Source organism: Amblyomma americanum, chromosome 2 (genome assembly GCF_052857255.1).
Source record: "Amblyomma americanum isolate KBUSLIRL-KWMA chromosome 2, ASM5285725v1, whole genome shotgun sequence".
NCBI classification, from domain to species: domain Eukaryota; kingdom Metazoa; phylum Arthropoda; class Arachnida; order Ixodida; family Ixodidae; genus Amblyomma; species Amblyomma americanum.
This window is the reverse complement of record NC_135498.1, coordinates 167,263,186-167,335,274: the sequence shown is the minus strand read 5'-3', so window position 1 is coordinate 167,335,274 and position 72,089 is coordinate 167,263,186. Positions and strand designations below refer to the sequence as shown.

Sequence of the window (72,089 nt, the reverse complement as noted above, 5' to 3'; positions counted from 1 at the left end):
TATTAAGACAGAGCGCAGTTCCTAATTTTGCTTTGCTGGCAGTTAGTTCATGTTTGCAGTTATTGTAAACAAGTGACTTAATTTTCGCATTGTCATGTGGTGGGATGGGTGGTCGTGAGACGCCGCCAAACTTCAAAATGCCTTTCCAAGAGGATATCTTGGACGTCGCGTGCTTGCAACGTGCTCTGCTCCAGCAGCCAGGGTTGGGTTCCGTCTATAACCGTTCCTTTCGCGAATGACATGACGCGTTTTCCTGGGTAGCACCATGAATTCCTGCTAATGCCGCTGGTGTGCAAACTTAAAGCAGCTGCGCTTGAAATTTCAGTAGCTATGTTTGCTCTGCAGAACCCTTTACTCTTTGAAACTCCCCATCCAAGTATTGCATGCCGCATATCATTCTACGCACTCAAAGAACCTGCTGGAATACGAACTATAGAAGCTGAAAGCCTTGCTTTTTAGCCAAATATAAGGGTAGAACGTGTTGATGTCTGTGCTCGAAGCATACGTTCGACCATACACAGTCGGGCTCAAGGAGTGAGCGCGCAAACGTTAATCCGTTGTTTCAAATTTCGCCCATGGGAAAGGGGCTGACTATGCGGTCTTTGCGTAAACCGTAAGGGGCAAAATGTAAAAGCTTCACGGTTGCCACTGACGCGGGCAAAATTGGGAGCGAGCGCGCGTTCTCCTTTGGAGTGAACGGCGGTCGCAGCGGCGGAGCGGTGGGGCAGTGGCGACCCCACGGAGGTGCGGCGGGAGGCGGAAACAGACCCCATTGCGAAGGCCGTAAGAAGAAAAACGCGCGCTCCCCTCGAGACCGGCCGTGGTCAGGACATACCTGAAATCGCACTTTGTCAACAGGCAGGTTGACAGCTCACGAGCAGATTTGAGCGTCACCCTTAATCCTTCCGCAGTTGACCTGCTTAGGAAGAAATCTTGAGGAATTTCTCCTTTTGCAACTTCTTCCTCCCATTCGTCAAGCCAATCAGAGGCACTCAAGAACTTTAAGGTCATTGCAGTCTATAGTCAGGCCTTCTTCTGGAAAACGCCGGTTCAGGGCATCAAATAAGTTGTTCATAAAGATTGTGAACTCAACGGTCGGCTTGACATTAAACAGCCGAGGTGGTCCTCTGCATGCGTAAAACAGAATTCTTTTTGCTACGGAATTGCTGAAAATTTGGGTTGCCAATTTCACTCTCATTTTAAGCATGTTAGAAGGATTAACATGGTTGTAAGTCAATTTTGGGCATACTCTTAGCTCTTTTGTGTTCTTGGTGTCTGCTACAAACAGGGCGTCGTAGAAGACCATTTAATGAACTTTCCGCCTTTCTTCAACTCTGTTTGGTCATACAGACGATTGTGTGTGCACTTGAAGAGATGCGGTGCATCTGTGAAGACATGCACCTTTCGCGATGAATCCAATGGATGCTCAAAGGCATTTACAGCATACCCCAGAGCACCGCTGATTCCAAGCTGTCTCCACATTGCTCTAAGGTGCCATCGCAAACAACTCCATCAACAAAAAGGCCCGCTTCTTCTAAGTGTACAATACATTCAAGTAGTAGGTGTGCTAAAAGCGTTCCTTTCGTAGGTCCCTTGGAGGCAAACACAGCCACTGGCTGCAAGTATTTTTCCCCGAACGGTGCGAAGGCGAAAACGAGCCCGTGATTAGCCCGGCATATGTCATTGTTCGTGAGTTCACCGTGATCTCATTTCTAACTTGAATCTAGTCAAGAATGAGGATCCCTCTTCATTGAGATGCTGGTTTCGGGGCAACTTTCATTTTAAGGGCCTTAAAAAACGCTTCGTCAAAACCACATTTCAGCCCGACTAAGCTGATGTACCTCCTGATAGTGGAGACGCATGGCAGAGATAATATGGCATTGCTGCGCAGGAAAGAGTATGCCGCAGGGCTTCGGATGTTTAGCAAAAGGCACAGGAGCAGCCAGTCGCCAGTGCATCTTCTGTTCTGCTTCGTCGTGCATTTAGCTGCAGCATTGCACTCCTTTACAAGAAGCAACTGTGCTGCAGTTAAATCAACACTTTCTAGCTTCTGCGAGCCCTTCCTCTTTCACTTTTGCGAATTCTTGCTGACAGTTTTTCAGTTACTTCATAAGCAATTTGTTTCCTGCTAAAAGTCGTGCTCGAGACCTCAGTACAGTGGCTTTTGTATGGCGCAATGCGTTCATTCTTTCAAGTTGGGCAGACGGTACACCTTTCCTCAAAGCAGAAAGCCTGATCCGTTGAAGCGGTACCTTCTGCTTTGCCCTTGCCATTTGGTGATCAGCATGCAATTGCAGTGTTTTGTGGAGGCCACTGCATGGCCGACGTATGCCACCTGCAGGTGATAATAACGGGCATTTGTTATGTCTTCACTTTTTTTCGTTGTCCACATAAGCATATTCTGGCAGCACAGACGGAAAGAAAGCTTTTTAAACTTGGTCCGCCGCAGCAAACGTTTGCATTGTCAAAAGTTCTTACCATGCCCTCAAGTTCAGATGTTGTTGAGACATACGGGCTGATTCCTATTGCTGTGCAGTCGACTGGCCTGTCGAAAATGTAGGCTTGGACCGCCATGCCTGAGTTTACGTGCAAAGACTTCTTATTAAATATACAGCAGCTTCCGTCACTGTACACAGTGCGAGCATCAATGGCCAGAACGTCTCTGATCCCCTCTTCGTCGATCCAATGTGCTGCCCACGATGACCTTGGTAAGCACGTAATTGCTGTGAAGTCGAATAAGTCCTCGAATGAAGAGTGGTTTAGAGCTTCAGTGCTATTGCTGTTTTCCTCTTCACGGTTTGTGGCTGCGGTCTTCAAGAGAGAGAGAGAAAAACTTTATTGAAAATGCCTGCAGAATCGGTTAGGCTCCCTCCACGCAGGGAGGACAAGCTTTTACCTCGACGCGGCCACTACGTCAGTCTCGTTCGTTGTGCTCCTCGAAGTCTTGGTCCCTCGCTACTTCCGTGGGTCCGAGAGGGCCGCCGCCCCCTTCCTGGGGGTGCTGCCCCCTTCTCCTCGGTTTCGCTCGGTCTCTGCCTTTCTAGAGCTGCCGAGACCTGTTGGACGGCCTTGAGTTGTGTCTCTTGACCATAGCTCCTCGTTGCAGCCTCTAGCTGCGGCGGCATCGTCGTCTTCTCGCTGGCTTCTCGCGGATTTACACTGCAGTCCCAAAGGAAGTGAGCCGCGGTGGCTCTCTTTTTCGCGCACAGTCTACACACGTCACTCGCGTGCACACTCGGACACACGTGCTTAGCTAGCACTGGGGTGAGCAGGGATCCCATCTGTAACTCTCTGTATGACAATACCTCCTTCCGGGTAAGCCCCGGGTGAGGTGGCGGCATAGTCTGTCTGTTCAGTCTGTACCATTTCACTATTTCGTTGAAGGTGGTCATCTTGTCCTTGGCACTGCACCGCAACCAACACTCCGAGTCGGCCGTGCTTGCAACCGCGCGGTTGGTTAGTCCTCGCGCGGCCGAGTTGGCCGTTTCGTTGTGGTTCACGTTCAACACTTCTGCACCATGTGATGAGCCCTCAGATATGCTGGTGTAATTTGGAGGATGCACAGAAGTTGCCACAGGTTTCTCTATCCACTTCACTCTTTTTCGGGGACTCTTGATCTTCTTGGTAAGATAACTCGGTGCTCCTTCGAAAATTGAAGGCACAGCGTCCTTTGTTAGGCCAGCTTTTCTATTCCCTGACATCAGAACGTTATCATCTATTTTGGAGGACCACGCTTTTAGAATAAAATAAGGAGCAAAATGTTTCTCACACAAATGGTTCGTCTGCTGCAGCACGCGGTCTTTGCGCGGGATTGCTCTTCTCCATGCCTCCAACCTGGTCTCGTCCTTCGGTGGCTTGAAAAGTGAGAACTTTTCCGCACAAGACTTGTAGCCTGTCTTACAAAAAACGGCACGAAGCACTTCTCCATGTCACCAGTGCATCAGTGCATCAGCAATAAACACGACCCACACAAAAGTGACATAAGGACGGGAAAAGGCATGTAACAGCCGCTACGCGGGCAATATGAAGTGCGCGCGTGCGCATGGAAGCTCCCTAGCGGGCTGCAGTTTGGTGCGCCCTCTCTTGAACTGCTGGCTAACTATGCACTATCCTCCCGGCGCGGAGCAGCGCCTCTTCCTTGCCGTTCGCTCACCTAGACTACTCTTACACCGTGCACTGAAGAGACCATCCTGATGTTCCAGAGCTTGCTGAAAACGACAAATTTGATCAGCTGACTTTCAGGGAGCAGCTTATGCAATAAATCTTCGAGTATGATAAGGTAAAATAAGTACGGCCCCCAATCCTCCCATAGAATCCATTTGTCATCAACCAAAGAGAATGAAAAAAAGAAGGAACTGCAAGCTCTAGAGCCTGCCCAGAATGCCAGATTTGATCAGCTGACTTTCAGGGAGCAGCTCATTCAATAAATCTTCGAGTCTGATGAGGTAAAAGAGATCAAGCCCCCAATCCTCCCATAGAATCCATTTGTCACCAACCAAAGAAAATGGAAAAAAAGGAACTGCAAGCTCTGCTATCAGAGAACAAAACAAGAGCAAAGATCAAACGTTATGTGCAGCACCCGTCAAGTCTACCTCTGCTTCACATCTTCACATGATTGCTTTTCACAGTGGCACAGCAATGACCCCTGACTTGACCTGGCGTGGAAAGTGCAATAATTTTCCCTTGGAGCTGGAACTGGGAAGAACGACAGCTATAAACATCTGCAACAGTTTGTTTATTCCAGTTTTCCTCTAAGTTCTGGCTTAGTGCAGCTGGTAGTTTTTGTTTTTCCTGTATACTTCTTTCATATTCGTGGCATATTTGACAAATAAATGTTGAAGTACTTTTGCACACAACTCTACTGTTTGTTTCATTCAGAAGTGTAACTAATAAGCTACAATTTCATGCATTACAATATGCACTCGGTTTGTTACTTCTTGGGAAAAGTTTTTTTGTTACACTCAAAATCATCCATTTTTTCACGGTAGCGAAAGAGTTGACTTTACACATCAAGAACTCATGCAGCCCACAGAAAAATAAATGCACTTCATCTCAGGTTGAAAGAGGCGGCATTGTCTGCTAAGCCCCATCAACACATCAAAGTATTTTATTCAGACAACATTAGGTGCTGTTTTAAGAGGCAGGCAGGAAGACAAAAATTCTGACTTTGTTCAAGTGCCCTTCTTGCCTCGTGCAGAACACTCAAAGGCGCTGAAATGACGTAACTTACCGCACACTTCTTTATGAACCATAGTCGCAGACAAACATTGCCAAATAGTTGTTAGACTGATTAAAAAATGACATCACAAGAAACTGACATCTCTAAAAAAGTAACCTTGCTAGTTATACAGCAATGGTACAGATGTAGGGTTGGTAATAAGAAAATGAGAAAATGATTCCTCATAATCGAGAATGTTTTGCATAGCACATTCAACCGAAGTGGTCTAGCATGCCTGAAGAAAAAGGATATGCGATCAGTTACTTTTTTTTTGCAAAACACTGTGCAGAGGCACTCTCTTCAGCAACATAAAAACACAGCACAAATGGTACTCTGTGCAGAGATAACATAAACACTTATCCAATATTGATGCTGATGAGTACAGATAGCTTTCTCAATTCTCTAATATGTTATGGCACATTTATGGAATTAAGAAGTGGGAACAATCTTCAAGCCTTAATCATTGTACATATCTTTCTTCATCCTCTTCTAATGAGAAGGAGTGATCTTGAAGCTGTAGCAGCAGCTGTCGATCATGGTTATTTTTGCATGCAGCAAACCAGACTATGCGTCCGTTGGCAACCCGTTTCTCTGCTTTGTTTCCAACAGGTTGGCTTGTGAAAAAAAACGTTCGACAGCTGCGCTGGAGTATGGTAGGCTCAAAAAGTACTTCATAAAACTTGACAGCAAAGGGTACCCTTGTGATCTGTCTCCAATCTTCATTTGAGATACGTTGTGCCAGTACTGGCTCGCAGTCAAGTCAGCGTGGTCGCTTATCTCTATGCTGTGGAGAAGTTTGCACTTCTTGTCGGAAAGGAGACTGCAAGCGACGAGATTGATGAACTTTCTTGCCCGCGACAACTTTCGGATCCAGGACTCGAAGGTTTTTATCTGTTCACTGTAGTCCCGCTTGATGCAGCATTCGAGTATGCATTTTAGCGTGACTGAAACCTTTTCATGCACCAAGTGGATTCTGATTTCTTCTAGAAGAGACTGCATTTGCTTATGTAGGTTAGTGAAAAAGGCAGCACAGACACTCGAGGTAGTGTTTTGTTGACGGGTCACTCAGTTTTTCTAGAATGGCTTCTGCAGCAAGCAGGCGGTTCTCAGTGGCTGCTTTTTTTGAAAAACAAAATCGGGGATGGCATCTGCTCAAGCAGGCTCGTCAGAACAACTTGGAGAGACAGACACCTTGTTTGGCTTATGTGCAGCAGCTTGTGTGGTTGCACCTCTGCAAGCTTCTGAAATTCTTGGTATGTAAAATGTCTGCTTCGGCAACAAAAAGTAGTTGTAAACATCGCTTGCCAGGTCCTGAACTCCTCTTGGAAGTGTTTTACATGTGTACGAGTAGCAAACACACTATTATGATGAGACCTGGAATTTCTGCTTGTAGCAGTGACGCGACGGAATGATGTGCACCCATCATCACATTCGTTTCGTCGGCCACTAAACCAATCAAATTTTTGTCTAATGGAATTTCTGCAGCACTGAACATTGCCTTCAGGCTAGTGTTGAGAGGGCTGGCTGTCTCATCGTTGACTGGTACTAAGTCCAGAAATGCATCCATAATGCCACTGTCGACGTTCATTACTCGGACGACAAGTGACATTTGCTTCACTGTTGCCTTGTCAGTGGATTCGTCCACCAGAAGAGAAAACTTCTGTTTGCGCAAAAGCTCATAGAACACCTCACAACTCTTCTTTTCAAATACATTCTTTATAATTGCAGTGTGCTTCGGTCACAGCTTGGGTTCTTTGCAATCTGAATCGTCGCATGTCGTCTCCACAACGTCAGCCAAATGCCTCATGGCATCAAAGGGCAGAATGTGTTCGATGATGAACGCAGCAAATCTGATTTCAGCTTCTTTGACAGATTTGTCTGCTTGACTTTGCCCACTCATTGAAGGCATGAATGCCAGTGTACGGATCTATTGCTAACTTGCTGCACTTTTCTTGTTTATGGAGCTTGCAAGGTGGCGGTCAATTTCTGATTTTCCACCTTTGCAATTAGATCTGCATGCTTTGCAGGAAAAGTACAAGCGACCTTTTTTACTGGCTGACAGCCACCCTCTGTACTTGGAATCAGCTTCCCATCTGGTCAAATATTTTCAGTTGTATGCTTTTGCTTTCTTTCTGCTTGGCTCACCTTCCTAAAAGTCTCCTGGTCCAGAAGTTGCCATTTGACTTTTATTGATGAGGTCTCCAGTCAGTTTCCCTTTTCCACTAAGGCTCTCAAAGCCAGAGTGCTTGTGCTTGGCCATGGCATTGCATAGAGCTGTACCCATGCGTTTTTGCACTTGGTTAACACAGTCTTTTTTATTCAGTGGGTGTATGCCTATAAACCATGCATTTCAGCCTGCTGCCACTGCTGTACAGAGCTCAGCACTGAAGCAGTCAAAGTGGTGGTGTGTTTACGAAACACTTATGTACAGTATATACAAGGCCTTTACATTGTCGGCACAGGGGCAGAGAGCAAAACAGGCTTGCACAAAGGAGCGTGGCGATGACCCCGGGGGGGACGTCTCTTCGCTTGCTGTCTCCCGTCTGTCTTCTGGCTCAGCGCAGCTCAGTTTTTATAGCCTCGGGAACCGTTGTAGCAGCCAGCAGTTCGAACTCTTCAATCAGGACATGCACCAGGTCGCCATTTGAATTGGATGAATGGACAAGAGTGCTCGTCCATTCAAAGTTTGCAGCTAGGAAAAGGCTGCTGGTGAATTGTTGGTTGAGTCTCGGGCCAGCCCTAGTGAGGGATGGAATCCCGCCGAGCGAGCCTGGATGAGTCTTTCTGCAAGCTGCAACTTTTTTGAGAGTCATTACCTGACAGGGCTTGCTTTGTGTGATGCCAGGTGCACAGCACTGGTTACCACGTGATGCCAGCAGAATATGTGCTTTGGCGCAACAGCCTGCCATTCCTTCAAAGCAAAATACGTCCTGTTGTCCCCATTCTGAAACTTAAGTAATCTTGTTTACTGCAGGTTGTGGCACTCAAGCAACGACTTGAGAAGGATCAAGGTGGCCTCCACCTCGATTTCTCCTGCCCCCTTTTTGTAGTAACGTCAGCGCGAACCGCGCAGCATCTCGAACAATGGTCGGCAGTGAACAACAACGTTTATTGCCCAGAACCGCGATTATATACCCTCTCGTACTGAGAGGGTTACAGAAGAGGGAGAGAAGCATGAACGATAGGAACTCAGGCCAATAGGGGGGCGTGCGGCTGCCTTCGCTGGTCAGCACAAACCAAACAATTACAACATTTCTCCTCCCTTAAAAGTGAAACCGCTGTACCGGTTTTCTTATTCTGGTCGATCGTCTGAGCGTGGGCTGCAGGGGGTCAGTCAATCCCGCCGGAACCACTGGACGCTCCGTGATTGCTGGAGATGGTACTTCACTCTGGTCGGCTGCTAGCGGCTGAGGGCTTTGTTCTTGTTCCGACCCAGTGGTACTGGGCGTATGCACAGGTAACAGATCCGCACTGGTCACCTGGTCAGGATCGCCTTCTAACTGCGCTCTTGCAGTGGCCTCTACAGACGCAGTCCCTGGCGTAAACTCTTGACGACGGCGGACTTGGTCGACGTGGCGCTGCACTGCTCCGGTTGGCGTGTTCACTGTTACCATTCTCGCCCCCGAAGTGGTCTGTACCCTCCCAGGCACCCATCTTTTGCCGGTGCCGTAATTTCGCACGTATACGCTGCTGCCTGGCGAGATGGTCCAGTCGTGAGCGTCCGACGACGAGTCCACAGCTCTGGGTGGGAGACATGTGTCTAGTCGGGAACGCAGCTGATAGCCGAGAAGCATCTCGGAAGGTGACCTTCCTTCTCTTTGGGCGGTCCGCCTGTAATTGAATAACAACCGCATGAGGTTATCTTCCAGCTGTCCGTCTCCCATTTTCCGCAACCCGTCCTTCACGGTCCGAACCGCTCTTTCTGCTGCTCCGTTAGATTGGGGATGGAAAGGCGCAGTGCGCAGGTGCACGATATTGTTTTTCGATATGAAAGTGGCGAATTCTTGACTTGTGAATTGTGTGCCATTATCGGACACGATTGTGCGTGGCACGCCAAACCGGCAAAACATGCTCCTTAAGCATCGGATTGTACTAGCTGTATTTGCGTGCTGCAAGGGTACTGCTTCAATCCACTTCGTGTGGGCATCAACCACTATTAGTATCATCTTGCCTGCTAACGGGCCTGCAAAATCGATGTGTATACGAGACCACCGGACCGCTGTCTTTGGCCAACTCACTGGTGGGGCTGCCGTAGGCATTGGCAGGCTTTGCACGCAGTTGCGGCACTGCGCAGACAAGTTTTGAATGTCCCTGTCCAGGCCTGGCCACCAAAATAATGACCGCGCGACTGATTTCATTGACGAGGAGCCCTGATGCGTTTCATGTAGCAGCTGCAGCATCCGTTCCCGCGCTTTCCGCGGTATCACCACTCTGTTGCCCCAGTAGATCAGACGGTGAGCCAACGATAGCTCCAGCTTACGATCAAAAAACGGCAACAAGTCTGGCGCCATTCCTTTAGTGGTTTGAGGCCATCCATGCAAAATGAAGTGCGTGACACTGGCTAACATCGGGTCCTTGGCCGTCAGCTCCTGCAATTCGTGCGTCGTCACTATACCTTCTTCCAGGGATTCCAATGAAAGGACATATTCCGGCGGTTCACCATCGGTCCCCGGTTCCATAGTCGGCGCTGGTAGCCTGCTGAGGGCATCTGCTGTCAGCAGCTGTTTCCCTGGCACGTACTGTAGCTTGTACTGGTAGCCACCCAAGAATAGCGCCCACCGTTGAATTCGCGCGGCAGCCATCGGTGGCGTCTGGCGGTCAGGTCTGAGCAGTCCCAGCAGTGGTTGATGGTCGGTCACCAGGGTAAACTGCCGACCTAGAAGATAGTCACGAAAGCGAGAAACGCCAAAGATGAGGGCTAGTGCTTCTCGCTCCAGCTGCGAGTAGTTTTGTTCTGCTTTTGTAAGTGTTCTGGAACGGAACCCAATTGGCCTGTGCTCATTTCCTATCGAATGAAACAGCACTGCGCCCACACCATACGGAGATGCGTCACACTCTAGTTTCAGCTCCTTGTTAGGATCAAAATGCACGAGAATTTGTGCATTTTTGAGGCTTTGTTTAGCTCGCTCGAACGCCAACTGCTGCGGCTGTAGCCACTCCCAACGGCTTCCTTTTTCCATGAGCCGATATAACGGGCTGAGCACAGTCGACATATTCGGCAGAAACCGTGCGTAGTACGTGAGCATACCAAGGAACGAACGTAGCTCGCTCACGTTACTCGGGCGCGGGGCTTGCATGATGGCGTCTACGTTCTTTTCCATAGGGTGTAGGCCTTGCCGATCGATACGATGCCCGAGGTAAGTCACTGAAGGCTGCCGGAACTTGCATTTGTCGGCCCTAAGCTTGACACCATGCTCTCGGAATCGTTCCAACACTTTCTTGAGCCGCGCTTCCTTGTCCCCTTTGCCTTCTGACACTAACACGTCGTCAAGGTAAGCTTGGACGCCTGGTAGCCCGCCGAGTACAGCGTCCATCTTCCTTTGAAATATAGCTGGGGCAGAAGCTATACCAAACGGGAGTCTGTTGTAACGAAAAAGTCCGCGATGTGTGTTAATGATACAAAGTCCGCGTGACGCTTCGTCAAGGGGCACTTGGTTGTACGCGTCCTTCAAATCCAAGGTGCTAAAGTATTCACCTCCATTTAAGTTTGCGAACATGTCCTCGATCACTGGAAGAGGGTAATGCTCGATATCACAGGCAGGGTTAAGCGTGACTTTGAAGTCTCCGCATATTCTTACGGTGCCATCTTTCTTCAAGACAACTACGATGGGCGTAGCCCATTCTGAATGTTGCACAGGAGATAAGACACCAAGGGACAATAACCGATCAATTTCACGAGAGACCTTATCACGGAAAGCGTAAGGAAGTGATCTGGCCTTACAGAATTTCGGTGTCGCCGTTTCCTTTAGTTTTAGGCTGGCTGGCGGTCCCTTGATGAGCCCCTGGTCTATGGAAAAAACATCCTTATACTCAGCGAGCAGTCTGTTCACCATGTGGTCACTCGGCGTGTTTCCTGTTGTCGAATCCGGCGCAGTGAGTTCTTCCATCGTAACACCCGTCTTGCCAAGTGCCGCAATCAGATCGCGGCCGCATAGACTCGGTCCTGAACAGTCAAGCACCACGAGTGGACAGGTTACAGACACGTTTTTGAATTGCACCGGAAGTTCAAGTTCGCCAAGCACCGGCAGTTGTCCCGCGTAACATGACAACTTCACATGCGGCGATTTCAAGCGTGGCCACTGCGCTCTGTGTCGGTCGTAAACGTTCCGTGATATGACGCACACCGGGGATCCTGTGTCCACTTCCATGTCCAGATCTATTTCCCCCCACCGAAATGTGCGGCGTAACGGTGGTTCCAGGCCGTTTTTCCTACCAGAAATTAGCGTCCAGATGTGTGCCTCATCCTTGTTCTCGTTTCTAGACGCGGTTTCAACTGTCAGTGTCTTGACACTCGCGGTTCGCCTAGCAGCATTTTCATCTGTTCTCGCCCTGTAGCATTTCTTCGCCAAATGACCACGTTGCCTGCAGCGGAAACACCGTGCGTTAGCCCAGCGGCAGGCGTTATCATCGTGCTTCGTGCTTCCACATCGTCCGCACTCTTGCGCTGCCCCGCTGGTATCTCGCGACGAAGAGCGATGACTGGCTTGCATCCTTAGCACCGTTGGTGGTGCTCCACTGATATCGTTTGCATCGTTCTCGGCTGTTTCTGCTGCTATTGCCAGCGCTTCGGCCTCCTCCAGCGTCAAGTCTTTCTTCGCCAGTAACTGCTTGCGTAGGTTAGTTGAGCGTACACCGCAAACAATTCTATCCCGCAGCATTCGGTCTAGCGCACTCCCAAAGTTGCAGCCGTCTGCTATGCGCCGTATTTCGACCAGAAATGCGCGCACTGCCTCACCCTCTTGCTGGCAACGGGTGAAAAATTTATAGCTCTCCGCTATCTCGTGACGCTTCGGGTCGTAGTAGCTGTTTAAAGCTGCGACTGCTTCATCATAGGTGAGGGAATTCGGTGACCGGGGTGCAATCCGTCCCGCTAACACTTGCACCGTCTGCGTGCTGAGTGCTGCCACAAGCAAGGCTCGCTGCTGCTTTGAGTCAGTAATAGCATTGGCTTCAAAATATGCTTCTGCCCTTATAAGGTACGCTTTCCACTTATCTGACGTGTCGTCGAAGGTCGGGAGCTGCAGGCTGGTCATAGTTCTCGTCGGTGCTTCAAGTTGCGACAGGCTGTCGGCTTCAACTTTTACCGCATGGGTAGTTTCCGCACTCGTCGCCACTGTAGTAACGTCAGCGCGAACCGCGCAGCATCTCGAACAATGGTCGGCAGTGAACAACAACGTTTATTGCCCAGAACCGCGATTATATACCCTCTCGTACTGAGAGGGTTACAGAAGAGGGAGAGAAGCATGAACGATAGGAACTCAGGCCAATAGGGGGGCGTGCGGCTGCCTTCGCTGGTCAGCACAAACCAAACAATTACAACACTTTTTTTTCTGGTCTTTTTTTTTTGGCAGACGGGGGTTGCCTTTCATGCTTGGCACGAAGGGTCACCCTTTTTAGGACTTGACTCATGTCATAATGACTAGTGTGCAGCGCAGTAATTACTCAGAACCTTATAATCACGCACCAAGCCATTAAACAGCGCAGTCGCCGTGCCGATGCTGATATAAAACAAGTGTCCACGCATCATCCACGATCCATCATAGAAAATGACAATGTTTCTTGTATTGCTCATGTTCAGTTCGGTGTACAGCTTATGAAGCAACTGCACGCACTTGTTCATGAGTTTTTTGGCCGCGCAACTAGCAGCAGGTGTCAGTTTTTTTTTCACATAAGCCTGCCATGTATTTGCATGCGGACCACGATGGCTAAATTTCATTACTGAAAATACATCATTCAAAGCCGATTGGCGATTGCCAGTAGCCTGCATTGCACGCGTCGTGAAAACGGTCGCAATGAAAGGGTTCTATTTTTAGTGCTTTCGACGGGTGGCAATCCTTCACGCTGACGATGTCTCACCACAGTTTTGCACACCTCATGACCAGTTTACATTGTTTAGAAAGCTTTCAATAAGCCAGGTCTCCAGTACCATATAATGCGGATATAGGTTGAGGCGGAATATAGGTCGACCCACTTACCTTGAAGCAAAGAAATCAATATAAAAATTATAACGCACAAAACTTCATTTTATTTACTGCTGCCACCAGACTCGTCACCTGCTCATTCTTCTGAAATGTCTGAACTCTCATCTGAAGACGACTTCTTCACACTGGCTGCGTCCCACAACATGTCGTCCTCAGTACCGTCCAACGAGTTGCTAATGCAACATTTCTTGAATGCCCGCACCACCATATCGTTGGGCAGCCAGCGCCAGGCCTGAGACACCCATGTGGCCACAGTGGCGAGAGGTGGCTACCGCAGCCAGCCGGTTGGAGTCTTCGGGTTGTCGCCGGCCATCCACTGATTATAAAGTTCACACAGATGGTCTTTAAAGGGTTTATTCAGCACAATGTCCCGTGGCTCAAGTGTTGACGTCATGCCCCCTGGAATGACAACGAGCTCCGTCCTCTCGTCGCGGAGCGCCTGTTTCACACCAGCAGTCAAGTGCCCGCGAAAAGCATCCAAGACGAGCATGCTCGGACTACACAGGAGTGCGCCGGGTCGCCGATTCCAGACGGTATTGATCCAATTCACCATGAGGGCCTCGTCCATATAGCATTTTTCGTTCACGCGAATGACAACGTCCTGCGGGAAAGCCTCTTTCGGCAGCGTCTTCTTGAGGATTATATATGAGGGCAGCTTTCTGCCGTGTGCAGTGCACGCGAGCATTACCGTGAAGCGCGAATGCTCGTTCCCTGTTGAAAGAAGCTTAACTTCCTTCGCGTCGCGTTCGCACACTGTGGTGGATGACAGCATGTCAAACCACACCATTGTTTCATCGGCGTTGAAGATCTGTCCCAGCATGTAGCCATGCTGCTGCCGGAGACTGATAACATAGCGCTGTAATTCAACCAGCCTGTCTTCGTATGCCTCTGGCAGCTTCTGCCAGATTGATGCGTGCCGGCGAAGTGCAAATCCTTTGCGTCGCATGAAGCAACGAACCGAGTAAATGGAGCCCTCGAATTACTTCTGGGACAGTCCGGATTCACGGGTGAGCTCGATAGCTTTGATGTGTTCTGCTGTCACTGGCAAGATCTGGCATGATGCTCGCGGACGAAATCTGCCATCTTGTCTTCGAGCTCAGGGTGCCCCGCATGGCGCCCATGAAAGGACGTCCTCCGCGTGTTGCAGGCAGGCAGCTCGATTTTCTGCGTTCACCAGTACTGGACGCTTTTCTCCGGGACGCCAAAGTGTCGCTGGGCGGACATGTTCCCGTACACTTCAGCGAATTTGATAACTTTTTTTTTTGTGTCGGGGAACAAAAGGGCCTCATTTCCGGTGGCTCTTTGGTGTTGAGAGCACCGCGGTGGACTCGCGGTCATTGTCCCGAGCCTTCGCAAGCATCTTAAAGTGCAAACGATCCTTTTCGGTTTCTCTTCCCGACCTAGCGTTCGGCCTTGCCTGCCTGTTTCACATGCAAGTGAAACGCTCGCGAACACCGCCGCCGCGGCGCTTACACCCTCTCTCAAGCAGCGGAGGAAGCTCCAGCGCATGGAGTGGCCAGGTTCGGGCAAGCTGGAAATTTTCGCGGCGGCGACGCGGCAGCACCGCGTCTCAACAATTGACGGCCCGACGTTGCCACGTGACCTGGAGCAGAGGCCTCCTGCAAGAAAGCATGCACATAGACCAGTGTTTGTGTTTGTATGCTGCACGTAGGAGATCTTGTTTAAAAAAAAGAAATTATATAAAGTGGTGTTGAAGGCTTAAAATGCAAGATTTATATTTATTTAAATAAACTGTGAAACCTTTGGCTGGCCAGTTGACGTCACAGTCACATAGACCCTCTAATAATGGCAAAATTGAATTTCTGGTAATTTAGTTATAATAATTGCTTATATAATTAATAATTATACTGTAAGAATTTAAAATACAATTCGTCCAAAATAAAGTGGGCAAAAAACAAAGAGGGGGTTGAGGCATCCATGAATTTAACTGCTTGTGGAATCAAACGTGAGCTCCAAGAAACCAAAGAATTCACCAGAAACAAGTATGAGAATCTCTGCATTAACTGCTTGCTTTCACACAGGTATAAATGGAATATGCTGATAGGATAACTTTACGGTAATAAACTGCACTGAAAAGCAATGGAAGAATAAAATTTTACCTTGCAATAGTTAGAATAGAGTTTACAACAGACACAAAACCTTGCTACTGGCCCTTGAACTGCGTTATAACTTTGTGTGTTTCTGTCGAACCCTTTCATGATGTAGCCTATGTGTGATTGACCTGGCAACATGATGCATTCTCACATCCAGATACTTGTGAACTATTGCCCTCATTAAATGAGCTTAGCGGCTCTCCAGGGCATAACTATCAAGCATATGCTCATCTAGACCCTTAACCAGGTCTCTGCCAATGATTGTAGTCATTGTAGTAAGGGCAACCTTAGCTGAAAGTGTTTGGGATGGCAGTGAGGAATATGCAAGAGCCCTGCGCAAGTGCTTCTCTGTTTCTTGGCAAATCGTTTCCAGATCTCTTGAAGGATAGTTAAGTCCACCGGAGGACTTTCTTTGTATGAGAGAGTGTGCAGTGTATACAGGGCCTGAAACAGTCAGTGCAGAAGTGCACTCGGAACACTTGATGCGGGCCTGCAAATGACGAACAACAAAACCGGCAATTTGTGCAACGATGTAATCACCAAGATCCGAAATTTTGCTTGGATCTGCGCAGTACGCGTGATCTTCCGAAAGGGTCTCTGTTGAAAGGGCTTCCCTGTCGGCAAAGCTTCTTCTCGAGGTGCTCAAGTTAATCACGTCGGTGTAAGAAGGCTTTGCTGTTGAACTCGCATACAAAATTTGAATTTGTTCTAGTGGAAGACAGTTCCCAGCAGCAACATCCTTCACCTCATTTTTAATTATTAGGCCTTTGTATGCTGCAGCAAACTGTCTTGCTGTAGGATTGTCATTGCATCCCCCAAATGAACGAATTGCACCAAAGAACACTTCCAAGTGATCTTGACTTAGTTTTATTGTAGGAAGGTATGCCAGTAGCTGATTGTCCCGGATTAAATGATTGTATAGAGATATAACACTTTCGATGCAGATAATAAATCCAATAAATCCAGTTTTCCTGTTAGTTTCAATTATTAGCTTTCCATCTGCTGACTCTCAGCGAAGAAAAGTAGGGCTTCAGTTTTTGCAGGTATGCAATGACAAAAGTCGAGTTTTCAATGGTCAGCAGCTTCTTCCACCCATACTGTTTTAGGTGTTGTGAGTTGAGGATATCAAATGTGTCATTTACATACCTCAAAAATTTTTCGGTTGCGGAAGTTTGGCGGAATCTTGGAATATTCTGTGTTCTGCATTATGCTAAAGCGTCAGCTACAGACTTGCTGCAGAGCTGTGCAGCGAGAGAGACTTTCATCGGCTGACTTTTTCAATCTATATGCGACTGCCTCAGCTGATTAGCTAAATGGAGGCCTTCTGCATACTGAACCTCATGGAGGTCCTCAATATGCTTCCAATTAACCACTCCACCGTCATCTACAATAATGCTTTTGTCACAAAGTGTGTTGCGCAAGAGCTTCAGCATATGGCATGCATCCAGCATTGCAAAAATCAGTTGTTTTGTAACTGGATGTGGGAAAGATGCATTCAGTTCTGCAAGGTCAAGCTTGCAGCCAAGGCTACGCAACATTGATAAGTTTGCTGCAGCACAATCACATGTGAGGTTTACAACATGTGCTCCTTTTTCATGAGCATGAGAGCATTAGAACCAGGCTGCTCCTTTGCTCTCCTGTAAGTCCATCAACTAAAAAATAACCAAAAGAAGTTTCCAGTGTCCATTAATCGCTACCAGCATTAAATCAAATGCGTCTTTGGCGATTTGGAGGCAGTCATCGTTTACCTCAGTTCCCATATCGACATACCCATGAAATCTTTTCCCATCCCACTCTACATGCCTTCGAATTGCCATTTCATAGACAACCAAGTTATAAATTGTCGGGTAGCCTGTGTTTGAATTTTGATTAACTTTAATTTCTAGTGCAGCCAGGGCTTCATTTGTGAAACCAGCAGCACCATCAATGCTCTGGTACCATTTCGACAAGGTCTTTGGATGTGATAAGCAGGTGTCAAATAGAGCTCGCAGGTGTCAAATATATATATAGGTGTCAAATATATATAGCAGGTGTCAAATATAGTTGTAGGCCTTTGGTGAATAAAAGTGTAACGTCAAGGCAAAAGCCCTGAGTTCTGGTGAATAAACAGTTGGCATTGCTGCCCCTGACTTCTGTGCCATTTGACGCATCAATAGGTCTTTTTTAGGTCCTGCAATGCTTTCCAGCATTGCGATGCCTTCATCGATAAGAATGCGGTAATGCTGAATTTTTTTTATTTGGGATGCATAAACTTTATGAAGAATCAATTATGTACAAAGCTCTCTGAGTCTGTGGACCGTCATTAATCATGAAAAAAAGATGTTTCCAGCAACAGGCCTTTCTTATGCCTTCTTACTATTTCACATTGTGACGTTGATGGTCTTTCTAAGATGTTGCTAGCTTGCAAGGACGGAGGTGAAGAGGCATCCATACTTTCGTCATGCTGCCTTGAACTGCCTGGCTAGAGAAAAAATGACCATAATGCATGTAAGCAAAGAAGTTTGTTCTGTTAAAGTAGTCAACTTAAGGTTCTCACTATAACTGGTGCAAAAACAGAAAAAAACAACACTCAAATCATGAAGTGCACAGAATAAATTTAGATCTTACCTCATTTTTCGAATAATGTGATCTTGCCATGCGCGTAAAACTTGAGCCTACCTTCACTGTTTTGTGTTTATGGTCAAATAGAATGTCACTTTTGGCATGTCGTGGCACACTGACGGCATCACAAATATGGCATTGGCATAATACATAGCAAAATCCTTTCTAAATTAAACAAATTGATTTCCTGGCAGTGGTTTGGAATGCAAGTAAGCCAAAACAAACTTTTAAAGAGAGCCGTAAAGGTATTTCTCACCATATATATGTGCGAAATCACTTAATGATACCTAATAAATTGTCCCTTCACTGGTTAAGGTATTTCACTGTTTTCGAAAGGACCGTCTTGCAATATTTGAACACCACTAAAGTTTGCAGATAAGTATGCCCTCTAAGAACATTGTAAAGGCCATTTGTGTGTACACCCAGTGTTAGTACAAACTGTGGCCTGCAGCTATTTTCAGCATCTGCAGTTTTGCAACCCTTCCAGAATGCAGCTGCACATATAACTATCAACAACATAAACTCTGTTGCTATATTCACTAAATATTATATAAACAAGTAGAGCATGCAAGTACACAAAACCCATAGTAGAAAACATGGTAGATGTACCCTAAGGGTAAGCCCACCACGTTGACATAATGTAATAGCAACCCTTAAGCCCCAGACCTATGACTTCAGCACTATGCATAAGTTTTACCCTTAATGAACCGCTAACAGGTCACACAAACACCTTGACATTTGCAGGATATGAACATGCACATACTGCTGTTACATTGGATGTAAAGTTATTGGGGGTGCTTGACTTACCAAGACATCTTGCGATGCTGACAAGTCACTTAACATGCCGACAGTAACAGACTCATCCGAAATGTCCATATCTTCTGAGGCCACAGCAGAAGCTGCCTGTAAGGTACACATGAGAAATGAATCCTGTCCGCTGCAGGTGTGAGTTTCTTTTTTTTAAACAGCACTGCCTAGTGAGAGATTGAAAAAAATTCAGCATATATACTGTATCATCTTGAGGCGTTTGCATCTCTTGATGAAACGTGCTCATGGCTTCTGTTGTCAATGGCGCAGTGCTCTGTCCCAGAGAACGCTTGCAAAAAATAAAACACAATATCAAATATCTTTTCTTCTAGCCTAAAGGGGAAGACATTCTGTTGCTCAGTTCCAAAGGAGGAGTAAGAAAGCTGTTCTAGTTTTCAGCGCTTGCCTAAGAATAAATGTACAATGCGTGCATTTGTCATCAAGAAAAGCCAATAGAAACGGTCACTTAATATTATATATTAAGGTCGCATTTTTCTTTTGTATTAAAAAAATGCAGCCACAAATCAGCGGCTGTCTCTCAGCCTTACCATTGCAAAAAAAAAAAAAACTTTTGCATCTGGTTATTCTTGAATGCAATTAAGAAAAATTAAACCAAGTACACAGCAAAGTAACTTTGCAGACATACAACAGAGAGGATGGCCTTTTGTTTTATCTCGCGTAAGAATAAAACCAGTGTGTATATTCCAGGACATTAGGAGTACAGATGCTCAAGCGGCAGTAAAGAACCGCATTTTTCGAAAAAGATATATGTTACAAACACCATTCTTGTCGCGTTGCAAGAGCAATGGTTCCTGCTTTGAACTCCGCTATATTACTCAGCCAGCTTGGTAATTTCGTTTCTGAGGGCTGTTTGACGTGTTATTTTCATACTTCACAGACTTGTTCATCTCTCTGAATCGAGGAACTCTAGCACGCAAAGGCAAACAGCTAGTCCAGCAAAAAGCAGAGGACCGGAGTGTATATATGTTCGCGCTGAGCCGAAACGTGGAAACCTGAGACTGCGCGCACTTTTGCTCCCTCGAAAATCCACCATTCTTAAGAGTCAAACGTGATCTCGCAGCGGAAGATACATACATGTAAAGCAACACAAATGCGCTGTACGTGCGCCTAGCTAGCTTTGACGTCGCCTGGCGAAGCACTAGTTTCCGCAAATTTATATGTGTGTATTTTGCTTATTGAAAAATTAACTATTTCACTATGTGCTTGAAATAATCGTGGGCACAAGTGAAGGCGAAAACGATAACGTAGATTGCACAAACCTGCGAAATTGACGGCACGGCTCTTTGTTTCAGCCGACCTGAAATTATAAAATCCTCAGATTTGAAGTGAATAGAGCAGACACAGCTCCATTTTGATGGCGTCCAAGTTTCGTCGCGTTCCAGTGCTTCTCTCCAAAGAGTTTTCAGTTTAGGATCGTTTGGAAACCTGTTGTGAAAGGTGCAGCACGTATCAAGATATGCGAAATTGAATCGGCATTCAGATTAAGTAACGTCAATTTTGTCCAAAGTCAAACTAAAACGATTTTCGTATTCAGCATTACATAGGCATGCTTTAGTCGGCAATAGTTTCGTTTCTCAAAGAATGAGCGCAGCATATTTACCCACCGATGGAACAAAACCCCAGGACGGCATTCTTCCGTGCGGCTCCTGCATCCCGGCACGCAGCATTTCATTGCGCAGCGTAGACGACCCAGCTGCACTTTGCGAAACAAAGGGGCGCACTGAGGCACTGGCCTCTTGGCACATACAAATCTCTAAGCTCCTTGGCCTGTGTGTGCTTCTGAAATTTCAAGCGCAGCTGTGTTGATCGTCTGACGCAACACAGCGAGAGAGCGAAACAAAAACCGAAATCCGGTGAAGAGCTACCGCTGCCTTGTCACGTGACGGCCTATTTCCCATAATGCTTTTCATTGTATTTTTTATGACTAGACTTCAAGATTATAACGTCACGCTCCCTCCTAGTTTTTCTTCCTCTTGTAGAGAAAGAGGAAGAGACGCTCTTTCAAACGAGACCAAGATGGCGGCTTTCCGGCGCGTCATTTGAATATGGTGCACGGCGCAAAATGAGCATTTTTGAGGTACTTTCGCGAGACTTTCGGTCAGAATACTCCTGTTATTTGCCTTTTTCTGAAAAACTATGGGTTTCTCCGCTTTGAAACTTTACCCACATATAGAGAATGACCTCACGGTCATGAATAATCCAAAATTGAAAAACTGATTTTTTCGCGATTTTTCGGCCGCAAAGACCCGTGTCCCCCCTTAAAACACTTTCAACATCTAGAAACCAAACTATCAGTCAGAGTCCACTGAAGTGATACACAGTCACAATAGAAAGAAAACAGTACACACAAGTGCATTCAGAACAAAAACAAAGCATCAGGTAATAGACCAAAATACATCTACATAAACATATTTTCAAGCGACACCCTTTTCAGTATTTTAATAGAAGGAGAATTTATATTCCGCTTAAATTGTGTTTTCATTTAGAGCGCTAGGAATAAGATGTATTATACTCTGTAGTATAAAACTTGCGTGATTTCTGATCCAGCGCATACTACCGTTTAAACTGGTCAAATTTGTCCACGAAGTTCATATTCTTGTTGTAATCTTGGAGTGCGCCAGGGCAGTTGATATTAGTGATTGTCCCATCTTACTCTTCCCTGTTTACTTGAGCTTCTTCAGAGGGGTGGTGGAAATTTGATAAGTAAACACTCCGCTTGTCTTTCCACTTCAGGCAGCTTAGCTTATTGTCTTGAACTGAGTAAGCTTTTCATTGATTTGTCAGGGGTTAGCTTTGGCAGGTGCTTCCCATTAACATTCTTGATGCCACAAGCATTTATCTCAGCTTCTGCGAGATCTTTCAAGAGGTTGCAACTAATAAAATAGTTTTCGAAAAATATGTGGTGCTGCTTTCCAGCCCAGTCATCGTACAGCGTCTTCACAACACATGCACCTAGCGCCTTCTGGACACAGTCATTACACTTTCCAGTGTAAATCTCAAATTTGAAATTGTAGCCATTACTGTTGCACAACATCCGAACTTTTTAGCTGCGTTTTATCAGTTTTTTTGGCATGTACTGCTTCAAAGAACTTCTTTGAATTTTATCATGGATTCATCAATGGCCAACCACTCTGTAGGCTAGTAGTGTTTAGCAAAAGTTCTTGAAACTTCCAACATAACTGCGCACACTTTGTACAACTAGTCGAAGTTGGCATTGCCTCTCTCTGGTTGTAGAGCATTATCATTTAGGAGGAGGTGGGATAGGAGCCAGCCGCATGAATTTTTATTTTTGCTCAAAAAAATTTTACTGGCCTGGATTTCTGACACACTCATGTCATGCTTCATTAAAAAAAAAACCACGCAGTTGCAATTTACAAAAGTATTTTCTTTGCATATCACATATTATACACCATACAGCTACGGGTATATTTTGTGGATATACACAAACACATAGGATATGAAGAAAAAGAAAAGAAAGAATGAAAAATATGCAGAGTAAGTGAAATTAAAATTTTTATTGCAGAAAAGTGAAAATCTGTTAAACTTTAACAGTGAAACTCCTGTAGTGGTGGTGACGTCACTGACTTTGTACATCTCATGCTTATGATTATCCTAATGGAACGAAGCAAAGCAGTTTCGCTCCCTGTTGAAACAGAGAGCAGCATTGCACTTCTTGCATGAAACATTTGTGAGGCGGTTGCAAGAGGGCAGCCGGCAGCGCACTCGCTTGTGAAGCCAATTAGGCATATGGTCCGTTTTGTCCAGGCGGACGTCAGCAGTAGGCAGCGGCACGACTGGAGCCCTCTTCTTTCGGTGAATGGGCGTCTCATGTTCCGACCTTGGTCGCCCTGCGCGCTTTCTCTCGTGTGGCTTCCCTGCCTTGCAGAGTCCTTCTGCGATGACAGACTTGAATTCAAGAAGGGGAGTTTTGGTGCTTACTTGTCTTCGCCACAGCAGCCAGGCATTCACCATGGTCAGGTCCATCAAATGAAAGAAGATCCGATGGTACCACTTCTTGGGTCGTATTTTGATCTGATAGTAGCCCAAAATTGAGTTCAGCAGATCCACACCGCCCATATGCGTGTTATATATCAATACAACATTCGGGCAAGGCACCGTTTTGTGAGTCTTCAGCAAAGTAGCGCTTCACTTCGCCTGCTGGTTCACTTCCAGCGAATGTTGACAGCAAAGTCACTGTCTTATCGTCATGCCAAGCAACCGCTGAGAGCTTGGTCCCCGACACCTCGCACACCCTTTCTTCATATATTTCTCGCTCACTCTTTTCTTTTTCTTTTGGGAGTGTGCAGCCAGGCAGACGGTTTCGACGCACAGTGCCAAGACAGTGGACTCCCTCCTTCTCTAAAAAAATCTTGTAGAGGGACGGACGTAAACCAGTTGTCAAAGAACAACTGGCGGCTGTTCTGCCTAGGGATGGTACGAGCCAACCAGACAACATTGCTGCTGGCCCCTAAGTCAGGCTCGCCTGGAAGCTGCTTGTTGTCCGCGGCGCCAGTGAATACTTCCAAGTCGTAGCAGAAGCCAGAAACACCACTGAGAACAAAGACTTTGTTGCCCCAGCGATGTGGTTTCTTTGGGTTGTACTGCTTCAGTGAGCTTCTCCCCTTGAAAGGGACGATTTGCTCATCGATGCATAGCTTTTCTTCCCTTGGAATTACGCTTAGCTGCTCAAGCAATTTATTCAGGAGTGGTCTCACCTTCTGAAGTTTATTGTGCCCAATCTGACCAGGGGCAATGAACTTCTCATTGTCGTTGAAATGAAGTAATCGCTTCAATTCCTCCCAGCGATTGAGGCTCATCACTTCTGAAACCTTGTGGTGTCCAATGCTGGACTTCCAATAGTCCCGAGTGCTTGTATGCACAGAGCCATGCCAACGAACCGTTCCAGTTTCTCTACATTCGTCGTGAGAGGCTATTCAGGTCGGCACTGAACTGAGTAGCGCAATTACTCCTCGCGAATCATCTCAAAAATCTCTACAGGGCAAAGAAATTTGAAGAACTGTAAGGGTGTAACAAGGTCTGTGATAGCTGATGGCATCTCAGTGCTACCAGTGAACTCTTATTTCATTTGGGTCCCTCGTAAGGCAGGCTTTTGTCTACTTCGGCGGGCATTTGAGAGGCCCTTTTTTGCTTCGAGTACTGAATGCTGCCAGAGGAGCTTCATCTTCACTATAGTCCTCGCTTTCGGACGACTCGTCTGCTAGGAGGGGCGGCTCCTGGGTCAGAAAGATCTCTTCCTCGTCGTCGTCTGACAGCTCGCTGTCGCTTCTATCGCCATCACCTGGAATGGGCCGGACTCCACGTTTCGTTCCACCGTAAAAAGTGCCGACATCCATGGCCTGGAATATAAAAAAGGATTCCTCACCGTCGGGCAAACGCAAATCAAGCAAATAACAGTACAAATTTATTACTTCTCACAAGAAAACCTGAACACGTTTTCGCACACTAAAATTACCCCTAACTGCATGGTGTATCACATGTGATACAGGCCTAAATGTGGCTCTCGCGGCATAATGAAAAGGTTTTGCACGCTCAAAATGTGCCCAGATAAGTGAAGGAGCAATTCTCTACGTTAATAATTTTTTTGAAATGGGAGTATGTGTCAGAATTACAAGAAGATAGCATTCACTTACCAACTTGGTGCGCACAACTTGCGACGCTGTGTCCCCGTGTTTGCAAACAGAAATGAAGTTCAAAACAGCCTCGAGAGGTGGAGCCACTGCCGGTGTAGTTGCTAGACATGAGGTAGATTCCCGCTTAATACAGAATAGATTTTTTAGTTTCGTTTCTGCGGTACAAAAAGAAGTTTGGTGTGTATCGTATATGATACACCATGCGGTAAGGGGTTATCATGGATTCATCAATGGCCAACCACTCTGTAGGCTAGTAGTGTTTAGCAAAAGTTCTTGAAACTTCCAACTTAAGTGGGCACACTTTGTACAACTTGTCGAAGTTGGCATTGCCTATCTGGTTGTAGAGCATTATCATTTAGGAGGAGGTGGAATAGGAGCCAGCCGAAACAATTCACGGTCATGACTTTTGAAATGAAGTGGTCGTTCATGTCAGGAGCACCCCACCAATAATCACGATAGCTCGAACTCCTTTTCAGCCCCAGCAGAAAATTGAGGCCCAGGAATGCTCGCATTTCCTTGTCTGTTGTTGGAGTGTAGGGCTTGTTTTCTTGTTGTGCATACAGATTTGTCTGAAATACAATATTTTTAGTCCACTCAGGCATCCACAAAAGGTCTAAAACACCAAATGGGGTGACATTGTCAAACGGCAGGAATGTCGTTTGGCAGGCAGAGACATTCGGTATTTAGTACTCCAAACGGGAACCTTCTGAGTTGTGACAGGAGCCTCATCTTTTTTCGTATCAGATGCATCGCTACTACCACTGTGTCATTTAGCGTTACAGCTTCGTCATCTGTTAAGTTGTCACGGATACCTTCTGCATCATGTTCGCTTTCGCTCGAGGTGTCTCCTCCAGCAATGCTGTCATCGTCAAGTGGAATATCTTCATATTGAACATCTGAAAGGCATGTTTCAAAACGAAATTTACATTCATGTTGTGTTTAGGTAATAACATCTACAGTCCTACCTACGACCTTTGTCCGTAAAGTTTCTAGGCTGATTTATTTTCTTCTCTAGAAATGATTCCCTAAAACAAATGTTGGTGCATATGTGTAGCGCCATATTTTTGGGCTAACCTAAGCTATTTATGTTAATTGCTGTGGCAGTCGCTAGATGGCACTACATGTAGAAAAATACGTTGTCACTAGTCGTCTATGCACTCTACTGTGAGTGAACGTGGAGAGATGGGCGTCTACCTCTAACAGCATGTAAACATAAAATGCTGTGTGAAGCTTGGCAAGACAGGCACGCAAATGTATGAGCTCCTTCGGGAGGCTTACGGCAACAAGACATTATCGCGGGCTCGAGTTTTCGAGTGGCACAAGAGGTTCATTTCGGGGAGAACATCGGTGGAAGATGACACAAGGCAGGGGCACCCTTCAACCTCAAGGAATGAAAACAACGTGGCTCGGATCAGGGAAATCGTATAGCAAGACCGCACCATTACAGTCCGCATGCTATCAGTGCTCTCGACGTTAGTAAGACAACACACCACCAAATTTTGCGTGAGAACTTGGGGAAACGAAAGCTGAATGCCAGACTTGTGCCGCACTCCCTCACGCAGGACCAGAAGGGCACGCGGGCATCAGTGAGCGCTGATTTGATCTCTGAGGCAGAGAAGGATGCTGCATTCGTCGACGGTATCATTGCTGAAGATAAAACGTGGTGTTTTCAATACGATCCTCAAGCAAAGAGGCAGAGCGCCGAATGGCAGTCCACAAGCTCTCCGGCATTGAGAAAGATGCAGCGACAGGAGACCAAAACAAGGACGATGCTGATAGTTTTTTTCGATGCCAGAGGTGTCATACACCACGAGTTCTTCCCACAAGGGCTGACCGTGAATCAGGAGTTTTATATCCACGTGCTCCAACACATGCGTGCTGCACTGCGACGCCGTCGCCCTGACTTATCAGCATCTGGACAGTGGAGCCTTCTCTACGATAGCGCAAGGCCGCACACTGCTCTCAGCGTGAGAAAATTTCTTGCCAAGCACAGCATTACTGTACTTTCCCATCCGCCATACTTGCCTGACCTTTCCTCATGCGATTTTTTCCTGTTTCCTTGTGCGAAGAGAGCCCTAAAAGGTTGCTGGATGGGGAGCGTGGAGGCCATTCAAGATGTCATGGCAATCGAGCTGACAGCCCTGCCAAAATAAGCGTTTTTCAATTGTTTTCAAGATCTCAAGAAGCGTTGGAAGCTGTGCATAGAATGCAAGGAAGACTATTTCGAAGGGGTACTACACAAATGATTTCAATGTTAAATGCATTTTTTTTAATGGACTCGGTCTCTGAACTTTACGGACAAAGATTGTATAATGCCATTCATGCATGGTGGTCAGTGTAGCTGACCACCGCAAGAAAACATCTGCTGCAAAGTATATTTTTGCCTCGTGAGTACTAACTCATGCTCATGCACTACATGTTGCGCTAAAGAAAGGTTCTATATAAAGTATGTTACCTTAACACTTGTAAAACGTTTTGGGGTCCATCGCGGGAATTGACATGGTAGGTACAAAAGTGTGTTTTTCATAACACTAACATCCTCACAGACATCTCCCGCCATTTGGCGGGAGGTCAGAGAACACTAAAGAAAAACAGTCAACACTTAATTGCAAAAAGAATTGTAAATAATGGTCAGCACCACCATTGGTCACCAGGGGTCAGCAATGCTGACCACCATGCCTGAAAGTTTTAATGCTCGTTATTAATCTAGGGTGAGGCTTTGAAGAGTGCCTGAGAGACTAAAGGTACCAGACCCTTGAACTGGTCTGATGTCTTATTGGAATCATTGTACCACATGATAAGCACGTTAACAGAATCCTGTCGCAAGGCTGTTGCATGTTTGCAATGGCTGCTGAGGTGTTGGAAACAAAGTTATTGTTGCAGTTAAATACTTTGTCGAAATATACAGCCATTCATTTCATACAGCTGTGCAGGGCTGTGCAGCATGCTGTTGCTTTTTGTTTCAGCTGAGTGGTGTACCTTGCCTCATGAGCGGTTTACATTGTTCAAAGGGCCTTGAATATGCCAAGTCTCCAGTGGCAGTCTCTTTCTGTAATGGGCCCATTGCAAAACCCTTGAAGTCAGCATATCGGGTGCAACGCTGGACACATCTGGCTGTTGTCAGAATAATGCTGCACGCCTTTCCTACTCGTTGCCGGGTTGTGTTCCAGTTGAAATTAAGGAGTTAAGTGCATCTCTGCCAAGCTATTGCTTCGGAGAATATACCCGTCCTGCATTGAAATTAGGAAGTGCGGGTGAAATGGAGTTGAACCAAACCTCACAGCCAATGTGTCACTCTTTACTATAAGTTATTCTGAACTAGGCTGGAAATCCTGTAGAAGGGTTCAATTCTCAGAGCAGTGCAAAAAGTGTGCAAGTGCGGCCTGATTGTTGTCATTGTGGTCATCTGTTGGACAGTGCAAATGCCGATTGTAGCTGTGACTAACTAATGATGCATTCTCTATTTCATTACTTGCCTAGGTGCCGTTAATATCTACAATCTTCACTAAGTTTCGAAAGTAGTTCAGTCTTAGTGATTTGTGCAAGTGCATTACGTCTATGGGGAAATGCAGTCTTGTTTTAGATCAGAGACTAGATTCCAATTAGTCTGGACTTGGAGGCTCGCATTCGCGCAAGCGGGCCCTGCCCTTCCTGCAAGGCAAGATAGGCCCTACTGTCACCATCAAAAAGTGCCATGGTATACGAAAATTTGTGGCAGTGGTCTCTTGAAAAGAATCAAGGTAGCCTCCACTTCCATTTCACCTGGCTTCTTTACCGTGTTTCCTTTAATTTTATTTATTGTTACTGTAGGCCCTTCACAGACTCAATCAGGAGATGGCATACAAGAATACATGGGTAATTTCAGATGCAAATTATCGCGACAAGCATTAGGAATACAGAAGTGTGAACAAAAAAAAGTCGATATCTCAAGCAGGCGACCTCAAGTCATTTGTCAGCCAGTCGAGATAGAAAAAATAACAAAATAATCAGGATCACAATAGCATGGTTCTTGTGTGTAGAACCAGCCACGCCACTAAATGTAAATCAAGCAAAAATTATAAGTACACTTCCAACCTTGAAACAAATGCCTCAGATTTTCAGCTTTCTCCTGATACTGTTTCAAGGATGCAATCATTGTTTCCATTTGCAATAGCCTTAAGTGCACATTTTTTGCAACCATTTCCTTGAGTGATTATAAATCTTTGAGTACAGTGACTACAGTAAGTACGTCATCTATCCCACCAGGACCAGGAATTTCTTCAACATCACCACTTAGTTGCAATAGCAGGAGAATCATATGAAATGGTTGTAAATAAGAGAAAAGCATGCACTCGGGGCTCAGCACTACTACCAAACAGGCGTAATTGCTTTTAACTTGTCTAACAAGAGGCCCTCTATCACCAGCCTGTACAAAAAAGAGCGCATAGTTGGTCATTGTGCTTCGAATGGTGCCGCCAAGCCCACTGAAGTGCGTGCAGTCCATGTTGCGCCTTTTATGTTGTTCTGCAGAAGTTCCGTATGCCGCTGGGAGGCCAGATGGGCATTCCAGACTTAGCTTAGTCGGTACAGTATTCGAGTGGATGAAAGTCCTTATTGGTGCCACTGATATGGCAGGAGCACAAGGCCTGTCTTGATAGGCAGTTGTAGCCCTCCATGATGTCGCAGCTCTGTCGAGGCTGACGGAATCTGGGATGAGCACATGGCCATACTCAATGCCAAGAGAAGAATTGTAACAGTTTATTGGAAGCCCTGAAAAACAGGGTGATTAAAGCCTGGTGATCTTTGTCACTGAATTCATTCTAAACGACTCTTTCGAGTCCAAACACAACATGCGGTCGAAGCACCCGTTGGAAAGGACACTGCGATCCTCTGGCGCGACATTTATGGAGCGCTCTACCTCGATGCTGTCCATGCAAGAGGTAATGCCGCAGCCATTGAAGGATTCCCATATACACCTTCTGATATTGCCACCGACGTTCTGGTTTGAAGTTCAGGGCACCTTGTCGCGACAGCGTCCAGATGATTCCTTGTAGGTTTCTTTTGGAAGCTGCTTGACGTTGAGGTTCAGTGTATCATCTGAATGACTTCATTCTGCATCCACCCCCCCTCCCTCCCTCCGCGATAAACGGAGATACCAAGCAATGAACACTTGGATGTGTCTTTGCCGTGTTTTTGACCTTCTCTAGAACTTGGGACACAATCACATGGGCGCTTGCTCAGCTTTTTAGAAAAATTCAGAATCTCAAGAGAAAGGGCAGTGGGTGCTTATTCGAGCACGGATGGATGCTCAGTATTTTACAGTAAGGTTTCTTTTTTGACTGAGCGCTTTTTGACAACCACGTTTGTGGAAATTACTCCTTGCATCGGAGAGATACGTTCCGTTCGCATTCACAGTTCGCGTCCATGTATGGGCATACTGTTCCAGAAGGGGTTCATCTCCCTATGACCAATTGCACCATCCTTCACTTGTGTGCTTATCGGGCTGGTTTTCACCACTTCTTTTTCCAAGACGCTTGCGAACCAGTTCCATAGTTTCTAACATGGGTTACTCAGTACATCAACACCCCTTTTTTTTTGCAAATCCTTTGTGTAAGAGAAGCTGCAATTATTTAATATATTCTTCTCTTAAAGCCTTTTTAGACATTTCTGTAACACTAAACACATTTCAGGAATGATACATAGAAACTTTGGAATTGGCGAAGAGAGCCCCTTGACCAAGCAAGGTGGGCTTTTGCCTAGCTCTCTTGCTCATTGCAAAGCATTTGACTTTTCCTATATACATTGTTTTTTTTTAGTTGCAAGAGGGCAAGGAGTGGTTCAGGTAAAATTTTGTTTGCTTTTGAGAAGTAATGGTAGTCACAGAGCTACAACACAGGCAGACTGTAAGGCGAAGTTCAAGTTGCAGAGGTGCCAAGCAATATGCTGCAACCGTGTGGGACTGTGGTGTAAAATACATTTTCGACACTGTCTAGGAAAGAAGCCTGGAAGATATGGTATTGCAGGATGGATGTGCAAAAAGTTGTGGTTTATTGTTAGTGATTTCTGCATAAGAGGATAGACATACAGATTTTTGGCAGTGACAAATTGAAAATTGGTCTTGAGGAAAGGAAATTTCATCTTCACCAATCGTTGCCTAGTGCATAATGTAGTCTATGATGCACAGTGCAGCTCAATGTACTGTACTGTGCTGTGGGACAGAACCTGTGCTGACAATCCCTCCCTTAGATGTACTGTTGGATGACCCTTCCACTGGCGCCTCTTTTACATCGTGCATTCTCACCTTCGACAGAATGGTGCTAGAGCTAGTATGCAAGATCGCCGGTTGTGGCCACATTAGCTAGGCATGCAGTACCGCGGTGCCACCAAGTTTTTCTACGATCAAATCCTGGATGAAGCATTCAGTTTGATCAGAAACTGTCAAGAACTTGCTCTCGTACAGGCAGTAACACGAGGGTTGCTGACTGCATCTTGCATTTCAAAGCTTTTAGAATGCGAGGTGTCTACAGCTGGCACCCATCGAATGTGTTACGGGGGATGCTTTGGTGTGGACGTTGGAATTCCGGATGGGGCTGTATTATTGACAACAGATCTACTAAGGTGGGGCTTTATCTTTTTTCACGTGACTAAATGTCACCAACCCAGATCAAGGCTCGTTGCCTTGGCTGGGCTGGCTGAAGAGCAGTGCAAGCGTGATCTGTGTAGGCTCCAGTGCTCCATCGTGTGTGTGATGGGGCCAGGTACGAGCAATGGCTGCCGCTAATGTACCTTGCGCCGGTTGTGTGGAACAGTAGCTGTGACAAATCCTGCTCCCGTTAGCAAGCATCCGTGCCACTGCAGGTGCAAGAACATCGCGTTCATTCGGAGCAGTTTGTACTGCAAGTCGCTCACATATAATTGTCTACACACATTTCTTGAGCGCTCGAATGCCATGGTGGGAAGTCAACTTGCATTATTTACGAGTGGTCTAGGGCTCGAAACAAGACCGTAATCGTGCATGCACATTTCCATGGGTCATGTTTAACTCCTCATCGCTGCTGTCAGGATTTTCATCATTTGGAAAAAGCACATCGTGTACATGATAGTGCAAACACTTTTTCACATCCGACACGAATGTTTCTTTCCCTCACCAACAAGGATATACGCTCAACTAAACTTGTTCATGGTTTCACTGAAGCCTTTGATGTCGCCAAATCGTGGTTTGCGTGGAAAGTGCTGCAGCGATGGCGACATAAATCCTCTTCTCAGATTTTGCTGCTTCAGTTCCTTTTAACTGGCTGGTTTTGGCTGATTTTAATATTTGTTTGTTTGTTTGGCTGCATGACTGCAGTGTGTCCACCGGGGTACAAAGCATCACAATTTGAAATGAGCACACATCAATGAAAGCGCCAGTTTACCTTACCTTAGCATTTACAACATAGATGTCTGCTTTACTGCAGAGATTAGTTGTGGAGGGAATCTTCAAAAAGCCTGATTTGTTACTGAATTTGAGCTCAAGAACAGTACCTTATTTTACAACTTGATTCTTGGAAAAAAGAATAGCAACAGAAAGTGCCTGTGTGAAGGAAGAAATAGGCTTTCACACAGTAACTAATGGATGGAGAAATGCTTGGCTCACATACTGATGTGAAAATGCTTTATTAATGCACAAGAACGTAGCTGAACTTTTAAAATCGCAATTGTTTGCTTTGCTTGTTATTCCCATGAACGTCCCTTAAAACCTGGGAATAATTCAATTCACTTCAGGCTCAAGGTAGCCGGGCAGCCGTTTTTTTGTGGTTCCTTGGACATTCAGCTTTTTTTTTTCAAATGTGTCGTTCAGCCAGTTAGATGTATCTGGACCCTGAATATATGAATAATGTACTGAAATCAGTATTGCATCCTCTGAATACAGTGTATGTGCACCTGGAGAAGATAAATGCCACATCATCCAAGAGTATACCTTTAATGAAAGGAAGCAGAGGTACTGTGTACTCATGACTGCTTCGATACTGTTGCGGCAAGAAATTGGCTGGAAGTGTGGCCATGACTGACAAAAAAGAGAAGTGAGTGGAGGTTGTTGTGAGAGGCCTTCATTCTGCGGAGAACTTAGCCCCACTGCGCTTTTGCAAGTAGGAGGGTATAAGGGGGTCTATTTAAGGAGCTTGCATACACTTGTTAGCTGTGACGCTGCCTTGGAGGCCTATGCAGGAGCAAGATCTGTTCAACAGATGCTCATGCAACAGAGTGGTTTTACGCGTTGCATATTGCAATAACTCAGTTCAGCCCTTGGGCGCGGCCGGGCAGCCACCAAACCACGTGATGTGACGACAGCCGGAGGAAAAGCTGGGCCCCAACTCGCGCGGTCGCGCGCGGCCACAGCCACCATCTGACTCCCGCTCCTCCCGCTAGGGGCGCTGCGCCGGCGCGTGACGTCACGGAGGAAAAGCTGGGCCCCAACTCGCGCGTGGCCGCAGCCACCACCTGACTCCCGCTAGGGGCGCTGCGCCGGCGCGTTACGTCACGGAGGAAAAGCTGGGCCCCAACTTGCGCGTGGCCGCAGCCACCACCTGACTCCCGCTCCTCCCACTAGGGGCACTGCGCCAGCGCGTGACGTCTCGGAGGAAAAGCTGGGCCCCAACTGGCGCGGTCGCGCGCGGCCGCAGCCACCACCTGACTCCCGCTCCTCCCGCTAGGGGCGCTGCGCTATGATTGACGTCACGGCATATGTATAAAAGCTGCGCTCCTTCGCCGGGACAGTCTTATACCCCTGTCACACGGGCATTTCGAGGGCCCTCGAACCGATAGTCTATCGACTCAAAGGCGATCGAGCGCTGCTACACGGGCAGTTTCAGTGGCGATCGAGTCATTAGCCTATCGAGTCTACGGAGCAGCACGGAACTCCATCGAGATATGCAACGCATTCTTGGCTTAACCAAGCTAAGCCTGGCCATTTTTTTATCCGGGAGTACAACTGGTTACGTATAGTTCAAAAGATGGTCTACAAATACTGATATTTATTGTTAAGGGGTAAATAGGCACCACACACAAAAATACAGAACACTCTTGAAAGCCCCTAGCAGGCAGCCATTTCCTATCCCTGCGTCTCACGCTATCTCGCACTTCGTCTATTCATGTGCTGCGTGCCTATCACATCTTTGACATACCTGCGGACTGCGCTCACTGATGATTGACGATCCTAATCTGGCTGTCATAACCCACTTCCTCAATGCCGTTGCTGGTGCGCACAACTGCAAGCTGCACCAGGTCTATCGGTCCTTGGAGGATGCATGCCTTCTTGTACCATGTGAAGTGGCTTTGTGGCAGACCTTCAGTGTGATTGCCAGTGGTTCCGGAAACGTTTTGGAGACAGGTCTTGTGCGATTTGCGCGATGCTGCCATTGAAGGCAACCTTGGTTGTGGCAAGACCTATGAGCACGTGTCAGAACACCTTTGATGGCTTATTTTGTTTAGTGATGTCCAGGAACACGGCATCGTGCGAGCCATGCCTCTGCAATTTGCGTCCAGATTGCAGATGTCCTCAAGACAGAATTTCGTGGCTTAAGGTTGCTATGAGCGTGGATGCTGTCAAGAAGTGCCTGGGGCTCATCCAGTAAAGATGAATTGTTTTCTGCAGAAGTTGAAGGAAGAGCTGTGTCTTCAGTCAGGTCCTGAATACATGCATTGTTTTGCTCATGCTCGCATTGTGCAACTGCATGAATGTGCTTGCGCAGACCAAGTTACGATGTGGGTCGACGCCTCAGCGGCATTGACACACAGATAGAACAGAAGCCAACAGAAGCCCATTGCGGCGCATTGGCAGCCACCGGTTACGTCGGCTGCATCGCGCGTCGTATTGTCGACAAGGTTGCTTTCGCCAGAGTGATGTAGCGTGTGCGCGCGCGCGTTATGTCCGACTATAAATGCACCTTTAGTGCTCTGTGCTTTATAATGTCTGAATTCCTTTATCCTTCAGAGTCGTTTCGTGCTCTTCCAGATATTTTTTCTCTTCATTTCACCTTATACCTAGATACTTAATAAGTCTTCACGTGGTCAATCATGGTGTCACGTATTTCTAGTGGGTCTCCAGTCTCATCATTATATACCATTATCCCAGACTTCTCTCTACTAAAATGATGTCCTAGCTTGTCGCCCTCCTCAACACATAGTTCGTAAATTGTTCCTGCAACCTATCTCGCTTGTCTACTAGCAGTACAATGTCATCCGCGTACATCAGTTCGGCCAGTAATTGATTTTCTGGTCTTCCTGTCTATAACTCACGTCAACTCAAAAAGGCAAGCACATGGTTGCCAGCCACGATAATGATTCATTCGGAATGGATGGTGCTAGGCTAGGCAGTCTAGGGTTTCAAATGTTTGACGAAAACTTTAGCTTAATTGCAAATAAAGCTGCATATTTGTGCATGATTTTCTGTTCATTCATTTAGTGACAAAAGGGAACGAGAAAAGTTCGCTGCCTTACCCACAATGGTTTTGACTTTTAGTCGACGGACCCCGTGTTATGCCTGCTTTACATTTTAGAATAAAGGACAAAAACTCTATAATTTGCAATTTTTGTATAGCTAGCGTAGCAGTCATTCTTAATAGGTCTTCACCAGGACGTTTCTGGGGCTATCCTACAGCTGACGTTTCTAGGACATCCTGAACGTCTAAAAATCTGAGGACGTTTGTGCCTTTTGAGGACATCCTCAGGACATTGGGTGTTGCCTGGGCAAGCAGTGAATCTTGGGAATTATGTGTACAATTGGATACCTGCCTCCAAAATTCTTTAAAAAACAAGAAATTTGGACATCCAAATGGCTGCAGCAATCTTCAGGAATTTCCGCTTATAAGACTATATTCACTATCTCACGGAACTGAAATATCTCTCAATCAGGGTCGCCTTCTAGCACTATGTCAGCGAAAAGCTGTGGCAGTAGACTGAATAAGTACTGCTTCTGGCTTGCTATAGCTTTGAGCACAGTGCCCTTCCGAGAAATGCTCAGTGCTAATGGGTGGTTTCTCTTACCATTAATTGGTTGGAAACTATAGTTACTAATGTTTTTCAGTGTACTGCTCGGGCTTGTAACATACCAGAAGACAATAGGCCCTTAAGACATGATTAACCACGAATCCCATTCATCCCTCCAGTATATCGTGCATACATTCGGGAAACAACTGTTGTGTGACGTCAGAGTCGGGGATTTTCAGGAGGGAAGACTCCTCATTAATGGCATACAGGTGTGTATTATCTCTGTCAAGCTTTAGGTGGCTGCTGTGCGCAGCTGCTATTCGCACAGTTACATCAGCTTCCGACAGTACTGTGTTCAGCTTCCTTTTGTGAGCAAGGCAAAATCAGTACACACTGCCCTTTGCAAAACATGCACGGAAACCCCCTATCTATGCCGTCACAGTTGGTCTCCAGCAAAACAGACTGCAAAAACACGGAGTGCAATCTCGGCACGGCTGAAAAGAAACATTAAGCCCTCCTCGTAAGGACGCTTTATGTCGTTCACTTAAAGAAGCGATTATTTGACATACCCCAAATCTTTGCACATTGGTGTATTTGGCAAGGAGTAGCAGATGAATAGAGCTCAATTTGCTCCTGTATTTTTGGTTGAGGTTAGAGATCGAAAAGTACACTGTCAATATTTTGTCTGATCAGGCAGCCTAGCCGAGATGATTGCAAATTTCGAATTCGTCAGTGTGCAACGAGTACTGATTTCGCTGTGCCCCCTCTGAATAAGGCACGCTCTTTGACAAAAGCGGCATCTGAAAAAGCCTGAAACTTGGCAGGCTAGAGTCATTTCCTGCCAGACGCAAAACTGCTTGAACTACTTCATCAAATGACAGTAGATTTTTCAGCGAGCGTTTTCAAGGGTACATAAAAGCACACACAGCAGACACTCAGGTTATAGCTTTGCCTGAAGGTTTAACTTCCTCTGGCTGAACGTAATGAAGCCTTTTCTGCACTTATGCCTGAACGGCATGATCGCTTTGAAGGTCAGCCCACAGAAAATTGACAATATCAACTCCAAAAGTTAGTATTTCATCGCAAAGACTCCTGTTGCTGTTCTGTGCAGCCTTCAAAGTGTACCGCAGAACTGCAGATAACAGAAGTTGCACAAACACTTTAAAATCATCAAATATGTCGCGTGAAGCACTCCGCTTTAGAGATTGCACCTCTGTCGTCGTCAAGAAAAAAAAGCATCAAATAGGACTTGACCCAGTAAGGCCCATGCAAAACCTAGTCATACAATTTCTACTACCTTTTACGTGTCTTATTACCTAAAGTAAATAACACCATTTGCAAAGTTTTGTATCTTTACTTTTATTTGTTCAGAAATTATGACACTACCAAAGAAAATACGCAGGGCGCTTCCCACACCAATGCGAAAGTTAGCGCGATGCGTGAAACGTATTGAAGCAGCCATGCTTTATGCAAAGCGTAACATTACAATTTTCGCAACACCATTTCGACCTTTTGTGACAGACAGTGCAGCGAAACTGTATTTCGAGGTTCTTGTGGAAATGTCCGTGCAGATCGAGAACAATGGCAGGCACAACTGATGCTGGAAACTTCCTAATGAGTCGGTTAGGTACACTGATGCGTAAGTAATGTCTTGCTATGATGCGAGTGAATGAGAGTAAGTTAAGCTGTGAATATCCTACAAGTTCGTAAATTCTCCATGCTTTGACTATGGCCAGGTTGATCATCTGGGTAAACATAGGGGCCACCACCACTTTTGACCTCAGATCCCAATTCTGTAGTTGTAGTATTCTGTAGTATAAGAATTTGGACCAAACTTCATCCCCGTAGTGATTAGCAAGGCGATGTTATCAGCGAGGCTGCATGCGTGCACACACGCACACACACAAACGATGGCTATTTTTGGGAAGTATGCTATATTGCTAGTGAAAAAAAACTGCCATTGTCTAACCCCGAGTTCTATTCGAATCAGTGGCAACACAACAGGGAACCTTCGTTTACCGATGCTTTAGGCTATTTGGCCATCTGCAAAGACATTTTTATTGTTGCATGGAATATCAGAAGCCCCCTTGACCCACCTCGTGCTTTTCTTGACTGGGTCAAATTCAGAGATCTCAACGTACGGCCTCACGCCACCATCCTCCCTTACTCTGCCTGTGCATCAATTCCGAAAGGCGCACACGTCAAGAAAGGGCAACCAGTCAAGAGGTTTTACTTGCGCAGCTTATACCTCCTGTGGGGGTATAAGTCGTTGTCTTCCATGAAATTGTTTAGTCGCGTTTGTATGACATGTTCCATCAGTTTTCCAACGCAAGAGGTGAGGGATATAGGCCTTAGAACTATGCGGCTCATACAGCGGATTGCCAACAGAAGACACGGCATGAAAGAGCATAATCTCTTACGGCTGGTACAGGCGTTCGTAGTAAGCCGTATCTCGTATGCTGCCCCCTTCCTTGATCTTAAAGTTTCAGAAAAGGAAAAAATAAATGGAATTATCAGGCGATGCACGAAACAAGCTCTAGGATTGCCCATCCGTACATCCACTCACCGCCTCCTAGAGCTGGGAATGCATAATACCCTGGAAGAAATTACGGAAGCAGTGAGAACGTCCCAAATCGAACGCTTAGCCGGGACCACAACCGGCAGGGCCATTCTAGAAAAACTCAATCTTAGCCGAGATAACAGAACAACCGCCAAAGTTGACATGCTCGGAAAAATTCGAGACAATATAGTTGTACCCCCATTACCCAGGAATATGCATCCTATTCATCACTCAGTGCGCCAGGCCAAGCGGGCAGAGGCGCTAGAGAAACGCTTCCGCTCCTACAAAGACGAGGACGTGGTCTACGTGGATGCCGCTGAGTATGGTAAGAACACGATGACCGTCGCGGTCGTCAATAATAAACAACTCCTCAAAATAAGTGCCTCCATACTCTCGGGTAACCCAGAGACTGCAGAGGAAGCTGCCATAGCACTGGCTTGTGTAGGCACAAAAGCGAGATACATCATCAGTGACTCCAAAGTTGCCATACTAAATTTCAGCAGGGGCCGGGTCTCCCCTCTTACGAATACAATTCTAAGCCGTCATGTAATAGACCGGAAAATTACGCTAGTCTGGACACCAGCACATGCATCCCTGCCTGGTAATGAGACGGCCCACGAGTTCGCCCGAGGCTTTTCTTTCCGGGCGGACCCGAGCGAGGTGGTCTTTACAGACAGGGATCGCATGGTGACCTACAGAGAAATTACACAACACTATCGTTTGCAACGAGCTAGACTTCCTCCAGCGGATAGATCCTTGTCCAGATACCAAGCCATCAACTGGCGCCGGTTACAAACTTACACATTTCCAAACCCGGCCCTCTGGAGTCTTATGTACCCAGGGCAATTTTCAGAAAAATGCGCGAACTGCGAACTTAGGGCCACCTTGGACCACATACTATGGGAATGTCCTCATGCTCCCCGGGAGGGACGAGGTATTAACACAAAAGATCAATGGGAGACCTTACTACTGAGCTCCGACCCGGCGACTCAGTTACAACTCGTCCGACTGGCCGAAGCCGCCGCCGAGAGTCAAGACCTTTCGGCCGTCGTCTAGGCGGGTAGCCCTCTGGCTACCCTCTTTCTGTTGGATATTAAAAGTTTTCCTATCCTATCCTATACCTCCTGTGCTAATATGCAGTGTTCTCTAAACAGTGACCTTGTTGGAATGTGGCAGTTCTGTGTGTTTACATCATTCGGCTTTCCCACATGCTAAACATTTCGATTAATAAGGAATGTTCTTAAAGAATGTAGAGTCTCATCACAGGCAGAAACCATATACCAGACCTGCCAACCCGACGATGCTAAATCTACTATAGAGGATGCCAAGAAATACTAAAATTTGGTGAAAAATACTAAAATTATGTTTTAGTACATCAAATTTTTTATTTGGCTATGAAAACAAAGCAACTTCAACTGGTGTTTCAACACATCACGCAAACAACTTCAGAAAGATGTCTTCGAAGTGGAAGGTTGGGACAACACTGAGGATGTTGCTGCTTTTGCCTTCCTCAGAAAGTCCTTGTCGGACACCTGATTGTGACAGACTACAGACTCCTTACATTTCACAACTAACAGCTGTTCTAGGCTCTTTTCTGACATGGATGAGCGAAACTGAGTGCAAGTCTTCTTCACTTTGCTGAACACTCTTTCACAGTCTGCGTTACTGTGTGGGAGAGTCAGAATCCCTAACATAACTTTTGAGATCTTATCATACTTAAAAGTACGGTCAATGTCCTGAATACTGGCAATAGCATGCCACTGCTCGTCTATCCGCACCTGTGTAGTTACTTGTACTGGAAGTTCTTCGAGCTGAAGGCGGCTTAACTGGGCTTGGATGTCATCCAGGTCCTAGTCATCATCCTGCCCCTCAGAAACTGGCAAGAGAACTGGAAAGCGATTGAAGTACCTGACATCAGCAAACTTTGCTGTCACAATGCTGGAAAGCCTTGCCACTTCTGCTTTCTTCAGAATCTCTGACTTCAAGGGGAATTTCAGGATGATGTAATCGCTTACCACCACAAAAAATCTTACTCGTGTAAGAAACTGTTGCTTGTCAGCAATCTTCAGCCTTTCTAAGATTTGTAGAGTTTGGCTGCCGATTACAAGGTCATCATCATCCCTCTGGTTGCCAGAAGACTTGTAATCAATATCTGTCAGCTCACAACTACTCTTAATAACAGATGGTTTCACGAACCACAGTAAAATCTCCCTGAGCAGGCTGTTCAAAACTTCCAGAAGCACATGTACTTGGGGAGCTCCAGACTGCAAAAAGGTGTTTGTCTTTTCAAATTCTGGTATGACTGACAGCAAGAAGGCGCAGTATGCCTTGTTGACATCTGATGAAAGGAACATGAACAGTCTTTCTTGCCTATTTAAGACCTTGGCCACTTGCTGCTTCAGAGCTTGCTGCGAAGGAGCTGAGTCGATATCCAGCCTTGGTCGCTTGTTCTGATGTGTGATTCATTTTAAACCAGCCAGAAGACGCGACACAAAGGAAGAAGCAAACAAGACGAGGCTGGACTAACAACTGAAGTTTTATTGAAAGGAAGAAAACAACGAAGACTCGCACTGAGATGCGCGCGCACATAAGCCATATCAGTGAAAGGGCACACAAAAAAATTTTTCAATGTCAGGGTCTTACTAACAAGTTATCTAAAAAGGCAATTTCCTTAGCGTGAAGGTTTACCGACGGCTTAGCCACACACGTGTCCTTAGCCTTAGCAATGTAGAAGGCTTCAACTATCTCGCGACAGATTTGTTTTTCATTTCTATAAACTACAGTAGTGTCGCTGAAGTCAGGCGTGCAAAGAGACAGATCATCATCCGATTTGCATTCTCGAGATTGCACGTGCAACGCCAGATTAGAGTTCGCCTTCCCACCCAGAGAGTTAGAATGCTCCGTCAGGCGCACATTTAGACATCTGCCCGTCTGCCCGTAGTAGCATCGACCACAAGGCAGCGGAACGCGATACACCACATTCTTTCTGCAAGGGGTGAGCCGTGTCTTATGTGACACTGTACATCGGGAACGATCACTTGATGTTTTATCAAGCCTCCTTTTTACGCTGGCGCACAAGCCTCCTATCTTGTTTTTAGCTGTGAAGACAACGCCAACGTCATACTTCGCCGCAAGTTTCTTGAGTCGGTGTGAAACACCGACTTCTGAGACACCGACGGGTGTCTTCACAGCTAAAAACAAGATAGGAGGCTTGTGCGCCAGCGTAAAAAGGAGGCTTGATAAAACATCAAGTGATCGTTCCCAATGTACAGTGTCACATAAGACACGGCTCACCCCTTGCAGAAAGAATGTGGTGTATCGCGTTCCGCTGCCTTGTGGTCGATGCTACTACGGGCAGACGGGCAGATGTCTAAATGTGCTCCTGACGGAGCATTCTAACTCTCTGGGTGGGAAGGCGAACTCTAATCTGGCGTTGCACGTGCAATCTCGAGAATGCAAATCGGACGATGATCTGTCTCTTTGCACGCCTGACTTCAGCGACACTACTGTAGTTTATAGAAATGAAAAACAAATCTGTCGCGAGATAGTTGAAGCCTTCTACATTGCTAAGGCTAAGGACACGTGTGTGGCTAAGCCGTCGGTAAACCTTCACGCTAAGGAAATTGCCTTTTTAGATAACTTGTTAGTAAGACCCTGACATTGAAAAATTTTTTTGTGTGCCCTTTCACTGATATGGCTTATGTGCGCGCGCATCTCAGTGCGAGTCTTCGTTGTTTTCTTCCTTTCAATAAAACTTCAGTTGTTAGTCCAGCCTCGTCTTGTTTGCTTCTTCCTTTGTGTCGCGTCTTCTGGCTGGTTTAAAATGAATACTTACCAACTCGCCCAGTCCTCAACCTTGCTGATGTGTGATTTTTGCTGTCTGCGTCGACTTCAGAGTCCATCTCTGGATTTCGTTGTTCACTTGGTGATTCCAAGGGTTTCTTCGATGGCTTCACTTCACTGTGAAAGAAGCTGAGCAGTGGCTGCCACTGCTCAACAAGCCGTTTCAAGCTCCTACCAAGAGATAACCAACGAGTGTTGACATGTGTCAGGATTTTTTTTTTACTCTACATCATGCAAGCATTGAAAAGCTCTCAGTTTGTCTTTCCTTTTTGAACTCTTCTCCAGGTAGTAGTAGACATCAATCAGCACCTCGTCCACACTTACAGGAAGGCAGGCCGAACCCTTCTGAGCTGCCAAATTGATTAAATGGCAACAACATCCAAGGATGGCAATGTTTTCATGGTTTTCTTTGAGAACAGCAGCAACCCCATTCTTAGATCCGATCATCACTGGCGCGTTATTGCACGCCATGCCGACGCAGTTCCATACAGGCACGTTGTTGGCCTTCAGCGTGTCTACAACAAGTGCACCAATGTTCCGTCCAGTTGAGTCTCCCTCGAGTGTAGGCATTGCTAGCAAAGCAGTACGAACAATGCCGTCGACGAATTTGACAACAATCGGGTAGAGCTTTGCATCATTGCCAGCGTCGTTGCTCCCGTCGGTAGCGACCGAAAACGGTCCGGATTGAAGACAGCTTACAACACTACTGACCTGTTGATTGGCCATTTCCTTGGCGATTACAGCCGTTTTTGTACGAGCACAAGCGTAGGCCACTGCCTCTTTGGAGTTAAACATTTTCCTGAAGAGGTCTCCCGCATGGTCTGCAGCAGTGAATGGTACGTTGTGCTCGATGAGGAAAGCTGTGAAAAGGCATTCCGCTCGAATAGTGTCTTGGTCCACCGAAGCACTAAAATATCCACCGAGCTTCTCGTTGGTGTCAACGATCTGCGCCGAGTCCTTGTGCTTCTTTGTTCCGAGATGCAGGAGGATGTCCCGACGACCGGCGTGCACAATGTTCAGATCACAGCGGCAGACAGTGCAGAAAGCATATTTTTCGCCCTTGCGAGATTTCTGAATGCACGGAAAATCCGTCGAATAACTTGGTATGAACACTTGAAAGTACTTCTTGCCGGACATCTTACAACGACACCCGCAGCAACAACGCTGCACGCCGCGGAAATGACAACGCCGCCGGCAACACAACAGGCCTAACAAGCCTGGCTATGACCAATGTTACTAGACCAGGTTAGTTTTCAAACTTCCCATTCGAGCCATGCATTGCAAATGGCACATTTTCCTTCTCCGTCGCCAGGTGGCAGTGGCGTCGTATCAGGCTTAAAGCCCCTTGATGTTTTGAAAGTAGCGACACTCTCCTCCTTCGCGGCGCATTCCTCCTCGTTTCTCCTCGCCCGCCAGCCGCCCGCGCTGCACACGGCACTCTTTTTCACCCAAGCGCCCGCCGGCCAGCCGCGCCTTTGAACGCTGGCGTGCTTTTTAAGCACCGTTTACAGCTTCGGTAGTGAAAGTAATTCTCATAAACGGTTACCCAAGCGATTAGAATGCTGAGAAAAAATTCTGTGGATTTTTTTCCTTTTTTTAAGGTACTTAATTTCGAAATATTTCCCAGAAGAAAACATTCTTCTGCGGGTGTCATTTACGAAAACCGTCTCTGAAAGGAGATGTGATGTTTTGCGGCGTGTAATCAACTAAGTAGTGCTCCAGGCATAAGTTAATGCGTATTAAGCTTATCAGTGCAAGACATCTAACGGTTTGCTAGTGTTTATGGCGGCGTACAATAAATTAGTTGTAAGTGCTGTGCAAGACGATGTGTTTAGTTTCCTGATGTGAACGCAGGTGCATGCAGTGAGATGTGCGGCGCAGAAGTGATGGACTTAAAAAAACTTACAAAACTGACAGTTCAAAACACAACACAAAAAGCAAGCACAATTGTACAAAAGCAATATCACGCTATGAATGAATCGGTTTTAGTGCGGCTGAAAAATGACCAACACGGTACCAAGCATGAACTGCTTACGATTTCCAGACATGTAATGAAGCCGATGCTACGTGGTGCAAGGGCCAGCACATTATTTGGAGCCGAAACTCTCCAGTAAAAGGAAGTTCAACGCACGGAACGCAGTTTTCTATAACGTTTATTGTCTCTCCTTCACCCTTTGTGGACGTTCTGAAGTTTTTTTTTCCTTAGTGCACTTTACCATTGAGCCCCTTCAGTTTTATGTTACAGTAAATTGAAAGCGGATTGAAATAAAAAAAAGTCTTTTCTGTTGTGAACAAAATTTATTTCGACATGAAAAGCGAAATCCTCATGTTAGATATTAACTACACAGTGGCTGTAAAATTTTAAAATTTATCCCAGGCAGTGGCTTGCTGCTTATGAAAGATTTTTGTTTTAAAAGTATCACATAAAGGTCCTTTGCTTCGCAAGCAATGAAGCGTCTACACATCATTTAATACTTGAAACAGCAACGCGCATGCCAATGCTTTTACTGGCACATTTGGAACTCTCAATAGAAGATCTTTTGGCCGCTTCACTTTTCACTAAAATTTCCATGCGCAGTTTGCCGAATATTTTAACAATGTCTTCAAGTAAGTTATGGCAAGAAGGAAAGCATGTCTGCGAAGTTACGCTTTGGGTAATGGCTTTTTGCACCTCCGACTCATGTACAGAATTACGGATTAGCTTTTTCTTATTAGTGCAGAAGTAGTTCTCTGCTATTTTTATCACTTCAATCACCCCTTGCGATGGAGTGGTCAAAGACTGCTGGTGCTTTGAAAAGTTTTTGAGCTCTATCAGCGTCGTAGAGCTGTCTCGTTCATTCAGAGAATTATAGCAATTCTCACACTGTACTCGCTTCACAAGTTTTGAAGCAATGTAGCTTGCTAGGTACGTTAATGACTGCTCTATTTCAGGGCTCAGGTCAAGAATATCATCGGGCGCGTGAATAGCATCTGTGTCGCTTCTTGCTTCACTTGTGTCGCGTAAATGTAATAGTAAATAACCTTCCTCCTCGGAGTAGCTTCCTGATTTGCTAGGCTTCAAAAATTGACCTAGTGTTGCGTTCCTTAAGCTACATTTAAACTCATATAGTCTCGGGATGGGGTTTTTGGTGCGTAATGTAGAGAAAAAGTTTTCAAGCCCATCCTGGCCTAACCTGCTCAGGAACACATAATGAAAGTTGTATGTTGTGAGAAGGACGTCTTGTACTTCTAGTGCTGTTATTGTTGCTAGTATAATTCCCGATTGTACAGGCTTCCAGACAGCATTTTTTTCACGTCCAATTTGAATTTTAGAGAAGAGCTCGATTATCATTTCCAAAAATGCTACACTGGAGTCATACTCCTCTTGAACTGCGTGGCTAAAAGCTAGCTTTGTTGTCCGTGACGTGATCAGGCGAAACCACCTGAACACGGTTTCGATAAACCATGCAGTAGTAAGAGCGTTTCTCGGAATTTTTCCTCTGTCTTGAAGCAAGCGCAAGCCTGAAGCTGTGTCATTATGGAAAATGGAAAAAGCTGGGCCTACCTTCATTTTATCGTAGTAGCTTGGATCAAGACAGGAAGCATTTAGGTGCGGGGCAAGTTTTATATCATCCGTTTCATCGTGCCTTAAAAGTGCTTTAATGAACTCAAAATTCACGACATTAGTTGGCAAGTTATGTTTTTGCACAACTTCTTCGGGAAGGTAGATGAGGTGCCCTTTAGTCAAATGATTTCTAAGATTTTTTAACAAGTGAGGTACATCGGCCATGAACCAAAGCTTTCTCTGCGCGTCACATGGATGACGACAGCTAGTCTGCGCCCTGCTGTGCTTTCCTGAAATAATTCCGAAAAGTTTCCAAAGTGCCTGATTCGAACTGCCCATATCAGACACCACGACATGAATGCTGAGTCCGATAGACTCGCATTGGGCAATCAAATCAACTAATTCACGTTTCAAGCTTGCAGCATGAATGGAGTTCCCAGTTAGATGATATCCTATTGTTTGCTTCCATCTAGTTGATAAACCACCTATCATGAATACCAAACCGTGTGTAGCTAAGCAATCATCAGGTAACGATCCATCGGATAATGGCAGTGTGGGTGCACCCACGACTTCGCGAACCGTATGATCATACACAAGACCTGACGCGATTTGCATTTCGTCAAGCATAATAACAGCATGGCGCTCCTCCGGCTTCATGAGATTGACCTGCAGAATACAAATCAACATTAATAACGGCTAAAGGTTGATACGCACTAGTAATGCTAAGATGGAAAAAAATATGGACAGAGAAAACGATGGGACAGTAAAAAGACGGGAATAGCTACACCCATACTTAGAGAGCAATTCAGGAAAATGAGATCGTACTGTAGAAAAATCCACAAAAAGCTCTGTTAGCAAAAAATTCACAGTTACCTTCATCTTTAACGGTTCCAAAATATCAGTTAGAATTCCAGGTCGAAACTTCGCATGCTCGATGTGTCTTTGCAGTGTGCGCTCAGAAGGCAGTGGGTAACCATAATCTCGGAGCAGATTGTAGCCTCGCGTCCCGCATGCAAGCCGTAGTCTCAGCAACTTCACCAGAGTGTCAGCTTCCCACCGTGAACTATTACTGGACAACCGCTCCATTGAGGACATTTGATCATCATTGAAGAGGTGCTTGATTTTCTTCTGTAGCTGCTCCTTCTCCGCTTCGCACTTCAGGTATCTCCTTTTAGCAATTTGTAGTTTTCTGTTAGCATCCTTTTGGGCGCATTCCAAATCTGATATGCGTTCCAGGAGTGCTTGCTGGGATGCTAAAAAAGAAAGCCGATTTCAAAAACTGAAATTTAAGTCCTACACTCACGAAAGTCTAAGAAACAACATTCAGGGTTTCTAATGAGGCGCGAAAGCTCTGCTTTCTTTGGCGTATATTAGTATAGTAGTAGAAGTCGCATGGCAGCACAATGTATTCTAAATTGCTGTATGTTACAAGCTACACTATAATGAACAAAAAGCAGCATTTACCATTCACTGAACTCTGCTCGTGGGGCGTGCATGGTACCTCTTGATGTACTTCGGATGGGGCTGTAAAAAAAAAAAACAATGTTCTGAACATGTACTACGGGCTATATTGAAGTATGGGTATGAAGGCAGCAAAAAGCAGCATTTACCATTCACTGAACTCGGCTCATGGGGCATGTATGGTACCTCTTGATGTACTTCGGATGGGGCTGTACAAAAAAAAAATAAACAATGTTCTGAACATGTACTACGGGCTATATTGAAGTATGGGTACGAAGGCAGCAAAAAGCAGCATTTACCATTCACTGAACTCGGCTCGTGGGGCATGTATGGTACCTCTTGATGTACTTCGGATGGGGCTGTACAAAAAAAAAATAAACATAATGTTCTGAACATGTACTACGGGCTATATTGAAGTATGGGTATGAAGGCAGCAAAAAGCAGCATTTACCATTCACTGAACTCGGCTCGTGGGGCATGTATGGTACCTCTTGATGTACTTCGGATGGGGCTGTACAAAAAAAAAATAAACATAATGTTCTGAACATGTACTACGGGCTATATTGAAGTATGGGTACGAAGGCAGCAAAAAGCAGCATTTACCATTCACTGAACTCGGCTCGTGGGGCGTGTATGGTACCTCTTGATGTACTTCGGATGGGGCTGTACAAAAAAAAAATAAACATAATGTTCTGAACATGTACTACAGGCTATATTGAAGTATGAGTACGAAGGCAGCCGCTTACAGCAGGATTCACTTGTAGCGGTGAACTTTACTGCTGACTCACTGAAGTCTGCTGAGACTGCTGCTGGGGTACAGAGTGCTGCATGAAAAATCACACTATCATCTGATACAAGAAAAATATTAAAACCTAACTCACCATTGGTTAAATCTGGTTCATGGCGCACATTTGGTAGCTCAAGGCACTCTTTAGATGGGGCTGAGAGAGGTATGAAACTAATGTAGAAACTGACTATCGGAGCCAAATTCAGCAGGAAATAAAAAAAGATGCTTACAAAAGCGATCCCTCGAAGATGGAACAGGCCCTATTGCTGCGACACTGCATGCAGCGGGCAAGGATGTCCTGGCTGAAGGCACTGCATGAAAGATCAGAGAGAGGTGGTTTATGAATAGTAAGGATTGCTAATACATTTCGCCAAACGTTATTTCCGCGCCGCATCAGGTAGCAGCGAGAATTGAGAAGTAAAATTATTGCAGGAATGTACGAAATTCAGACGCAATTAAAACGGGTACGACTTACAAAAGACTTCATTGGGATTTGTGGCGGGTATCGAGGCATGGAATGTAGCGGGCAGCAAAGCGGAGGTACAAGAGACTGCACGAAAAATCATTTCCTTCATATCACGCGCTCAAAAAAAATGAAAAATTGACGTTTACCATTGGTTAAATCAGGTTCATGGCGCGCCTCAGATAGCTCGGAGCTCCCTCCATCTGCTGCTAATGAACATTGGTTGTAAGAACGCATGACCACACACTAAATTCATGCGCCATCACAAAGAACATCGCTTACAGAGTTTTTCATTCGAAGAAGAGCCAGACTCTGCTCTGGAGACATTGCAGGAATCAGGCAAACCCGCACTGTTTACACTTGCTGCAGAAAAAAAATAAGGCGATGAGCTACATCGGTAAGTGACAGAACTGATACGAATAAATGGACAAAAAAAGAAAAAACCAGCAATTATCACTCACTTCTGTTTTCCCGAGGGTCAATTCTTAGTCGGGGCGGTTTCCTTGGTTTTACAGCAGGTCTGTGCGAGAAAAGCTTCGGAACCGCATTTGGCTTCAGCTTCTTTTTCCCATATTTTTGCAGTATGAGTGGTTCAAACTGATCGTCACTGAAATGTGCCTAGAATGAAAAGCGAAGATTAGGTCTCTCATGAAGGATGAATCAATTTCCGTCAAATGACGCGGCTAAAAATTTATATAGTTAAACAGCAATACCAACTATTTATTCGCATAACCATCCCTGTAATATTCCTAAAGGTACTGAGAGCCCATCGCAGCTAGAACTCTGTATTCGCGCCGAAATAAAAGCTGTTAAGAAATATCTAAGGGTAAGACGCGAGATGCCACGGCTGAACGAAAAATTACAAGAAACCAATAAAAATAACAATTTATGATGTATTTAATTTGAAATCAGTCATCGCAAACTGATTTCACGAAATGAAATAATTCAAAACGAAGATATATATAAAGCGATCTAAATAAATACGAATAAATGACACCTAATTAAGATGGTAACCAGAAAATTGAAAGGATAATTAGGGGCTCGTTATTATACAACGAAAGGAGCGAGCAGTCTACGATTCCAAGGTGGACGCATGGGGATGTTTTGTTTGTAATGTTTATAGTAGTTTACATTGAGCTGAATCAGTCTTGTAATGATTTGATTGGGAAAGAAATTAAAGTAAAGCGGAAGAAAAAACAACGGGCCGTTGGCGCCATCCCGCCATCGGCACCCATTGTCACTATATGAGGTCTGTTAGAAAATTATCTGATGTGCATTTATTCAGGGTTATCATGAAATGTATACTTCGCTATGAATTGCAGCAAATCCATTTCCATGTCCCGTTTCGCATGCTTCGGGCATGCACGCAGCTTGTGGGCAACTAGCTGCCCATAGACTGACGCTTGGTCCTTGTCCTCAGTTATCAAGGCGTCAACTTTATCAATGTCGTCCTGCCACCGAGACCCCTCTTTCCTTTTCTTTCCTGTGCCAGACCGAGGGGCTGCCAGGGTTCTTGCAGCGGTACTGGCTTGTGAGCTCCCGTTTGGTGTGTGTGGCTCTGGGCTGGTACTTCTTGAGGGCACAAGTGGAGAGAAAGCACTATCTTCAGGAGGTTCTGATCCATCTTGAATAAAGAAAAGAATTGCAAACCTTTAAGCACTCAGAAAGGTTTTTGGATCGTTTTAAAGAGTGGAAAAGTAAAGAAATGATTTGTAAACTTCCCATGCTGCTTCTTCATAAATGAAAGCATGTATTTCAGAACAGAGCCCACACGTAGGACCGAGCTCACACAGGATAAGATGGTGTTCAGCATAAGTTGAATGCAGTGCATACAATGATCGCTTCCTGCTCTTAACTAAATCACCTTGCAGTGTTTCAGCATCAGAAGTAAATAAATTATTTTCACATCTGAGAGACTTCACTGCTGGCTCATTATATTGCATGTGTGGGTACTTGTGAACGACAGTGTTTGCAGGTGCATAGCAGCATAACTGGAATGTAAATTTGCACCTTGTTTCACTGTAGATCGATTCCAGGGCCGACTCTGCAGTTTCACCGTCCTGCACATGGCTGTCTGAGAAGGTGCTGAAAGAAAAATTAAGCGTCAGATGACACGGAACACCACACGGTTTACATTTCACAATTTGGTTTCTCGAATGTTTTATTGATTTCCTTGTTTGGAAGCACAGGCCTCGTATTGAAATGCAATTGATTGGCCTAGTGGTGGGCCCAACAAATGTGTGCGCATAACAAGACAGAAATTTCAACATCTACTGTACAACAGTTTCTATGCCATTTGGTCTTACTGAGAATATGCTTTTACCTGCCCAGCATCCTTATGTTGCTACATAAGGCTTTCTATTTCGAAAAGTAACCCACGAAGCATTGGGGACATACCTGCCAATATCCACCTGATCTTTTAGAAACATCATCATGTGGAAATACGGCCACTTCACAAGCATGGCATCAGCAGCTCCCGAGCCACTTGGCGCACCAGCCTTCCACGCGTGGTGCTTCTTCGTGAATGTATCACGAAGGCTCTTCCACCGCCCCTGTAGATTATTGTCTGCAAGTAGAATTGCACAGATTAACCTCGGTTTACTACCACACATTACCATCAAATAAAGCAGTTAAATATAATACTTTTGTAATATCAATGACAGCTGTTTATTGCACAAGCATGCCAGTATTTTATCTTGGCTTCCATTGACGTGGTTGGTTATTTAAGCAAATCGGCACGGATATACCGCGCGTCCCTTTTTATCTGATCTGGTTGTAAAACAAAGTTATTACACTGTGTCTTGCTAGAAATACTAGTAGCAATGCAACCATACCTTCCGGGTCACATCCAACTTCGGTGGCCACTTCGGCCCACGCCGCCATCTTCTTCCTCTGCTCCTTGAAATCCTCCCTTGTGCTGTCCCACAATATGGGACGCTTCTGTATCGCGCCTATAAGTTTGTCGTTAAACTCCACGCGTGATGCGAAGATTGCCTCAAAAACGCTCCATATATTACGGGCTTAAGGGTGTCCGGGAGCGCATGCAAAAGTGCATGAAGTGGTGACATATTCTGGCGTCCGCGACAGAACGTTTGGTGTTTTGTAAGCGCAGAGAATGGAGAAAGAGTCGGAAGGAGTTTACGAAGAGGTCGTAAACGAGTGTTTAGCAGCAGAGCGATATTGTGAAGTGTCGCGCTGAAGCGGTCACTAAGGTCCACCGTGTAGAGGTAGTCTTTGCCTTGAGAAGTTCAGTATCCGAAAATGAACTTGAAGGAAATATTTGAGGCTGGTATCCAGATGGGGATGTTTGGGGCTGAACTACGGAAATGGGTGAACCAGAGAGAAAAAAAAGCTCGAGAATAAGCCGAAAAAGAAAGACAGAAGGTCTGAGAAGAAGCCGAAAAAAGAGTTGAAAGGAGACACAGAAGGCTCGAGAAGAAGCTGAAAAAGGAGAGAGAGCGGGTAGAAAAAGAGAGACAAACCTCGAGAAGAAGCTGAGAAAGAAAGAATTCGAACGCGAAAAAGAACCGCTTGCCATGAAGCTTGAGCTCCAACGTACTGCAAACCATTCAGCGGAAGTCCATAGCACTAGAGAAGAAGGCAGCGGCCTGCGGATAGATGCCAGCAGAATGCTTCCCAGATTTGATGAAAACAAGGATCTCGATGCGTTCCGCAGGCGATTGGAAGGGATCGCGGGAAGTCAGAATTGTTCAGACGGTGAATGTTCAGCTCAGCGGGGAATCTCTAAGCGTATTCGGGTGACTTCGGAAGATGCTGCAAGCTACAGCAAGGTAAAGGCCGCCTTGCTTAAGCGATTCCGACTCACCACCGAGGGATTCCGAGATAAATTCAGAACAGGGAAGACCACAGATGGCAAAACGGCAACCCAGTATGTGGCAAGATTAAGCTACTACTTTGATCGGTGGAGAGAACTTTCAGAAATTGCTCAGGAATACAGTACACTTCGTGAGCTACTCATCAAAGAACAGTTCCTGAGTATCTGTCACCCGAATCATCGTAGTCGAAATCAAGAAGAAATGGGCTTGGGCAGGGCATGTAATGCGACTGGAAGATAACCGATGGTGGTTAATGGAAAGAGACTAGATACGAAGAGAAGGCAAGCGTAGCAGGGGGCAGCAGAATGTTAGGTGGGCGGATGTGATTAAGAGGTTTGCGAGGGCAAGGTGACTGCAGCTAGGACAGAGCTAATTGGAGGGGTGTGGGATAGTCCATTGTTCTGCAGTGGGCGTAGTCTGGCTGATGATGGATGATTAGATTCAGTAGGGTGCAAAAACCTTTTTAGGCTCCAGATGTGGACCTTACGCATTAGACGTGAGTTCGCGCTAAGGGGACGTTTGTGCCGTGGTCAGTGAATTGCTGCCTGTGCGAGCAATGAGAAACTATTAAACAATAAAATGGTTTGTGCTGTGTCATAGTGATGTGTCCTTTTGAAACTTTTTAAAAGGACACTGAAATCATGCCATAGAGTATATGCATACCTGCCAAGTTTTACGATTTTGTCGTAAAGTGCCCGATTTCCAGCGTTTTTTTACGAGTATCGTAATGTCGCTCTATCACATGAGAGAACATTTACTAAATATTGTTTCAAAGGTGCATACACACCAAACTTTAGTGCTTTATTCACTGCTTCATTGCCTTAATTCACCATAAGACTAAATAATGCTGCCTGAAAAGAAAGTGTGACAATGAATGAAAAAAACGGGGACCATGTTGCAGTTTTCTTGTGCCTCATGCGACCTGTGTATAACTATAGTATCTAAGCCACCATTTGGCTATTTGTGCCGGAACAGCGTGACTAAAGGAATTCATTTTTAAACTATGCATTGGTCGTAGACAAATACAATGTGGTGATTTATGTTTATAATGCCTCATGAATCATTACAAAGAAAACACACTATCAAGAAAAGGTGTTTAAAACTTAGTTTTTTACAGGCCGGAATGAGAAGTATGTACTGCAAAAAACTATTTTCTCTTGCTTCCTTGTCACTCAATCACAGCATAAGATACTGTACTGAGCCATCGCTGGGCATGAAAAGCAGTGCAAGAACACTTGAGTTCGTCCTTTTTTTTCCAACAACACAAATAAAACAATGCCATATTTTTACAATGGCATTCAATACCTTGCTCTGCTCAGCCGGTAGTTGAACACCCTCTGGATTGGCAGCATGCCTTTGCCCGGGAATGGACGCAAAAAATCTGTCCTCAATTGGAATGCTTCGTCCCCGACAAAAACATGCGCCGCAACCTTCTGGCTTTTTGGAAGGCGTGCTGCTGCTGGTAGGGCCACAACGCCATCATTGAGCTTTTTCCAAATGTGCACGATTTGAAGACTCCGCCGTCACTGTGTCGGCCTGGTGCACCGACATCTACCATCATGAACTTGTACTTTGCATCCACAATGGCCATCAAAACAATAGAGAATGTCCCCTAATAAAAGGAGAACATTAGACATGCATGAGCACCCCTTGTATATGTATGACATCTGGTTCAGCTTATGGAGTGAACAGTACCTTATAGTTGAAAAAGCTGCTTCCAGAATTTGGTGGTGCAGTAATCTGGACGTGGTTTCCGTCCACTGCTCCTACACAATGAGGAAAGTTCCAACGCCTGCTGAATTCTTGTGCAGATTTCTCCCATTGCGCAGGCCCTGGCTCCTAAATGAAAAAAAAAAGAGCAAACCTGAATATTTGGGTGGATGGTTTGGAAGTGAGAGATGCTAAAAATGGTCTTGCTTTCTGAATTAGTTCATTTAGGCCACTACAATGCTCTTCACTTTTGCCCTTTAGGCTCTTTCATGCAAATTTAAGATTGCTACATCGCCTATTAAAGTTCCACAACCAGAATCAGGAACAGAATTAGGCAAGAAATACATACAGGCAGGTAGAGCGGCTCCAAGTGCTTCCAGATCACTCTGCAGGCATTGTGAATCACAAGCCAGCATGTTGCTGGTGCAACTCGAAATGTCAGTGCTATCTGCTTGATTGCCATTCCCGAGGATAGGTACCTGTGTACGATAAGAAAGTAGTTGAAAAGTTGTGTGAGAGCGTCACTGCAGTCACAAGTGCTACAGTACCTGAGGGTTATAGCAAGTCTCTCTACAGAGCAAAGAGGCTCCCGGCAAAGAAAATTCCTCCTCAGGTCACTGCGGACAATGCTGTGCAGTTCGTCAAATTGCTTCGGACTCATCCGATAGTATCGGAAGAACATGTCTTCATCTGTCTTCATGACTTGAAACTGTAATGACAACAGTGAAACAAAAATTACCAACTGACACCAAATATTTACCCCACCCTTCATCATTACACAAATGGTAGGTGACGTACAGAGATGTGGAGCTTATTTTGTGATTATTAATATTGGAGTGGGCATTTTTCTAGCGACGCGGACCACAGTTTACATCGTCCCGTTTTATAAAGTCACACCGCCAGCCTCTCTTCCAAGTACTGTTTCTTAACAGCGTGTGTTGACATTAATGCAAAATCGGGAGTGGTACACACCAAGCGTAACAAAGTGTCTTCCGAGTGCATTCTGAGCTCTCGGATGCGAATCTTAATCAGTGCGAAAATGCCGCAGGTGCTGAAGCAAAACTGGTCAAGGGTACATTGGCCTATGCTGCCGATGCGGCAACCAGTTCCTCAGGCATATGCGGAAAAGCAACACTAGAGAATGCAGCCGCTTACAATGACACACCACGGAGTTCCTGGATTCATCGCAATTAATACAGCTCGTATGAAGCCATTCGTGCACTTTTAAAAGTGATAAATACATAACGTGGGTGGTATTCAGCTGGCATCTTAGGCATGAAAAAAAAGGAAAATATGCTAGTTATGAATTACGACCTCCAACTGGCACAAAATTTGATTATGGCAAGCACAAGCCGCAAGCCATTCAGCTGGACGAGTTGGTACAGATACATCATGTAAAACATAGCAAAAAAATGACGAACACAAGAAAAAGGAAGGAAGCAGGTAAGACAAAACGAAGAGTTGGGGGTAGTTAAAGTTCCCGAACGCACAACAGGAGATCGATCGTTACAGACCGACAAGTTACTTACCGCGATGTGGTATTCATCCTCCTCCTTTCTGACTTGCCAGATGGGGTGCACCCAGAATTTCGTCTTTCTTTTCTTCTAGGTCCCTCATCTTCATCAGCAATAATCTTTTCTTTAACAACAAAAGACGCCGATGTACCCCCATGGACACTGGGTTTGGTCACAAGAATAGAAGCGGCGCGTTCTCTCTTGCAGTAACGGAACCTGCTTGCCGTCCGCGCGAAGTAAATGAAAACTTTTTAAAATTAGTTTTCAGCAACGAGAGCCACAAGCAATGTACAGAACGAAGCTCAGATAGAAACTCTATAGTGCCTAGAATATACTGGCTAGTGTGCCGACCGTGGCCTTCCTGGTGGCACCGCGAGCGATGAATGCCGACGGCCGCCGAGCCGCAACGTCGGCAAGAGGACTAGTGCATTTTTGCTTTCGTTCAGCTGTAATCGACCAAAGCTGTCATGGAGGCAGCTGACTATAGGTTTCAGGGTTTGTTTTGAGTCTCTGTCGAGGAGCTGCACATTTAGCACTTGTCGCTTGTGCAAAAGCTGCTGTGAAATTCAGCACAACTTCGTGTTTCGAAACACGAAACTTGTGCTGTACATAGATATCTTTTATATATATATATGAAGTACTTTTTCAGTAACATTTTCTCTAATAAAGTAGGCGAAACGCTCCGGTTAATTTTATTGGATTATATTTAGGTGTTCTCGCTGTGTGCGTACTACATTTGCGAACGAGTAAACACATGCAAGGTGAATAACGCAGGAAACACAGTTGTGCAACACTCGTTTTTATTCGCGTGCAATATCAGTCGCGGACATGTTACAGAAGTACAGCAAGCAGGGCCCATATGTGCACATGAGAAGCATTTATTGGCAGCGACGCAGTTTTAGAAACTTAGGCCGACTGCCTTTGCGCTTCCCTCTCTTTGTTGAGGCCCTTGACAAAAAAACGAAACCTTAAGAGAACATAAAACTTTACAACAGTAGATAAAACTGCCTTTTCATGCTCTGAGCAGCCAAGTTGAGGAAAAGACAGTGTCTGTAGCTGACTCGAAAATTTAACTAAACTCATTTCATGGAGCTTGTTTTTACTAAAAAACACAGTAAAGGCATCTTCCATGGCCTTTACAGCAGTTGACAAGCTCTGGCTGGGGTACACTAGGCCCCCATTGTCAAAATGGCTAGTAAAGTACGAAGCGGCGTCGGCACTTGCTTCAGCTTTGCTTACACATAGGCAGCCTGCACACTGTGGTCTTTCTTGCCACGTAGCCTGTAGTGTGGTAGATCAAAGCACTGTGGCTCTTCTTCTCTATGCACAATGCATGGTCACTGCTAGACACGACAGCTTGAACTACATTTTCAGCTTCACTGACGTCAAGAAGGTCATCTATTTTGTCTGAAAGGAACTTACTCGTAGTTTCACACACCTCCTGTGGGCTCAGCAGTGCTTTGATTACGTCTGGGGTGCAGTTCACTCCTCTAGGTGGCTTTTCCAGGTTGTAGAATGCGAGTAAATTCACAGTCTTCAGAAACTGTGACACTGTCGGATGGTCGTTACAGCCAGACGACTGTCTAATTATACCAAAAAGGTTTTCAAGCTTATCTTGGCTTAATCTGGATGTTAAAAGATACTTGAAACCCACAGTCGACGTCAGGTAGGACAACAAGCCAAGTGTACTCTTGATGGTAACTGCACTAGCACCATGCACACTCTAAACAATCTTGCATTTTGCGTGAAATTACAGCCTTACCCTGTATTCCAAACAGCCGCCACATGCTCCTATTCCAGCTGGCGCCGTCGCATGTTATGCAATCCACGAACAGACCAGCCTTTTCCGCGAGGACTGTGGTTTCCAAAATGATTTTCGCCAGTGTTGGGGCCTTCACATTGCCCTTTGAGGCAAAAACACCGAGGATTTGCGTCCATTTTCCTGCGGAAAGGTAATCTCTCACAAATGTACGTGCGTTTTACGTATAAAGTTGCGAACTGTAACCAAGAGAAAAAAAAAGTTTACCAGTAAATGGCTGAAACAGCACAATCATCCCATGGTCTGCCAGCACATTCTTCTGGTCAGCAGGTGTATGACCTCTAAGGTCAACAAAGCCTTCAATATCACCTGAATTGTAAAAGAAAAGCACAGGAAAAACACCTTGTGTTATGCGCAGACATCTCTCAACAAAGATCAGAATATGGCAAAGGTGCTAAACCAGCATAAAAAGAAACACGTGCTAAAAGACTTGACGATCGAATATTACCAGAGCACTGCACGGCTCGAGCAATATTGTAGTGCTTAGCAGAACATCGTATTTTTCTCATACTGTAAAAGCTCGCTGATTCGTGCTTCAATGGACCGGAAAAAATGTTCGCATAGTCTGAAATTAAGTTCGAACTATCGAATGACCCCGAAAAAAAAAACTAACAAGAACCGCTTGCATCGCGTTAAATTTATTTGGTGAAAGACTTGGCAGTAGTTGCTTGTTATTTTAGATGAGAACGGCACAACAATCACTATTTTTAGCGGTGGAGCTCTGCCGCTAGTGCATCGCACGCTGCAAGCGCGGAAGATTCACGGGCGATGAATGCGGCATTGCTCAGCAGCTCCGAAGCGGCAAGAAAAAAATGTGGATAGGGAAGATTAGCGAAACAGCCAACCAACGCTATAAACGGCGTGTAGCTGGGTTTGGCTGGCTGGCTAGCGCGGTTGGGCGTACGTTTCAGAAAAGCAAAATCGAAACTATCAGTGTGTCCGCTCTTGTAGATGAGGCCGTCCGTCCGCCATCACGCCTGCCGTTCAGCGCAAGTCAGAGGTGCGCGAGTGATTCTGCAGCACAGAATTCAGCTTTGAGGGGGGCTATTTGGACGACCTCTTGCCGAACCGATACCTGCATGTACACAACCTCCTTTGGGAGCCCGTTCGAATTAACCGGTGTGAGACCCGTAGCTTCCGAAACAGCGAGCGTGCGACGCCATAGACTTGCATAGCGTTGGCCGGGACCGCGCCGGCAGTTCGAATTATGCGGATTTTAGCATTGCGGGGTTTGAATCAAAGAGCTTTTACCGTATACACAGAACGGTCCAAGAATTCATTGCAGCTATACTCACCGGCTGATTTCACATTTAGGTGCTCCGAAAGCTTTATTTCGTCAATGACGAGGCCACCGTGACGACTGTAAGCATCCATGGTCTTTGTTTTTTCATTTACGGCATCGAAGACCTTTGTACTGAGGCCAAAGCCACCCTTGAAGTGCTGTAGGTACTTTTTCAGGCAATTTCGCCCTGGCAGAACCATAATAGACTGTCTGCGGAGATGTTCATACAACTTCGGGCTTCGCATCCTCATCAGCATACATTCTAAAATCCACTCATCATCGTATCGCATTCCCTTGTGTGATTTTCGCCTTGCAGCAAGGAAACAACTCTTTACAACCAGCTGCTGCTTTGAGGGAAGAGATTTAATTTTGCTGTTAAATGTATCTTCACTAAGAGCCTCATTTCGCTCTTTCATGTGAGCCACCTGTATCCATGCATTTGCCAATCTTTTCTTGGTTCTTGACAGGCTTCGAGAAATGTTCCTGCACTCTTTATTTTCATCAGATTTTCTGGAAATTTCACTTGTGCTTTTCTTTTTTCTGCACGCTTGGTTTTGAGCCAGAATCCTTTGGTACTTGCAGAAAGCGCAGGATTCACCTTCAGACCTCACAGATAATGAACACTTCTAAGAAAAAATCATGCCTTTGTAGGAGGTGTGCTTTCCTGAGGCCGGCTTTATGCCGCATCCATCACAAAGATTTGTCAAGGCAACTTCCTTGATCAAAGCTTCGGCCTCTTTGCAAGTTGTGACGATGTGTTTTGACTTTTTCCTTCCCCTGAGGTAAACCGTGGCTACCACTGATTGTCCATCAAGTAATGGCTTTGCAAATGCTACCATCTTTTCAATGAAGAGGTTAGCGAAGTTATTTTTTTCAGCCTCACAATAGGCGTACGCTAATGAATCGACTGTCACGGATGGCACTTTCATCCATGTCACTGGAATAGCGACGTTGGAGAATGGATGGAGACGATCGTTGGTTGTTCGTGGTCGTTCGTCACCAGCATTTTGCGCTTCACCAGCGCTTCCTTCTGCAGAAACACAGCGTGGGGTGGTGCACTTTTCAGTTACTGCAGCTCCGCTGTTGGTGTCAGATGCTTCCATGCTCACCGATTCAGCATTATCAATGCCTGAGCACAACTCGGAGGCTTCCGACGCAGCACGCCTGTGACGCTTTGCTGGAGGCTCTTGCTGGCACAGATTTTTAGTTTTTCTTTTAGCTGACACTTTAGGCAGAATGTGTTCTGGGTAATGCGTTAATATCGAAGGCATGGCGTCGGGTTTCAGGCGCGGTTTATCGCGGGGAAGCTCGCTGGTAACACCATTTACGCTGACACTGAATGTGCGCTCGATACAACTGTTCTGAAAATGTTTCTCGCAAACCACAGCAGCTGGCGTCAGCCTTCTGTCCTCTCTTTTGATGTTTCTTTCCCATTCTGCAAGCCGCGTAGCATCAGATGGTGCAGTAAACATGGAAACACGTTCCTTGTTCGAGCGGTAACCGCTTTTACACATTGGCACAAAGCAAGTCTTCTCTTTGCACTGTCGCTTTGGCTTTGACATCTTTTTTGTGCAGTCACACGTAGCTCATTTAGTGGTGGACACAAGAAAAAAACAATCGAGAGCTCAGTGCATGATCTGACTACACGGTGAAAGCACGCAGAACGCGCGCACAAAACCGACGAAATCACCACAGAACTGCTCGGAGGAGCGGATGCGTCGACTTTCATGTGCAAGGAGCCACACAGGACAACATACACTGCACCTCAGTCAACAAAATTTCGTGCACAAGCAGGTTAATCGCGCACGCACAGGACCAGGTCGCTGCCTTCCGAAGCGGGAAAACCGCGTTATCTGCTGCGGCAGCACGATGGATGGATGGATGGATGGATGGATGGATGGATGGATGGATGGATGGATGGATGGATGGATGGATGGATGGATGGATGGATGGATGGATGGATGGATGGATGGATGGATGGATGGATGGATGGATGGATGGATGGATGGATGGATGGATGGATGGATGGATGGATGGATGGATGGATGGATGGATGGATGGATGGATGGATGGATGGATGGATGGATGGATGGATGGATGGATGGATGGATGGATGGATGGATGGATGGATGGATGGATGGATGGATGGATGGATGGATGGATGGATGGATGGATGGATGGATGGATGGATGGATGGATGGATGGATGGATGGATGGATGGATGGATGGATGGATGGATGGATGGATGGATGGATGGATGGATGGATGGATGGATGGATGGATGGATGGATGGATGGATGGATGGATGGATGGATGGATGGATGGATGGATGGATGGATGGATGGATGGATGGATGGATGGATGGATGGATGGATGGATGGATGGATGGATGGATGGATGGATGGATGGATGGATGGATGGATGGATGGATGGATGGATGGATGGATGGATGGATGGATGGATGGATGGATGGATGGATGGATGGATGGATGGATGGATGGATGGATGGATGGATGGATGGATGGATGGATGGATGGATGGATGGATGGATGGATGGATGGATGGATGGATGGATGGATGGATGGATGGATGGATGGATGGATGGATGGATGGATGGATGGATGGATGGATGGATGGATGGATGGATGGATGGATGGATGGATGGATGGATGGATGGATGGATGGATGGATGGATGGATGGATGGATGGATGGATGGATGGATGGATGGATGGATGGATGGATGGATGGATGGATGGATGGATGGATGGATGGATGGATGGATGGATGGATGGATGGATGGATGGATGGATGGATGGATGGATGGATGGATGGATGGATGGATGGATGGATGGATGGATGGATGGATGGATGGATGGATGGATGGATGGATGGATGGATGGATGGATGGATGGATGGATGGATGGATGGATGGATGGATGGATGGATGGATGGATGGATGGATGGATGGATGGATGGATGGATGGATGGATGGATGGATGGATGGATGGATGGATGGATGGATGGATGGATGGATGGATGGATGGATGGATGGATGGATGGATGGATGGATGGATGGATGGATGGATGGATGGATGGATGGATGGATGGATGGATGGATGGATGGATGGATGGATGGATGGATGGATGGATGGATGGATGGATGGATGGATGGATGGATGGATGGATGGATGGATGGATGGATGGATGGATGGATGGATGGATGGATGGATGGATGGATGGATGGATGGATGGATGGATGGATGGATGGATGGATGGATGGATGGATGGATGGATGGATGGATGGATGGATGGATGGATGGATGGATGGATGGATGGATGGATGGATGGATGGATGGATGGATGGATGGATGGATGGATGGATGGATGGATGGATGGATGGATGGATGGATGGATGGATGGATGGATGGATGGATGGATGGATGGATGGATGGATGGATGGATGGATGGATGGATGGATGGATGGATGGATGGATGGATGGATGGATGGATGGATGGATGGATGGATGGATGGATGGATGGATGGATGGATGGATGGATGGATGGATGGATGGATGGATGGATGGATGGATGGATGGATGGATGGATGGATGGATGGATGGATGGATGGATGGATGGATGGATGGATGGATGGATGGATGGATGGATGGATGGATGGATGGATGGATGGATGGATGGATGGATGGATGGATGGATGGATGGATGGATGGATGGATGGATGGATGGATGGATGGATGGATGGATGGATGGATGGATGGATGGATGGATGGATGGATGGATGGATGGATGGATGGATGGATGGATGGATGGATGGATGGATGGATGGATGGATGGATGGATGGATGGATGGATGGATGGATGGATGGATGGATGGATGGATGGATGGATGGATGGATGGATGGATGCGGCTGAACCCTTTACATCGGGCGGTGGCTCAAGCCACCTAGCCATGTCTTGTGAAATTTTACTCCCGTCTTGCTTTTAGCCACCAATCAGATAACCTTCGCTTGGTTACTTCTAACCTCTTAAAATCCACTTTCCCTTCACTATCCCTAAACCCCAATGCCTTGGGTAAGTCAGCCCCGCTGCTTTCCACTGTAGGAGGAAGCCCTTTACAGAAAACTATCAAGTGTTCAGCCGTTTCCTCCTCCTCTCCGCACGCAATGCACAAAGTGTCTATCTCCTGGTACCTGACTCTATACGTCTTTGTCCGCAAAACTCCAGTCCTGGCTTCAAACAACAACGAACTTCCCCTACAATTATCATAGATATTTTCTTTGACAATTTCCTGTTTATAGGTCCGGTATGTTCCCAGTGCCGATTTCGTCAGCATCCCTGTTTTCCACAAAGCTCTCTGTTTCTTAACCTTTTTCTTAACCGATAATTGCTGATTTGCCCCCTTACTGCTGTCCAGATATTTGCTTGTCAATTTTCTTGTTCGCTTTCTCCATTTCGTGTCAACATTTCGTGTCAGGTGTCTGAAAACTTTCCTAGCCCAAGGTGTTCGCCATCCATGCTGCCCACCACCACCTCCCGGGCTCTGGCCATTGCATCCACCATGCACTTCCCCGACTGAGCCTCCACCTGCACCCGCCTGTCTGCCTTCACTGCCATCAGAACGCCTCCCTCAACCCTTGCTACATTCGAGTCCCCGACCACCAGAACCCTCCTGCGCCCCAACCGTTCGCTTCCTAACTCCATCTGTTGGCCTCCGGATCGCTCTAGCTGACTCTCCTGCCACTGTACGCTATTGTCGCGAGTTTCCATGCCCGCTTTAACCTTTTTCATCTCGTTCTCATTTTTCTCACTCAATGCTCGCTGCACTACAGCACTGTACGATCGACGAGCCTCGTCCCCCACCTGACACTTCTCCGAACTGGGGTGCCCCCAGCCGGCCGCGACCTGAGCGCTTCAACCTGTTTTTCTAGCTGGGTCCGCTTTTCCCGCTCTTCTTTCATCTCGCCCACAATTCGCTTCAACAGGGCGGCATTATTCTCCTCCTTTTTAATCAAATCGGCGACCTGAGGTTCCAGCTTAATCCGTGCCTCTCGTTCTACCTGCAAGTCCGCATTAAGTGCATTAAACCCAGCTTCCCATTCTCCTTCTACCCGCCACGGTGGCTCAGTGGTTAGGGCGCTCGACTACTGATCCGGAGTTCCCGGGTTCAAACCCGACCGCGGCGGTTGCGTTTTTATGGAGGAAAAACGCTAAGGCGCCCGTGTGCTGTGCAATGTCAGTGCACGTTAAAGATCCCCAGGTGGTCGAAATTATTCCGGAGCCCTCCACTACGGCACCTCTTCTTCCTTTCTTCTTTCACTCCCTCTTTTATCCCTTCCCTTGTGCGTTTCAGGTGTCCAACGATATATGAGACAGATACTGCGCCATTTCCTTTCCCCCAAAACCAATTAAAAAAAAAAAATTCTCCTTCTAACGTATGAACGGCGTCCCCAAACCGCTTACACATCTTACACACGAAGCTAGCCTCATCCGCCTCGGCTAAGCTCCCGAACCCAGTCTCATCTAAATAACACCAACGGTCGCACTCCTGGCACTGTACTAACTCCCCGTCCTCGTCCACCTTAACTTTCCTTGCGTGCCGACCCATCGTGCGGCCGACTACGCCTTGTGAAAGCCCGCCAAAATTCCTTTGCCGATAGCCCTCGGCACTGCGCAACGTAAAAGCCAGCCAAAAATTATTCTCACACACCTCCGCTGGCCTCCCTACCCTTAACTCGGTCTAAAACTACCGCCCGACAGCATGTATACAAGCGCAAATACCAAAAGCACTTAGCTTCGGACGTAGGGTGCGTTCCAATACTCCCAAGTAGACGGCTACTTAGACGTCTAGCCGGACAGCCGCCATCTTGGGACACGTTCCAATTCTCACGAAGCCGTCCAAGAAGACTGCTTCGCCGAAGTCCACATCGATGCAGGCTAACTTGCAGTCTAAAGATGGCGGAGCAGGTGGACCAGTCGCGTCTGGAGCTGAGCGAGCCGTGTTCTTCGCGGGCACCAGAGCACGGAGACGCATCATTCTTCAAGTGTGAGTTTTTCAGTTATGCTAATTTTTATAACTAGCGGCCAATGAAGCAGTCTTAGTGGACCTACGATCGCACGTGTGTGAATCGCGCTGGAGGAAATCGTGCCGGGGAGATCTCTGCTCAAGCGGTAGCAATGAACGCTGTTGGTGCGTTTATAATATGAAGATCCAAGCTGTTTTGCACGTTTTGTTCCGCACTTGATCAAAAAGTTGGTTTCTCTGGTTTGCCCCTCCCCATCCCTCGTTCCCCATCCCTCGGGGGTCCACAACGGACGCCTTTTACGGCACGCAACTGTGTTTTTCCTGCTGCTGTATGGTAGCCTTATCGAACTCTTTTTGCTTACAGTCTCAGAAGAACAAACAAAGCGGCTCATCGCGAAGCGGTTTGAATTGGAGACCCTGTTCACGGGGAAGCGGAATTCTTCTAAACAAGCCTGGCTGTAAGTGGTGTGACAAAAAGCAAGCGTGTGCGCGTCGCATGAGTGCAGTCATGTTAGTAGGTAAAAATACTTTGCTCCGAGCAATGAATCGTGATGTATGCATGTACATTCTTTGTACATCGCACATTTGTCTCGGGCGTTTTCTGTTGTTCAGGTAGTTATTCTTGCCTTTTCGTTTGCTGCAAAACCCCACTGCGTGCGCCAAAGCTGCGGCTCGCAGTGTGTAGTAAGTAAATACACGCCTTCCTCCAGCAGCACAGTGCATAAGGTCTACCGCTCACTTGCGATAGCATATACATACGAGTTCACTTTGTGAGGGTGATGTGGCCACATATGATAGGTGCTTGACAGAGGAATATCCTGTTCCATTATTTATTTAAGAAAGACTCAGGAGCAAAAAAAAAATGAACACGCTTGTAGTGAAGGAATGGAATAGCGCTCGTCCTCCTCCCTCACTTCGTCCGTCTTGGTATTTTTACGCTCCTTTGTCTTTCCTGAGTATGCACTAACACACCTAGCAACAAGTACTCGTCATTATTAAGTCCATGGGGCAGCAAAGCCTGAGCCTCAAGTTTTGTCGGAATTGCCGTGTTTTGTGTTAGTAACATCTACCTGTGAACATTTACTGTTTCTTATACCCCTGTTACACGGGCGTTTTCAACGGCAGTTCAGTTGATTCTCAGTTGAACTGAACGGCAGTTAGCGGTGTTACACGGCAGTGCTAACTGCCGTTGAAATCTCAACGGCAGTTGAGTTCGACTGAGATCGGGGATCCCAGTTGAACGGCCAACTGACAAGATGGCGACCTACAGACTGAAAAACTTGCCCTCTTACTGGATTGTCTTGGCTCAGTGTGCTTCGAACCTGCAAATTTCTGCCGCAAAGCAAAAAGTACACAAAAATAATTGTCACTATAGTAAAGAATATATACACTACGATCATTTACAACAAGAAAAAATGCACACACTGCTTTTTTTCTTATTTAAACTTCGCTCTAGACGCGAGGACATGTGGTTTAGAGTGCTAACTGAACTGAACGCGAAGTGCTCGTGTAACAGCTGGCGATTCCAGTTGAGTTCAACGGCAGTTGAAATCCTCAACTGGTGGTTAACTGAACTGTCATTGAAAACGCCCGTGTAACACAGGTATTAGTCAAATCATTCAGGAGCTGGAGCTTTGGGGAGCCACACCAGAGCAGTGCAGAAAAAAGTGGCTCAATTTGCTGAGAAAATACAAGGCAAGTTGGACCACAACCTGCTGTATCACATGATATGCGTATGCAAACTGTGCATGTACCTTTCTCATGGCACAATAATCCAGATTTTAAGGACTATTGTCATCATTAATAAGCTTAATGTTCAAGGCTTTTCGCTTCCAGGAGCTCAAGAATCCCCCGACTGGGGCGGGCAGTGAGGATGGGGAGCTCGACTGGCCATACTTCCGGCTGCTTGACGATGGCATGAGCGGCCGGCCGATTATAAGTCCACCGCGCCTCATTGCATCAGCCCAAGGCGGCAATGTTGCTGGTGGCAGTGCTGCTGAATGGCCGGCTGGAGGGGAGTTTTGTAGCTAACAGCAGTATTTGCATGGTCAAGCTGTCCTCTTTTCTTTTCTCCATTGCACTGCATTCTTACTTAGCCTACCTCTTCAATCCTTGAGAACTTCTGCACGCCACATCAAAGCCTGCAACCTGGGAATATCTCCAGTGCTCATCCAAGCTCTGGTGGAACGCCTGCACTGGCCATCACCATTCTGGCTGCCTCTTCTGTACTTTCTTAAATTTTCGGCTTCTTTTCTTTTGTTATGTCAAGGACCCTGAGCCACAACATGAGGAGCGACCAAAAAAAAGGCGCCGTCAATCTGCTGATGTTGCAGAACGTCTGCTGGAAAACATGGAGCGGCAGACAGATATAATGTCAAAAATGTTCGACTTCTTCATGTCGAAACATTCTTGATATGTTTATATAATGTAATACTCTGTTGCATGGAGAACCTCTGTGCTCACTGCTGCTCACTGACTCAGTGAGCACGGAGGCTCTCCTTGTGACAGAGTAATACATTATATCAACATATCACTGAGTCAGTGGCTGTCTAATTTTTTAGGGCCATCCACATGAACCGTTAACATACGGCGAATTCCAATGATCATTGAGTGATGAGCCATGTGGCAGCAGTGCATCTGGATGGGCATTGAAAATTTCGATGGCCTTTGACTCAGTTGGCATTGAGAGTGCCTCATGTGACAGGTATATGACTTTATTTCGCTTTATTTCCTCATTATGGGTTTATGTTTAACGTCCCAAGCATAGGGGGCTGGGCTAATTGGTTCTCGGTATCATTATGACACATCATTCCAGCATACAGAAACACACAGGCAAAGAGAGTAGACACCACGGATGCCAGCGTCCGTGGTGTCTACTCTCTTTGTGTGTTTCTGTACACTGGAATGTCTCATAATTAAAATCACAAAGTGATTCAGGCTATGAGGCACGCCGTAGTCAAGGGCTCCAGAAATTTCGACCACTGGGGGCTCTTTAACATTCATTGACATAGCGCAGTACACGGGCCTCTACAATTTTGCCTCCATTGAAATCCGACCGCCGCAGTCAGGGTCGAACCTGTGTCTTCCGGGTCAGCAGCTGAGTGCCATAACCACTGAGCCACCACGGCGGCTCCCTATTATTTCGTTATTAACGCGGGACTACAAACGCCTCTAGTGCACTACAGCACAAATTATCGAAGGCTTGAGACAGGGACAGTACACACAGTGCTAACTTTCAACTGAATTTTTTAATCTATCATGGAGGCAAGTGAGCACACATATGCAAGTGAGCGCACAAAAAAGTAAGAAACCTAACACATCTGTATTCTAATGATATGACCTCTGAAACAGTTTGGCAAACAGGCATAGTTTTGCTTGAGGTGGATCACAATTGGATAATGTGCAGAAAGAAAGGGTGAAGCATAACAAAAAAAATGCAGCAACACTTAAATCAGAGCCATAAGATAAACAGTAGAAACAACTAAGAAAAGCAAATACACATGTACATTGCAGCAAAAAAAAAGCAGTATCATAACATGCTGTTTATTAAGAATGGTGGTCTGTTGTGGTCCTAATCTTGTGTTTACCAGCTGTAGATTTGAAGACAGTACCAAGCTGTTGCCCAGGGACAGTGTGAGGCGTCAGGTATATTTTTTATATATACTGAAAGGGGGTTGAAGTACAAAGTTGGGCTCTTTTAAAGATTATTTGAATACTTAAGGTGATAGGTGTTCGTGAGCAAATGTGATAACTGAAATTTTTGCGTACCCTGTTCTGTTTTATACTGCTGTAAATCGTGTAGAGGTTTCTAACTTGAGCTGTTCTGAAAATGATTTGAATACTGAAATGGGTGTTTGCAAATTGTGTGAGCAAATGTGATAATTCCCTAATTTTTGTGGTACCCTGTTCTGTGATATATTGTTGTAAATCTTGTAAAGGTTCCTAGGTTGAGCTGATTTAAACATTGTTTCAATACTTAAAGGAGTATAGACACTAATTTTGGTGGCATGTTTTCTTCTTTACAATGGTGAAGACATTACTACGCATGAGTCACGATGTGGTATTCACCTACAAGCACTAAAAAATTTATAATGTATTTTTCCTGTCATGCTGTTCCTGTTTCAACATCTGAACGATGGCTGTCACATCAAAGAGTGGTTTTATGTCAAGTGAGGCATGGAAAAACGTCGATCTAATCAGTGCTTCATCATTGTAATTTACTGCAGTGTTGAAGTCAGCCTTCCTCATTAGCCAGAATGACAAAGAATGTGGAAGCAGCGATTATATAACAAAAAAAACACGCACCCATAAGTTAGGTGTCTATACTCCTTTAAGGTAGGTAATGGGTGGTTGTGTGTAAATTGCGTGAGCGAATGTGATAATTCTCAAATATTTGTGGCACCCTGTTCTTTTATATATTGTTGTGAATCTTGTAGTGGTTCCTAAGGCCATAGTGCAATAGCTGAGTGTAATAGCTGAGCCGAGAAAACAAACCACATGCTCAATACTTGCATTTTGGCAAGGAGAACATTGCGTCATTACAGAATAGGGCTTTTCATAGGTGAGCAGTGACATGCTGTTTATGGTATACACTCAATACTTTACAGTCAGTATAGCTATCGTTGATTTATACCTTTTAAAATGCATATTGAATGTCGCCGATAACTATGCTGGTAAAAAAAAAAACCAACTAAATGTGCATGTCACTCCAGTACTATCCTATGATCCAGTTTGTTGCAGATAATGTCCCAGTATTATTTTTATGGACAGCTACCACTTGTTCCTCAATATATTGCACAAGGAGTGGTAGTGTTTGTAATACTGTTATTTTTTGCTGTTTTCAAATTGCAAGAATTTCATTTCTGAATATTGGAAAAAATAAATAAAACATTTGAATGGTTTCTTTGTGTGCAGTGTGAATCATCACCATCCTTATATGCCCAACTACAGGGCAAAGGCTTCTCCCATGCCTCTCCAATTAACCCTGTCCTTTGCCAGCTGCGCTCACCCTATGCCTGCAAACTTCCTAATCTCATCCGCCCACCTAACCTTCTGCTGCCCCCTGCTACTCTTGCCTTCTCTTGGAATCCACTCGGTTACCCTTAAGGACCAGCGGTTATCTTTCCTTGGCATTACATGCCCTACTGAAGCCCATCTCTTCCCGTTGATTTCAACTAGGATGTCATTAACCCGCGTCTGTTCCCTCACCCGCTATGCCTGCTTCCAGTCTGTTAATGTTGCACCTATCATCTTTTTTTTTCCATAGCTCGTTGTGTTGTCCTTAAGTTGAACCCTTTTCGTTAGCCTCCACGTTTCTGCCCCGTAGTGAGCACCAGTAAGATACAGTTGTATACTTTTCTCTTGAAGGATACTGGTAAATTTGATCTAAGAGAACCTGCCATATGCACTTCACCCCATTCTTATTCTAGTTATTTCCCTCTCATGATCATGAGCGGCCACTACCTGCCAAAAGTAGACTTGTTCCTTTACCACTGCCTGCACCTCACTACCAATTGTGAACTGCTGTTCCCTTGCTACACTGGTGAACATTACTTTGGTTATCTCCATGTTAGTTTTAAGAGGTACCAGTCTGCTGTAATTGAACAAACCATTTTGTTTATTTTCAATGCCCTCAAGTGCCGAGGCATTACAGAGTGGAGTGGGGGAACAACAAAAATGTTCAAAAGCGGCAAAACTAAGTAGGTAAAATAAATATGCAAGATAGTACAACATTCTAAGAAAGCAAGGAAGTAAACCACATAAACAACAGCAAAAAAGTACAACATTCCAAGAAAGCACAGAAACAACAACAAAAAGTATACATTACAAGAAAGCAAAGAAATAAAGCTTAGAAACAGCAAAAAAGTAACACATAAAACTGAAGGACAACAGCACTGGAAAAAAAATGAGAAGAAATGATGAAGCGAAAATAACTAGTGGTGACACGCATCAGACTCATCTGAGACTGAAGATAAACATCATAGTCATTTATGCTAGCCACGGCTGAGGGAAGGTGGTTCCACTCTTTTGATGTATGAGTTGGTATGAACAGCCCGATTTAAATCACAACATGATAGTCATGATCACCAGCTGCTGTTGGACAGGAAAGCCTGGCAGCTAGATCATTCCTGAATTGTGAGGAATTCTGTTCATTGGACGTTTCATCTACATCATCATCTGGGGTGTCTGGCTCCGTATCATCATCTGAGAGCTCCTCTGGAGCTTCATCATGCATTCTCATGCACACATTGTGCATTGCAGCGCAGGCAGCCACAACGTCTGGCGCCTTTCGCACCGAGACTTCCAGTGCCTTGGTGAATACAGATCTCCAGCGACCCTTCATTAAACCAAAAGCCCGCTCAACAATGCAGCGTGCTTTTGCATGAGCCTTGTTGAAGCGGATCTCAACAGGGCTGCGTGTGTCTTTGAAGGGTGTTGTAATGGTGATGGGTGCAGTTAAATTCGGATAACCAGAGTCTCCCAAGATGGCATATCCCACAGGTGGATAAAGGCTGCCAACGTATATCGGACTGTTTCTGAGTACTCTGGCGTCATGGACACTGCCAGGGTACCCAGTGAAAATATCTAAGAATATGCCACGATGGTCACACACTGCCTGTAGCTGAATTGAATAAAACTGTTTCCGGCAGAAATAATCTTGGGGCAATGACTCGGGTGCTTGGATTCTCACGTGACAGCCGTCAATTGCTCCCACAAAGCCGTCAAAGCGGTCATTCCCGGAGAGGGCTTTAAATCCTGCCTCAATTTGTGGGAGTTCATTTTGTTTTGGAAAGTAGACCATTTTGTCCAGCTGCCTGGTCATTAAGTTCAGTGCAGAGGTGACCATTCGGAAAGTGGTGGTCCTTGGTACGTTAAAACAGGCCCCCACCACACGGTACGAAGTTCCACACGCGAGCCATAACAAGAAGACCAGGAGGTGCACCTCTCTACTCCATCCGTGGGTCCTTGTAGGTAGGTCGGCCCAAAGCTGATTCATCAGTTCCCGGAAGGACTCTCTTGTGACCCTAAAGTGATGCTTGAAATCAAGCTCCTGATTGTGAAGGTACTCGAGGAGTATTGAACGCTGTGTCAGGCAGCAGTAGGGACCTCTGCCCTGTAAAATAAAGAAAGCTGTCACAATGCTGAATTACAAAGACAATTTTCACAACAACACTGACAAGCAAAGTTTCAAACCAAGTGCACAATTGCATTTTAGTAATTCAGTGAGATGTGTTGCTCGTGATTATCAGTCTCGCCAGTACACTGGACAAACCTTTATATTGAGCCTTTTTTTAGACAAAATACGTGCACTTCATTCAAGCCGTCCTCTGCATAATTATGAAATAGCTATCTGTACGGCAGGAACAACTGGTGCTAGTCTCTCCATGTCGACTACGGCTAAGCGAGCAGCCGAAAATACTGTACTTGCACAAGTTGCGATCCCTCGTAATGTCTGTACAGCAATACCTCCATATGTGCCCCTGCACCGAAACTCAAATTCCTCTTTTCCTCACCAGTATTGCATCTAACTTCCCCAACGGCGGAGGGAACAGTTAACTGGAGCGCGGAAAAGCGCGCGCACGTCGAACGAATACCATTAGCCACTTAACGCAGGAAAAGAAGTACTTACCCCTCGGTTGCTTCGAGATAGGACCATCTGGACGAGCAT

At 45.9% G+C, this 72,089-nt stretch overlaps 1 protein-coding gene, 1 long non-coding RNA gene and 2 pseudogenes across 4 annotated transcripts; 1 reads left to right on the top strand and 3 right to left on the bottom strand.

Annotated features, from left to right (window-relative positions):
- Positions 1-23,038: 23,038 nt before the first annotated feature.
- Positions 23,039-27,114, bottom strand: LOC144121963 (uncharacterized; annotated as a pseudogene).
- On the bottom strand, positions 25,258-42,022 carry LOC144120220 (uncharacterized; annotated as a pseudogene). The gene is made up of 3 exons (XR_013312432.1): positions 41,956-42,022; positions 39,242-40,539; positions 25,258-37,808 (listed from the first exon to the last, which is right to left on the bottom strand). The product of XR_013312432.1 is annotated as an uncharacterized LOC144120220 (transcript).
- A 28-nt stretch (positions 42,023-42,050) lies between these two features.
- On the bottom strand, positions 42,051-53,693 carry LOC144121962 (uncharacterized). Of its 2 annotated transcripts, XR_013312757.1 has the most exons (7): positions 51,053-53,693; positions 50,229-50,784; positions 48,680-49,842; positions 47,715-48,581; positions 47,572-47,631; positions 46,381-47,031; positions 43,107-46,173 (listed from the first exon to the last, which is right to left on the bottom strand). XR_013312757.1 is itself a non-coding variant. In XM_077655432.1 (6 exons), exon 6 carries the CDS (start codon positions 43,098-43,100, stop codon positions 42,183-42,185), a length of 918 nt encoding a protein of 305 aa, XP_077511558.1. In that variant the 5' UTR covers positions 43,101-47,031; positions 47,572-47,631; positions 47,715-48,581; positions 48,680-49,842; positions 50,229-50,784; positions 51,053-53,693; the 3' UTR covers positions 42,051-42,182. The 2 variants fall into 2 exon arrangements, 1 of the variants encoding a protein (XP_077511558.1); XM_077655432.1 differs by having other exon boundaries at positions 42,051-47,031.
- Positions 53,694-62,299: 8,606 nt separating this feature from the next.
- On the top strand, positions 62,300-67,247 carry LOC144121961 (uncharacterized). The gene is made up of 3 exons (XR_013312756.1): positions 62,300-64,441; positions 64,785-64,878; positions 66,257-67,247. It is a non-coding gene; the product is annotated as an uncharacterized LOC144121961 (long non-coding RNA).
- Positions 67,248-72,089: the final 4,842 nt, after the last annotated feature.

What these genes read in the sequence shown, in the direction of transcription:
- LOC144121962 (XM_077655432.1), bottom strand. Translation starts at nt 43,100, where the DNA reads ATGTCCGGCAAGAAGTACTTTCAAGTGTTCATACCAAGTTATTCGACG.